The following is a 71,213-nucleotide window of genomic DNA, read 5'->3' on the forward strand; positions in this document are numbered from 1 at the left end:
CTAGGGTTGAAGTTTGCTGGAGCAGATAAATCCAAGAGACTCTAATTAACCAGCAGAATGCCAAGTGGAGTTTTGGTTCAAATGGTAGAACAACAGCCTTCGCCAAAAAAAAGCACAAGTCAGAGCACAAACCTGAGTTCATGCCCCAGTGCCACTAGCACAAAAGAAAAAAAGGTTGTCAAGTAAAGTACTGTCAAGTGTTCCTAGCTTTGAGGAAATACATGTTAATTTTGAGTTAACTGTGGTTAGGTATGGTTTATAGTACTGATTGTTGACCTTGAGCTCAATGTTAAAGTAACAATATCTAAGAAAAAAATTAAACCAAAACACTAAAACACAATTATGTATTGATTGGTTGATTAAAAACTCAGAGGAGTGGTTGTATGCTAGCCTTGAGCTAGAGTTCAGGGACAACGCCCAGGCCCAGAGTTCAAGTCCCAATGATCGACAAAAAAACAAACAACTCAAAGGAAGCCAGACGCTGGTGGCTCACGCCTGTTCCTAACTACTCAGGAGGCTGAGATCTGAGGATCACAGTTCAAAGCCAGCCCAGACACAAAAGTCCATGAGAGTCTTATCTCCAATTAACCACTAGAAGACTGGGAGTGGCTCTGTGGCTCAAGGAATAGAGCATTAGCCTCGAGCCAAAGAGCTCAGGGACAGTGCCCAGGCCCAGAGTTCAAGCCCCAGGACCAACAGCACACACAACTCAGAGGAACCTAGCCTTATGCTTCCCTCTAGGAAACAGCATTAATAGAACCCAAATACTGCAAACAAGGAAAATCAACTATGCATGGGAGGGAGAGTATTTTCCAGCATTAGAACAGGAAAAAAGTCTCAGGAAACCACTACCTGAGCTACCAAAGAACCCATGAAAGCAACTGTCCAGTTTTCTAGTACCTTTGCCCATCTTCTCTCTCCATTTTATTGTTTTTCTTTTTCTTTTTTTTTTTTGGTCTTTATTTATTTATTTATCTTGCCAGTGGGGGGCTTGAACTCAGGGTCTGGGCACAGTCCCTAGACACTTCTTGCCCAAGGCGAGCAAGCTGCCACTTGAGCCACAGCGCTTTTCCTGTGTAGGTGGTTCCGGGGCATTGACGCCAGGGCTTTGCGCAGGCTAGGCCAGCACTCTACCACTAGGCCAAACTCACAGGCGTGAGCCACGCGCCCTGCTCCTTTCTCGGCTTCTTTAAGACAGATCGCGGGGAACTTTGCCCTATGCCAAAATGGCTACTCCTGCGTCACACACTCTGCGCATGCCCCTTCAACGCGATTCTCGGCTGAAGAATTCAGGGAATCTCACTGGCAGGATGGAGACTTGGCGGGCGGGACTACATCTCCCAGAATGCGTTGCAGTCCAGCTTGGCTTGATGGAGACCCGGTGATGCCGGAGGTGTTGTAGAGGCCGAGGTGGATCGCGGGGCCTGGAAAACGCGCGGCGGTGGAAGATGGAAGCGTGGCGTTACATGAGGAGAGGCTACGGCCGCTGTGTAGTGGGGAGAGGCCGGTCAGTAACGCAGGGGCCCAGAGGGAGGAGGAAGGGGCGGGCGGCCCGGGTTCACCCGGGGCGGGGCGGGCCGGGAGGAGGAAGGCGGAGGCGGAGGGTCGGGCGGCGGTGGTGTCGGGAAGCGCCTGGGACCACCCGGGGGATAGGTAAACCCGGGCCGCGGCCGGCGGGACGCTGAGGAGGCCCGGCTCGAGCGCGGCGCCGGCCTTCTGGGGAACTCGAGCCTCGACTGGCGGACCTAGAGTCCCGGAGCCCCGGCCCGCCGGCGTTCCGCCGGAGGAGCGGCCGGCCGGCCCTGGAGGGAGGCGCGGGCTGTGGATGGCTACGGTGACGGTGGTGTCTTCTCAACTTGGGCTCCTTGTAGGCCAACTTGTATGGTTTTCTTCCAAGTTCCTGTTTTGTCCGTGTTGTTTACCGGGTGTCTTTTTTCTTTCCATTGACCGACTTTGTATACATCTATTTTTTTATTTGAAAGCACTGCGAGGGGTGCTGGTTACTTTCAGCGTCGCCCTTGGAGGGCACCCGCGCAATCTTGTGTATGTTTCCCTTATAAACCTTGAAGACACGGACCTGCCTATTACCGATGAAAAGGTTGAATCGGGAAACCACGCCGTTCTGTTACATAAGTCGTGTGGATCTTGATGGCAGTTCAGTCCTGAGTACCATCTGTGAGCCGAGTATGTTAGTGCACTGAGTTAGGCACTTGTGAAGAGACCGGAATTAAAATGAGTAACAATGTCTAGGGCAGAGTGGCTAAGGTGTACCAGCTGCATCTGTCCTAAATTCAAGCCCCAGTAGTAGTAGTAGTAGCAGCAGCAGCAGCAGCGGCAGCAGTGACAGCAGTGGTAGCAGCAGCATGTTGAACTCCTGGGTTCCATCTGGTACTAAAAATTAATTCGATTATAACCTGAGCCAGCCCGGTTACAACAACAACAATAAAAGCATCTAGTTAAATAACTGCAAATGCAGAAAATAAGTATTGTAGTCCAAGTTTTATATGTCAATAACATAATCTGTGATAAAAAATCGCTTTGCAGTTGCCATAGAATAAGGTAGAGTTCCCATATCATCCCATTAAAAATTTACAATTAAATTTATAGAACGGAATGAGACTTAATAAACTGCATGTATGCAATCAAAATGCTTTTAAAGTGAAGAGTTTTGGTGTCCTAGTAAATAATTGCTACTCTCTTTGATTTTCTTCAAGAAGAATGCCCAAAAATTAAGTAAATAAATAATGGACAAATAAAATGTGCACTCATTGATTAGCAAGAGAAACTATTCAGATATGTTTTTCTCCAAATCAAGTTGGAATACAGTTTCACTTTAAGTGTAGTCTAAAATGTGTTTATATATTATACTTGCTGTGGATTTTGTTTTTCCATTGCATTTTGTGGTGCTAGAAAACTACTCTGAATACAAGCTTGATAGGTGGTTAAGCTCTCAGTTGGAGTGTGGACTTTTTGAGGGGTCTCAGGTTTGGAGAACCAAAGTGACATTCTCTTGGCTGTTTAAGTGGGAAAATATTGAAGTACTGGTACTACTTGTTACTTTTCCTTTCACCTTTCAGATTTAGAAGTCAGATTTTAAATATTAGATGCTCTCTTGCTTGAGGAAACATTAAAGTTTTGTGTACTATAGCTGAACAAAAAGCAGTGCCTTAAAATGTATATTTATTTCTTTTAGATACCCCATGTTTCCCCATCACCCGAAGACTCTGGGCAGAGACTGGACCACACCATGGGAGAATCTGCAAAAATGTTGCTGGAACCGACATTTTTCTAGTTGTATGAGGTGGCCTGGACATTATTCTCGTGTTCCATACCCATACTTGAGTAGTAGGCATTTTTCACTAAAATGGAGACCACCTTGTTTGTTTGAGTCTAGGACTCAGTATCAGTATAATTGGAGACCTGACCAGCTGACCCAGACATCCTGGATTCATCTCTCTAGTTCCATCATGAACTCTGAGGGAGATGAGCCCTCATCCAAACGAAGAAGACTCCAAGGTAAAGGTATAAATCTTGTGTTGGTGAGGAAATAGACATGAATGAGAAATTAAGCTTTCATAGCTAATCCTTAAAATCATTAGAGGTCTTAATTTTCTTTTAGGAAAAAAATGAATCTTTTTTTTTTAATGAAGTCTTTTTATTTTGTACTGCATTTCTGACCGTAAAAGTAAAAGTGATTATAGACAAAATAAGGTTGAAAAAGAATGGCGAAATAGATGAAAATATTGAGTTTTAGAACGACTTTCACATCCATTATTTTTGAAATGAAACAAAAGTCCTTTGATGATTTTGAAACTGATAGATGTATTCTTGTAAGTCAGAGAGCTACAAAAATGTGATTTTGTGCTTTTATCTGTAATTGTAACTTTTTGTATAAGATAAAAAAATTCAGTAGAAATAATTATAAATGAACAAATTTTCTTCAAAAATAAGATTTTCATTTCTTACATCTATATTTGTCAAGTTGGGCACTATAGATAAAATATTGAGTCTGTCAAAATGTTGTCTTTTAGAAAGGATATTTAATGTTAAGAATGTTTTTTAAATTGATATCTATTTTTTTTCATATTCTTTTATTCTGAACAAATCATGAGGCTTTCTCTATGCTGCCACCTCCCATATCCCCAGCTAACTCCAACCCCAAAAATTATGTCTTGTATTTGGAAGTTTTCAGTGAAAATAATTTCTTTGAAGATGTTTGAAGTGTTAATATATAGAGAATTGTCATGTAAATTTGTTAAAGGAAGATACTAAGAGTCAATGTCCCAAAAGTCAGAGCTACAAGACTGAGTTAGTGTACCCTTTGGTTCCTTCTGCTTTTGTTGCCAGAAAGTAGTCCACAGGCGTCAAATGGGTTCCAAGTAGAGTTTTTAAACTAATTTTCAAGCAAATGAATAATTTGTTGCTACATAGGTACAAAGAACCTAGTTAGAATAGACAAACATAGCACCCACTACCTGACGAATGTAACCATAACCCCTCTATATATTACCCTGACAATAAAAAAAAGAATAAACATATAAAACAACATTCAAAACACTCAAAATTTAAAATGTGCTGGGCCCCAGAGCCTCACGCCTATAATCTTAGCTACTGAGAAGAGGAGGATGCTGCTTGAGACCAGCCTGGGCAGAAAAGTTCACAAGACCCCATCTCAACCTGTAGCTGGAGGCTGGCTTCCTACTCTGTGTAGGTGGCCGAAATTGATAGGATCATGGTTCCAGGTCAGCCCAGTCAGAAAAGTCTATGAAACTCTACTCGCTGGAGGAAAACTGGATGTGGTGGTACATACTTGTCATCCTACCAATGACGGATGCCTGAAGAGCATGCATCACTGTTTAGGCACCTGCCCACAAGGAAGTCAGACTGTGTGTAAAATAACCAGAACAGAAAAGGGCTGGACATATGGTTCAGCTGAAGAGCTAAGTAGTTTTAAAATCATCGTACCATTTTCTCCTTATCCCTAAAAGTAAATGTGTAATTTAACTCCAACATTTGGAGATAAACAAGTGTTTATTAGAATGAATAAAAGATATATTTAAAGGCATTAAAATTAAAGCCTAAGAGTAATTATCTGCTATATGTAAGTCCTGGTCTATATGATATGCTCACATTCCTTTGTATTTCTACAAAGGTTCTGATATGTGCATCAGATCTGATATGCTCTTCCTTTGTCCTCTTACAAGTGTGTTTTGTTCTCAGATGGAGCTATAATAATGACATAAACGTGGACTTAAGAAATACCCTCTGTCTACATTTATACTCTACCATTGGTTGTGTGAATTGGAGGGAGGGGCTAATTAACCTCTTTTTCTCTTTGGTTTCCTATATTGTAAAAGAACACCCACTTTGAAAGTCTATTGAGGGTAAAATGATGTATGTCAAAGTATTTAATATGAAACTATCATAGTAGGTACGCAGAAAATTGTGATGATGTTTTCCCTTTCATGGATTGGGTTAACATTGACATACTAATAATCATTTATTGAAACCTGACTCTTTATATATCCATTCTTCCTAGGTATTGTGAATAAGGAAAAGCTCTTCGTTAAGCCATATTTGTGACTTCTGATATTTCACTAATACTTTCCAATCAAGAAAACTACATTCTAACTTGCCTATCACTTTAAAGTGGTATTTGAAGGATTTGTGTGACACAATTGTGACTTTTTAATTAGGCAGCCCAAAAAAACTGATCAGGCCTATTGCTTACTTTCTTTGATTCATCTATCTTCTCTGCTGTGATCACCTTGTTCCTCCTGACATGGAAGGTATATAAGTTTTTGCAGTGTGAATTTATGTTGTGAAGTATATGAAGGCCAAAGACTATTCACTGTCAGTTTTGAAATTGTCTTCCAAGGAACCCTACCACTGAACACATTATGCAAATGCAGTCAGGATAAAATGTTTATTTACCCCTTTATCCTAGTCATAGCCCTGACATGCTAGAAATGGGCAGTAAGCCTTAACATCAAAAGCAATAATGTCGGGCCGGGAGTTTGGTCTAGTGGTTAAAGTGCATGCCTAGCATGCACAAAGACTTGGGTTCGATTCCTTGGTACCACATACATACAAAAAAGCCAGAAGTGGTGCTGAGGCTCAAGTGGTAGAGCTCTAGCCTTGAGAAAGTCCAAGGACAGTGCTCAGGCCCTGAGCTCAAGCCCAGGACTGCCAAAAAAAAAAAAAAAAGCTATAATGTCAAAGAATTCTGTAAGCTATAGGAGTTTGAAAGTCACTGTATTTACTAGATAATCCTGATCCTGGTTATTTAAAAAGTGGAATGCCAAAAGCAATTCATTTCTACACTCATTTGTAGGACCATAAAAATCTTAATATATTTATATGCTGCTGTATGTGCATGTTATATAAGGAACAATAAGCACTTTTTTAGACTTTCATCTCATATTTTAATATGGCAGTCATAATAGGATAGTGCTTTTACTTATGATGGTAGCTTACTTGATGGAGACTTTTATGTTATGTAGGTTAAAGATTGATTTACGAGCCAGGCACTGGTAGCACTTAGCTATTCGGGAGGCTGAGATCTTGAGGGTCCCAGTTCAAAGCCAGCTGGGCAGAAAAGTCCATGAGACTCTTATGTACAATTAACCACCAGAAAACTGAAAGTGATGCTATGGCTTAAGTAATAAAAAAGTACCCTTGAGCAAAAAGCACTCAGGGAGAGCATCCAGGCCCTGAGTTCAAGCCCCTCAACCAAAAATAAAAAGGATTGAATTGTGGCTAATATAACATAAATAATCTTCAATTTGGTAATCTTTAGTGGTTTTCCACAAATCTTAAAGTAGGTCTGTGAAGTCTTAGTGCTGAGCTTTTGTTCTTCATGTTAAGTACAGGGAACTGTGATACTTTCTTACCTGGGCAGACAGGGACTAAGCAAAATTCTGTAACAGTTGAACACTTTTATTTGGTTTTGTTTCCCTCCACCTTTTTTCCTTACCCTTCTCGCAGTACTTTCATAGCGTCATCAGTCTTCTCCCTTATTCCATTCAGATGTCAGTAGTTATACAGTTATCTTCTATCATCTGGTCAAAATTTCTTTTCCTTTAGTGAAAAAGTTATCAGTTAAATAATGAGGAAAGCAAAATTATTTGTTATAGGATGTCTTAAATGTATTACTTAGTGGCAGTTGTATATAGCTTATTTATATATTGATTATAAACACAGTATCATTGTATATTTGGAAAAGTCTTCCACAATCTTGTGACTCGGATAACTTTTTAAAAAATCATATATTTTCTTTTCATTTTTTTTTTACCCCATCACAATTTAACCTTAATTTTTTAGTGATAAGATTTTAGAGCTGGGCACAGTGGCTCACGCCTGTAATCCTAGCTACTCAGGAGGCTGAAATCTGAAGACAGAGGTTCAGAGCCAGCCTGGGCACTAAAGTCTATGAGACACTTATCTCCAATTAATCACCAGAAAAACAGAAGTGGTGCTATGGCTCAAGGGTAGGGCATTAGCCTTGAGCTGAAGAGCTCAGGGACAGCACACAGGCCCAGAGTTCAAGTCCCACGACTGACAAAAAAAAATGTAATCCTAAAGAAATGAAAATCTTTTTATAGGTCAAGGAAGACATATAGAGCTGAAAATTTTCATATAATGCATTCATGCTTGGCTTTTCGTGTCTAAATCTATTTTCCTCTCATTAGTATTATATTTTCTCCTCTTGAGCTCATAGGTTCGCAAATAAACATCGTGTTTTTCTTCACACTTCCATGGCAGTAACATCCTTTTAATGGTGGGGTATGGGATACATCAAAGGTGCATGTGTGTATATAAACACACACACACACACACACACACACACACACACACACACACGGTAGTCATTTCAAAGACTACCTATATAGTCGTTCATGCTTTTCTATCCTCATTTCATCATTTTTTAAGAGTGTGTGATGCCTTTGCAGAATATAAACAGTGAGAAATTCCTGCTTGTTGTATGCTGATTCATCATTCATTATCATTCACTAGCATTCTGTAACAGTTGTATATAACATATAGTTTGGCTTACATTACAAGAATTTTTTAAAGATTCAGGTAGCATTTATTACACAAGATCAAGTTCACTTTACAAGTAATTTACATATTGTAACTGTGCCAGTGATTTATAATTTTTAAAATATTATCTTTAGGTAGATGTACAAAAGGGTTGCTATTCAAGTTTATAAGTATAATACATCTTGAACAATATCATACTTTTCAACATCCTCACTCTAAAAGGATTTCTTTATTTTGAGTTGTTCCACTTTGATGTTTTAAACATTAAATACTGTTTTTATATATTGCCATTCTACAACCTTCATTTGTATGTAAATCAGAATTCTGAGCTTAGCAGTCTTTCTAAAAGTTGAGATCATGTGATGATCTTATCTTCCTAGTAGAAAATAAAATGTAATGTTAAATCATTCCATTGAAAAGCTAGCTTTGACATGGCTACATTATGGTGGTTATTAAGCCACTAAATATGTCTATGATAGAGTACCTTCTTAACCACAGAGAAATGAAAAACCATACCCCTTTGTGGCACATACTCAGATCTCCAGGATGATTTACTTGATCCCTTTAAAACTGCATAATCCTTGGTGAGGCTGTCATTTTACTGACAACCTTGTAGTGTTACCACTTCTTTGGCAAAAATATTTTACTGATAGACTAGCAATTGTTTAAAATAAAAGCAAGAACTAACATATATACAGGGAACTATATAGTCTCTTTATTAAGTCTTCATATTTTGTCCAATATATTTTAACAGGTAGAATAAAAAGGAATTGGGAATATATTTGTAACCATCATAAAGAAAAATCGAGCATCTTGGGAGATAAAAATGGTGACCCCAAATTTGAAGACAGCGAGAACAAGTTTGACTTTTCGGTGATGTCCTATAATATACTTTCACAAGATTTACTCGAAGATAATTCTCACCTTTACAGACACTGTCGACGACCAGTATTACATTGGAGTTTTAGGTTTCCCAATATTCTGAAAGAAATTAAACACTTGGATGCAGATGTAAGTACAACATAATCATCAAAATTTTTTCCTTCACATAAAAGTTGGTAAATATTTTATTTGTACATTTGTGGAATAAGAAGGAAGATGTTAAAGAACAAAGGGGGAACAGTATTTCATAACATTCATGATTTCTGTGCTTTTGGTATGGATAAAAACTGTCATCTGATTTTTCACTGAAAAGAATCTGAAGGATTTCAATTATTTTGAGGTTGGGATTGTTTCAGTAATGCAAAGCTCTTGTCTAAATGATAATATTCAGATAAATCTCTAATTCTTTTTATTAGCATAAATTATGCAAAGTGAAGAATTTCCTTATGATTTTTCCATAAAGTATAATTTACTTTGGTTATATTCACTTCTCTGCTATTCTTACAGTCTCATAATACTCAAAAGATTAGTACTAATGTCCATGTAAATTCTGGATAGATAACCTTATAAGTTAAAAATATTTCTTTGGAGAACTGGAAGAATGGCTCAAGTGACAGTGCCAGGTATGAGCACAAAAGGCAAGTAAGAGCACAAGGCACTGAGTTCAAGCCCCAGCACTAGTAAAAGAAAAATTGGGGGGAAGATATTTAAGATACAAAAAGAGTGCCATGTGACTAAACGTCAGAAATTGTAAGATTGGTCATATTTGAAACCATTAACGAGATCCATGTATAGTTTTTTTTAAAAAAACATATTGTTTTATTTGAACTGTCCTTTGTTTTGGAATTTTGGAATCCTGTTTTTTAAAGATGAAAGAAAGCACAAAAAATTCTATTTGTGCCTATATGTTTTAATTTGAGCCATTTTTTTTTTAATCTCTCAAGGTTCTTTGTTTGCAAGAAGTTCAAGAAGACCATTATGGAACAGAAATCAGGCCAAGTTTGGAGTCACTGGGTACAATATAACCTGTTTTAGCCAAATTCACTTTTTAAAAAAATTAGTATGTACTAGTTGCAGAGGCTATATGACATTTTTATGCATGTTTACAGTGTTTTTCACTTAATCTCCCCTCTGTCACTCCCCCTAGCTAAATTTATGTGCTCCTACATAGCTTGCTAAAGAAAATGGGTGACATAAGTGACCTAAAAATCTTAATTTTGAAACTGATACTTCTTTTTTAAAGGTCAAAACAAGAATGAGGTATTTCAGTTGGAAAATTTCTGTGGGTACATAATTTTAATTCAAAATCCTCTTTGTTTGTGTGTGTGTGGGGGGGGGGTTGTTGTTGGTCATGGGGCTTGAACTCAGCCTGGGTGCTGTCCCTGAGCTCTTCAGCTCAAGGCTACTGTCCCACCCCTAGGCCTAGACCTGGACATTGTCAGTGAGCTCTTCACCTCAAGGCTGTTGCCCTAACCTTGAGCCAAGCCCCACTTCCCATTTTCTAGAGAGTAATTGGAAATAGAGTTTAGGTCCTTTTGTGCCTGGGCTGGCCTTGAACCTTGATCCTTAGATCTCAGCCTCCCAAGTAGCTAGGATTAAAGGCGTGAACCACCGCGTCTTCAAAATCCTTTTTTTTAATAGTTTCCTTTCTCACAATTGCTAAGTGGTTCTGCCCACCACTAGACCTCTAAGATGCTCTATGAGATCAAGATCCATTTGCTTACCTTGTCATAACAGCAGAGTCAACCAGTACCTTATGGATAAAAACTACAGACATACGTGAAGAAACTCTTTTAGAGATAAGTCTTCTGTGGTCACACAGATTTGAGAAATCTGCATTCATTCAGCAAGTATTCTTTGAATCCCTACCACTGACTATGCATTGTGTGAGGCAGTGAATTCGAGCAGTTAGCCAAACAGGTAAAGAGGTCATCTGCCTTGTGGAATGTACATGCTAGTGGAGAAAAGCTGACAATAAAACAAGTAAGTGAATAATATAATAAGTAATGATCCTTTTCTGGAAAAGAATCAGGAAAGTATTTTAAACAGAATAATTAGACAAAGTGATATTTCAGCAAAGACTTGGAGAAGTGAAGGAAGAGGTGTACCTAGAGCATTCCAGATGCAGAGAAAACATGACTCTGATATTAAAATGTGGTAAAAGGCCAGAGTGAAGCCAAGTTTGAAATGGAGTGAGGAGGAAAAGTTATAAGATCTTACAGTCATTGTCACACTGAGTTTTTCTATGTTGGAACTGAAAGAGTCATAATACTCATCCATTTTAAGGACTTAAGTCGGCCATTAAAAAGACCTGTTAGATTCATGTGTATGCATTTTGCTTTGTTTCTGAGGTGGTTTTGCCATATGACCTACACTATTATTAGATTTGATCTTCCTGTCTCCATTTCCTGAGTATTGGGATGACAGATATGCACCATCACAAAAAATTTTGCCTAGCTCAAAAATGGGAATTGACGGGGCCGGGAGTTTGGCCTAGTGGTTAAAGTGCTTGCCTAGCATGCATGAAGACCCGGGTTCGATTCCTCGGCACCACATGCATAGAAAAAAGCCAGAAATGGTGCTGAGGCTCAAGTGGTAGAGCTCTAGCCTTGAGAAAGTCCAAGGACAGTGCTCAGGCCCTGAGCTCAAGCCCAGGACTGGAAAAAAAAAAAAAAAAATGGGAATTGAGCCTAGCGGAAGAGTGCTTGCCTCATATGCACCAAGACTAGTTTTGATTCCTCAGTTACCACATGCATAGAAAAAGCCAGAAGTGGTGCTGTGGCTCAAGTGGTAGAGGTCTAGCCTTGAGAAAGCCCAAGGACAGTGCTCAGTTCCTGAGTTCAAGCCCCAGGACTGGGGGGAAAAATGGATAATCCAGTGGTAGATCAGGAGTTTGAGGCCAGCTTAGACTGCATAGGAAGACTGCTTCTAAAAACACAGAAGAGAGAGAAGCAAAAGCACAGAGAGAAAGTAGGATATTTTCCATTTTCTTTCCTGTCCTTTTTTCTTCCTCTAGTGGTAGGGATCAAGCCCAGAAGCTTACTCATACTAAGCAAATGTTCTAGACCACTGAACTACTTCCCTAGCTCCAGTCGTAGGCCTAGTCTTTTGGTTTGTATTTATTCCAGGACTTAATACATCCTGTTGCATTGTGCAAAGTACACTTCATTAAACATTGTCCAAAAATATTATCAGAGCTGTAGTTTGACAAATGTGTGTTATAAACAGTACATTCTTTGAAATCCATTTCTCTTTTATAGGTTATCATTGTGAATATAAGATGCGGACAGGAAGGAAACCTGATGGCTGTGCCATTTGTTTCAAGCACTCCAAATTTTCACTTTTATCAGTGAATCCAGTGGAATTCTACCGTCCTGATATTCCTCTATTGGACAGAGATAATATAGGATTAGTTTTACTCCTACAGCCTAAAATTCCACGTGCTGCTACTTCTTCCATCTGTGTAGCTAATACACATCTATTGTATAATCCAAGGCGAGGCGATATTAAACTTACCCAGTTGGCAATGCTGTTGGCAGAAATTTCCAGTGTTGCCCATCAAAAAGATGGCAGCTTCTGTCCTGTTGTTATGTGTGGTGACTTTAATTCTGTTCCTGGTTCTCCACTCTATAGTTTCATAAAAGAAGGGAAATTGAACTATGAAGGACTTGCCATAGGAAAGGTAAGTGCTTACTTCATCATTCTTAGGTGGTTGCTCTGTTCATCAAACTGTGAGGCTAGTCATTATGTGGTGTTCAAAAACCTTAACAACCCACTACTTTATCTTACCTGTACCTCATCATAAGTAACTTATACATTTGGCTTTGTTTCATCTTTTTTCATCTGCTTAGTATTAGCAGTCAGCAAAAATAAATAAATACAAATTTTTAAAAATGGAAAAAGAAAAGCACTGACAGACATGGATAGCTTAGTGTTTACAAGGTAGCAGGGTAGAATTTTAAATGCTGGATGTGGGCAATATGGTTAGCAAAATAGTAATATAAATTTTCCTTTACACAATAATAGCTGTTCTAGTTCTTTAGCATAATTCACCCACATTATTGTCATTATGTTTTCCTCTGCCTAATTTAGATGATTTAATCTTTATTGGAAGCCAAAATTTCCTTGGATGATAGTTTTAAATTTTACAAGATTTTTTTTACACATTTACTATTTAATATAAGAACTATATACCTGCTAGCAAAAGGGAAAGGCAATATTAGTTCAAATTAAGAAAAGTATACATCAGAACACTATCATTTTCATGAAAATGATAAGCACTTTCTGAACTATATTTGAACATGATAAGCACAGTCTTATAGTGAATGAAAGGTAATTTTAATTACCTTTAAGACATTAATTTTTTAATACATAAATAAAAGTCTGTTCACTTAAGATACCTGTTGAAATTTTGTTTAGGTATCTGGCCAGGAACAATCTTCACGGGGACAAAGAATTTTATCTATGCCCATTTGGCCCCCAAACCTAGGTATCTCACAGAGCTGTGTGTATGAGGTACAGCAGGTACCAAAAGTAGAAAAGACAGGTAAGTGTTTGCAGTACATTTTGTCAGTCGGCTGGGTAATAATGCTCCCTTTGAAGACAAAACTAAATTTCAAAGGGATAGTATCTCAGATGTGAATATTCATATCTATGTGTAGCTATGAACTTCCATAATTGCCTATGCATGACCTACTTGCATGTTGCCTTAGAATTGTTTTTATTTTTCCCAGTCTAGACTGGAGGATAAAATATTTAATTCAGCATCTGTCTAAACTAGATACATCTTCAGCGTCATTTCTAGTCCGCTAAACCAAGGCTAAACCAAGTCAAAGTAGAAGTGAACTTTATGCCAGTAGAATCAACACATTTCTCTCTTTTCTTTCAGATGGTGAGATGACACAAGCACAGCTGAGGGAAACTGACGTCCTGGTAACAGAAAAGTGAGTTCTGGAGAGCAGCAATACTTTCCCTGACTGTGTGGAGTAGAAAATTATTTCTCAAATATTTGGATCAAAATGAAGATGATAATAGGGAGTACTGGACCTTAAGTCATGACAAAAATTCCTGTCCTGACTGTGCTGTTTTTGAGATGTTTGTTTTTGCATAAGAAATTCAGTATTTCCTGTGTTCAGTTCCTCAAAAATCTAAGTTTAAGCCCCAGTACCACACACAAACACACAACGCGCGCGCACGCATAGTGTATTTATATGTATAGCTGTTGTCTATAAACAAAATTTTTCAAGCTAGTGCAGTTGCTCACACCTGTAATCCTAGCTACCCAGGAGGCTGAGATCTGAGGATCCTGGTACAAAGCCCGTCCTAGCACTAAAGTCCATGTGAGACTCTTATCTCCAATTAACCACTAGAAAATGAGAAGTGGCACTGAACTGCTCAGGGACAACACCCAGGCCCAGAGGTAGGGTGGTAGCTTTGAGCTGAAGAGCTCAGGGACAGCGCCCAGGCCCAGAGTTCAAGCCCCATGACCGACCAAAACCAGAAAAAAAAGAAAAAAAAGTCACAGTAATACAGCAATTTGAAAGATATCTATTTTACTTTTTTATATGTTTATAGTAAGACAGTCTCACAATATAGCTCAGGCTGGAGTCAAACTGACAAGATCCTCCTGGCTCAGCTTCACAAGCTCTTAGATTATGGACATGTACCACTTCACCTGGCCTTAGTTGAAATTTCTGTGTGTATATCAGTCTGTGCTGGGGCTTAGACTCAGGAGGTAGACACTGTTCTTGAGCTTCTTTTGCTTAAGGATAGGACTGTTATCACTTGAACAACAACTCCACTTCTAGCTTTTTGGTGGTTCATTGGAGGTAGGAGTCTCATGGTCTTTCCTGCCTATCTGGCTTTGAACTATGATCCTCAGATTTCAGCAACCAGATTTATTTACATTTAATAATACTATAAGTAAAGGAAAGTCATCTGATATCAAAAGTTGCTAAGTCCTGGAATATGGCTCAAGTAGTTGCAGACCTGCCTAGCAAACTCAAAGCTTTTAGTTCAAATCTCAGTATCAACAAAATAAAGAAAAAACAAAACTATAAGTTGGAAGTTAAGAGATAATAAACATGACTTTATTAAAGCAATGGCCAGAGATTTTTTAGTATTTCCTCAGCACCTAAAAGGATGCCTAGAACTTAGTAGATGCTTGGTTATCATTTGGTGAATTTTTTAAATGGTCAAAATTTGTATGGCATAAGTGATGCTTAAAATTATGTTAACAGACATGATTTTTAAGCCCTCTACCCATTCATAATGTCACCTATATTTGTTGCAAAAATAAAATATAAGCTTCTGTAAGAAGCTATCTTAAGATATAGTACAAGTAGAGTGTGTCATAATCTAGAAATTGAAGGACAGTTACTTTAAATAGAACAAATGTATGGAAGTCATGAAAAACCTGATGGATACTAATTACTTTTTCTTCTTGATTTAGAGTATCTTCACATTTACAGCACCATTTCAGCTTGTCTTCTGTTTATTCACATTACTTTCCTGACACTGGAATTCCAGAAGTGACCACCTGCCATTCTCGAAGTGCCATAACTGTAGATTACATTTTTTACTCTGCAAAAAAGGAAGTCACTGCTGGGCAGCCAGGTAAATAAAAACTATATAATCTTAGTTATGCTGGAGAGCACAGTGGCCAGAACCAAGGCTGCAGTTGAGTAAATTAGCTAACATCTAGAAGTAGTTCTGGATTTAAAAATTGGAGCCAGAAATTAGATATCACAGCTATGATCCTAGCTACTCAGGAGACCGAGATCTGAGGCTCAAGGTTCAAGGCCAGCCTGAATAGGAAAGTTGGTCAGACTTATCTCCAATTACGACCAGAAAATCAGAAGTGATGCTGTGGCTGAAAGTGAAAAAGCTCAGGGACAGTGCCTAGGCCCCAAGTTCAAGCCCATGATCAACAAAAAGGAGGAAAAACAAAAGGAAATTAGAGATGTTGTAAGTAGACAAATGGGCAGTATATATTAATGGGTCAGATAACTGCCTGCATATATCAGAGAGAGGTAGTAAAGCAAATTATTGCCTATTATATCCTTGGTTCTACCATCCAGTTCCAGTCAGTTCCTGAGTTATCTTTTGTACTTCTTTTATAAAATTTTATTACAAATGTGATGTACAGAGGGATTGTAGTTACATAAGTCAAGTCATAAGTACATTTCTTCTTCCTGTTCCCTCCCTCATTCTCTCCCACGTTTTCCCCTTCTGGATTCCCTCCCCATTAAGTAGTATAGTTCATTTCCTACATAGTGTCTAGTAAGTAGCACTACTGAATTGCTTCACCTTTTGTCCTGTGCTTCCCCTTCCCCTCCCCAAATCAGATAAACTCATATACCAGACAAAAGGTACAAAAATCAAAAGCAGCAACAAAATGGAATAAACCAAAGAAAAAGAAGAAGGAAACAAGCAAACAAAAAGCCTCATTTCTATTTCTTGGAGTTCATATCAATAAGCATGATCACATGCACACAGCTGTTCATTTTTATTTGCTATAACCTTAGATTTTTTTTTTTGCGATAAAAACACATTAAGAGTGGTCATACAGTTTTGTGGTGAAGTTTTACTAAGGCATGCTGCCTTCATTGTAGAACAGGCTATGTTAACACTGGAATATTGGAACTTTCTGAGGAAGAAAAGTTTGTAATATGACTATGACTTTTTCTTTGTATGACTCAAATAAGGTCAGTTGTACACACTAACCAGAATGATTTTAAATGGAGAAGAAAATGATCTAAAAATAATCCAAAATATCTTTTAAAAGCCCAAAATAATAATCCAGAATAATCCAAAAATCTTTTGCAGAAATTTGGAATCTTACCTATGGGCAGCCCTTTTTCTCTGATTTTCCCTTTCTGTCTATATGTGCTACCTCGTCTTCCCCTATTTCCTTTTGGGGATTACGTTATTAGTATTGCCTTCTAGAGATAAGACTCCTTCCCCTAACCCAGGCTTTATAAAATATACTGTAGAGGGCCAGGAGTTTGGCTTAGTGGTAGAGTGCTTGCCTAGCATGCACAAAGACCTGGATTCAATTCCTCAGTACCACATACTTAGAAAAAGCTGGAAGTGGTGCTGTAGCTCTAGTCTTGAGAAAGCCTAAGGACAGTGCTCAGGCCCTGAGTTCAAGTCCCAGGACTGACCAAAAAAAAAAATTACATTGCACAGAAGTTACTGAAGTTGTTATGCCTATGACAGTGCACTAGGTGGCAGGAGAATGTTATGGATCAGCATTTCAGATGCCTGAGAGAATACTTCTGTTCCCTTTAGAAGGAACTGGAACTGAATTATATTATTCTCCAATCACCTCATGAACTTCCCAGTGACTATGGTTGAATCTGTTTAGTTTTACAAAATTAACCATAGACAAATATTTAGGGAGTCTCAAATTAATCTTAACATGTTTGTATATTCCAATATTTTTCCCAAATATTTTGCAGAAATGGAAATAAAAAACATACCTGACATAGAAATAACATCATAAACTGTTGGAAATTATAATTAGTCTATGATTCAAAACCTTAACCATGTTTTTAAAACATGCAAATTACGTGTTCTAAAGAAGTATAAAGTTAGCTGGGCACGGTGCTCACACCTATAATCCTAGCTACTCACGAGGCTGAGATCTAAGGACCTAGGTTCAAAGCCAGCCTGGGCACAAAAGAACCTGAGACTCTTATCTCCAGTTAGCCTCTAGAAAATGTAAGTGGGGCTTGGCTCAAGGATAGGGTGGTAGCCTTGAGCTGAAAAGCTCAGGGACCGTGCCCAGGCTAAGTTCAAGCCTCATGACCTACCAAAAAAAAAAAAGTATGAAGTTCTATTTCCTCACTTTGAAGACAGGATTTATATGATTAGTTTACCATGACCTGGGGACAGTTTCACCAAGTGTGTGTTTCTTTAATGTAGGAGCAGAAACTGCTTTGGTTGGTGGCTTGAAACTTCTAGGTAGATTATCACTTCTCACAGAACAAGACTTATGGACTGTAAATGGACTTCCCAATGAAAACAACTCCTCAGATCATCTGCCTTTATTGGCTAAGTTCAGACTTGAGCTTTGATTCTTCTTTATCATTTTCTTTTAAATTTATATTTTCAAAGAATGTAGTAAAGTTCTTAAAGGTTTGCATGTTTATTTTTATGCTGTGGGTTTTCTGAAATTGTGTTAAATGCTTGGAACATATCAGAAGAAACAAGTTTACAATATTTTTTCAATAGTGAAAATATTTTTACTGATAGTTGAGATCTAAATACTCTTTATTATCAAAGAGATTAAATATTTTTTATTCTGAATCCTAGTAACATTAACAATGGTGTTTCAGTGTAATGAATCTTCTTTAGTCTTCTGGGTAAAGAAGTTTACTTCATGGTTTTGAGAAGCTTTATAAAGGATCCAAAGTTTCTGAGTTTTGCGAGCCACAGTATTTTCCTTTTCAGAAGGCCTGATTTCAATGGGAGAACATGACGTTTATAAAGTCCTCATTCGTTCATCTCAGAAATCATTAGGTCTTTAATAGATGTCCATCTTTTTTAATGTTTGAAGGGTTTGATAATGCTTTTAAGAAAAAAATGCTTTATCCATCTTTATACTGCCCTGAGCAATGTTTTGTGCCTGTATTTTGTTGGTAGGAAAACAAGATTCTTCATGTAAGCCCATTCTTGCTAGCTGTAGCAGACAGCAGTGGCCCAAGAAAGTCAGAGACTTGGGTTGTGCCTTGCTCTGGCAGGCTTTTCTTTTTTTCTGTTTAGTTCCAAAAAAAGATCCCTGGGTTGGGGAATACTTTTATTTTTACTGAAACATTTCAGCAGAAATTTATTCGGAAAATTGTCTTTAGAACACAGTGGCAGCTCTGAGATTACTTTTGTTATTCCCAGAAGTTTGACAAAGTAGTAAAACTACTGGGAGATACCAGCATGAAGTCTTAAAGCTCTTTTGTTGTTTTCACTGTTGCTTTAAATGATTCATTTCTCAAATGTTTTTTAGTGATACACTCACATGAGATGGTACTTAACAGTTTTTATGAAGTGTTAGAAGCAGAACTCATAAATCTGGTAGTTGGCTGTTGACAAGTATTTGTAAAAAATAAAAAATCGGGGCCTGGAGTTTGGCCTAGTGGTAGAGTGCTTGCCTAGCATGCAAAGACCCAGGTTCAATTCCTCAGTACCACAGGTATTGAAAAAGCTGGAAATTGTGCTGTGATTCAAGTGGTAGAGCTCTAGCCTTGAGAAAGACCAAGGACAGTGCTCAGGCCCCAAGTTCAAGGCCCAGGACTGGCACATAAATAAATAAATCAGAGTATAAAATGTGGAAGTTTCCTCTGTTCTTTAGATAGTAGGATCAGGAATTACATTTTTTCTAAGTAGTCATTTTGCACCAAATTATAAATAAAGTTTTCACAGTGGCTTTTATTAATAGAATGTTTTATCTTAGAAAACAGCAGTAATATTCAACTTTATAAAGTTTTATACTAAGGTTTGGAGTTGTGATTGAGGAGATAGAGTGCCAGCTAAAGAGCACAAGTGTCAGATAATGAATTCAAGTCCTAGTCTCAGAAAAATAAAACTTTTGTACTAAATCACTTACTATAATTATTTTTAAATAAAAGAAGCAAAAGCCTCAGAAGAGGCAATGGTTTATGAAGCTATCTAAAAAATAGTTCTGGGTGAATAGTTAAATATTTCTCCACTTTTTAAAATTTTTGTTTACAATATTAACTAGTTCCAAGATTGTCCACATTTTTTCAGAAGTAGTTTGTGGACTATTATATATCTTTGAGTCGTAGCTCTAGTCATCATCAAATTACAATGATAGTCCAATTGCCCCTTTATAGTAGTAGGGAAAGAAAAATGATTTGTTGATTAATAACCATTCTGTATTGAATGAATTTATTAGCAAATGGTTTTATTATAAAGAGATCATTCTTGAAAACCTGTATAAATTTAATTTTTTATATTCTGATTAATGTATTATAAATTTAGACTTGTTTCATGTGCTTTACTTTGATATAGTTGATCTGTAAATTGCTTTCTATGTTAGCTTATCAGATGAAGGATTATTTAATGGACCAGAAGACAGTGGATAAAAATAACTTTTAAGTTAAATAAATACATACTTCTGTTTTCAATTTCTATTGTCAGTTACTGGAGACTTGACAAAAAAATCTGGTTAACACAGAAAATAAATCTTAAATGTTACACTATCCAAGCTTTAAACACAGAATTGTGACATAATAAACCTCTGGCCTCATTATACTTTTTCTTCTGAATATAATATGCAAATTTGAAATTTGTCCTTTTTTGGAAGTCAACAACCTCTTTAATCTGTTGTGGATGGAAGTGAGGAGGAAGGGAGGGAGACAAGGAAAAGAAAAGAATGTAAGTGGTTAAGGAAACAGGCATCAGATCATTTGTACTTTGTACCTGTAAATTTTGTAATAAACTGTTAAGACCTGTAAATTTTGTAATAAACTGTTATACATCTGTGTGTGAAGGTTTGTGGTAAATGTTTAAAGTGTATAAGCTGACCTGTTTCCTGGTCTTAAACAATTTCATTTCATCGGGGAGAAGGATGTGTTTTTTTGTTGTTTTGTTAGTGATGGAGCTTGAACTCTGGGCGTAGGCACTGTCCCTGAGCCTTTCAGCTCAAGGCTAGCACTCTACCATTTGAAGGCTAGCACTCTACCATTTGAGCCACAGTGCTACTTCCTTCATTTCATTTTATAGCCTTTATTATTTAGGGAAAACTAAAACACAATTGAACTGAGATATGCTGAAATGAAGTACTATTTATATAGTCTAAAAATTACAAAAGAGGAAAGGTAAGAGAATGATAAATTTGTTCACTTAGGTCAAGTATGTAGTAAGAAGACAACAAAAACAAATTTTTAAACCTGACCACTTTTGGATTTTAGAAGAAACACAACTCTTTAAGTTTCCAGAATGATTTTTATTAAAGTCCATGCGGTATATAAACATACAAGTGATGAGAAAACCGTAACTTGAAACATGCATTTATCTGGCATTCTCTAAAATACCATTGTACAAGTTTTCATTGACTTAGAAAAATACCCACTAAAACAATCACAATTATTCTCAAAGATTTAAAAAAAAATGTATTGGCCAGAACAAATTTCAAGAGAATAAACAAGATTCTGAATTGTATGTCAAAAAAACTGTACAAGATTGTACATAAAACTATAGTTTACAAAAGCCTTGGGTATAGTAAGAATACTGAATTAAGATTTCCAAAGTTCTGTTATCAATATCTATTAATAAAATCCTTATGAAATAATTGACTTAGAAAAAGTGAGATGTTCATGATTTCTGTGAGTATAGAAAATAGTAAGTATCACTAAATACCACTTTCTAAAATAAAGTATACTCAAAACAGCACAATGTATATTCTCAAATCAAATTTTCTGTCATTCATTTAAACTTTGCTTTTATTGCCATGGGAATCCTACACATAAACTTTCTCTTGCAATTTTTTAAAAATTAGATTCTAAATTATTTCATAATTTTACTAGAATTTGAGTTCTTAAATTCAGTTGTAAATGGTAAAATGTGAGTTTTATTTTTTCCATGTTAAATGGGGGTTTTTTTTGTTTTTTTTTTTTTTTGCCAGTCCTGGGCTTGAGCTCAGGGCCTGAGCACTGTCCTTGGGTTTTTTCTCAAGGCTAGAGCTCTACCACTTGAGCCTCAGCACCACTTCCGGCTTTTTTCTATGTATGTGGTACTGAGGAATCGAACCTGGGTCTTCATGCATGCTAGGCAAGCACTTTAACCACTAGGCCAAACTCCCGCCCCCCATGTTAAATGTTTTAATTACTGCATTAGAATTTAGAAGCTTATTGATTTTCCTATGTCTTCTGGAAAGTAGCATATCAACAACAAAATACAGTGTCAACCGCACTTTTTAAAGTGTTTTGGTGACTTAATCATTGCTTTGGAAGCTGAATTTAAACACCTCAAAGTAAGTGTGGAAGAAATTAAGTTGCTAATTAAGCCAGTTGGCAGATTTAAAATTATACATTAGACTACTAGGAACAATTTTATATTCCTTTTCCCTTTTGTGTTAGAAATAAGAGGCAATGCAGTCATCTGACATTCTGTGTTTTAGATGCAGTCATCACTCCTCAGTTGATACTTGGCAAGTGCTCTCATGGTCATAGGTTGGGGCATTTTATTTATTGTACTTAATGGATATTGTTAAATTTCAGATGAATAAGCAAGACAAATGGCCAAGTGGGTATTGTTTCAGAATAAGGATGAAAATATTCACTAGCTACTCTGAACGCTTAAATGCATGTGGCCAGGAGGCTGAGAGGTGTTTACCGTGCAAGATGTACAAAGATAACGTTTTTTTAGGAATGATGGAATACTGAACAGCAAACTCAGGACCTTGAACATGCTATGCATGCACTCTACCATGAGCTATGCCCCACTTCCTGATAAACCCATTTTAAACTATAATACTTCAAAAGGAAGTGACTTAACTTCAGAATTTTAAATCTAAGTTGCATTTTCATTTAAGTGACTAGGACTCTAACGGCCCTGTTCACTAAAGGAAATAGTATTTCCTTTAAGAAAATGTTGTATTCACTAATACAACTGATTTTTAGGTTAGAATGAACTCTGGTGCACCCAGCTAACGGATAATAAGTCCTTTTGCTTTCCTTGTCACCCCCAAAGTTTTCTTTTTTAACCACCTTCCTGTAACTATTCCAGCGGCCAAACAATTTTGTGAAATAGCAGATTTAACTTAAATATGTCCTTTGGTCCTGTGAGTTGGCATGTTTGCAGAGATAAAGCAAATGAAACAGAAGAACTAGAAGCTCTCTTCTTGATACTTATATGCCTTTAGTTACCCTGTGTGGTCTGCACCCAGGAGTTAGTGTAACTTCATAGATCACACCATAAGGTATAACACTGTACTGGAAGATTTTTCCATTGAGAAAAAGGGTCCACTTTTTATAATTCATTTTATTTTCCAATATTTCTTAAATTTCATGAAGTGGTACCTAAAAGCAAGGTACTGGAGAATCATCATATCCTACATCCTATCACTTTTGGCCTTAATATAAGACATCAGAACACATCTTTATCTGTGAGTCCTTCAGAATCAAAGCTTGATCTGTACAAACAGTTGAAATGTGAACAGAAAAATTGTCTTCTTCTTAGAACTTGCTGCCTTGGTCTTAGTATCTGCCTCTCTGACTGTCAGATAACATCCTGCTAACTTTTGGCTAGCTATGACTCCACAAAGTTTAAACATAATGACAGAATGTAGACTAGCTTCTGAAGTGCTTAGTTTTGAAAGAACAAAAAGATCGCTGTCATTGAATACTTTTAAAAAGATTAAGTAACTATAAGATCCTAAAAATGGGTCCCGTATTGCCAGAAGAATTTCAGTGCTCTTTAGTAAAACATTTGCATATAATACTTTAAATCTTATCATGTGCACCAGAAAAAAAAAAAAACTATGAAGATTCCCCATGGGAAATACTGGGGAAACAATACAAATAGAATATTAAAAATCGAAATGTCATTAAATTTTCATATCTGATGTAAAAATGCTGAGGTAATATTAACTGCTTAAAAAAAAAACCTATCTTTACTTTCATTATTGCTGAAAAAGAAGGTAATACTGACTGAGTTACCTTACTATACCAAAAAAAAGGGAGAGAACTTTATGAACATTGACTACTGATGAAGCACAATATCCAAAGCAAATAAAAGTAGGCAAATGGGAAAAAAAAAAAAAAGGAAATTAAAGTCAATGCTTGTTACCCTTGAGATCTGGAGTGAAGGAAACAGTGCAAACCCCGTGGGCTGATGTCTTTAGCCTTGTGGTCACCTCTTTAGGAGTTTCTTGTTGTTGTTTTTGTTTTTGTTTTGTTTTTTGAAGCTAATTGTGTTCCCATTCACTCAGATTCTACTTTCAGATGAATCCTTAAAAATAAAAGTCTCAAGCTCTTAATAAATAGTTCCAATTCCTCCTGAAGATGTTGGGTAAAGTGCAGAAAGAAGCACCACAGAAACCCTCTCGTCGGCCAGTGTGGCTTGGCTACTAGATTCGGATTTGATAGCCCACTTCGTTCAGAGGACTGAGGTCAGCCATTTTCTTTTCAGGTAGAGCAGGCCTAAGGATAAAAGACAGTTATGGAGAGAGGAATGGGGCAAAAAGGTAATGCATTAGCCTTTTTAAAGAAAACAAAAAACCTAGGGAATTCTACTCAGTTGTTAACCTGTCTCGTTCCCTATGCTCACACATACACAATACCACCACCCCCACCACCAGACTTGCCTAAGCCAACTCTACTTGTTCTCAAGTCTGTATTGAGAAGTTTTCAGGGACACACTAATAGATTTAAATATTTTCACTGTTCAGCGTTAAGCCTAAACTAGGTGGCACGAAAACATTTTGAAATCCAGTATCTGTATACCTTGCAAGAGTCTAATATACTCCACAATGCAGCCAAAATTCCCCCTGCAACACTACCTTCCTGGAGAAGCCCAGAACTTACAAGGGGACTGAGGTAACAGTTTCTGGGAGAAACCTCTTAGTAGAGGTAGAATACGACTGGAAAAGCATGTCACTTTTCAATAGAAAAGACATCCAGTGGCAAAGCACCTCTCAAATATTTTCTAAAATACCAATAGAAAACTACTAAGCATTTATGTAGAAGTAATGTAGGAAGTACTTAGAAAATACTTTAAGCCAGCCACCAGTGACTCAGGACAGTAATCCTAGCTGCTCAAGAGGCTGAGAAGGGAGGATCATGATTTGAAACCAGCTCAGACAGGAAAGTCCATAAGACTCATCTCCAATTAACCACCCAAAAAAAAAAAATTCAGGAGTACTTTTAAAGTATTATAAAGATTTCTTAGTAATACATCATCAGTTTTCATTAAAGACATTTCCTAAATTAGTTTACAACATAGCCCTGTGCCTATGGATTTTTACAGTTTAACTTATTTTCCATTTTCTATTGAGCCTCTTACCAGTTTGAATAAAAGATAACCAATAATACTACACGAAATTTAGGATATTCGGTTTATGTAGTAAGCTCTAATCTAGAATTTTCAGATCTAGACACTGTTACATGAAAATAATGGCATGTTTTTAAATTATTTGTGATTCTTCTTACATGCTTAAAAATGAAAATATAAGGAGTTTTTTGTTTTTGTGGGGGAGGTAGTAGGTAGGACTGGGGTTTGAGCTCAGACCTTGTGATTGCTAGGCAGGCATTCTGCTGATCCATGCCTCCAGCTCCTTTTTTGTACTGCTGATTTTTCAAAGAAGATCTCACTTCGTGCCCAAGCACAGACTTGGATTATGATTTGCTTATTTTTGGCTTCCTACCATAGCTAGGAAGATAAGACTGCATCCCTTCCATTGAGATATAGTCTCACCAAATTTTCTATCTAGGCTGGTCTTGACTTACAATTCTGGTGTCTCAGCCATTCAAGTGGCTGGTATTACAGAGGCATGAGCCACCAGCACCCAGTGGTAAGCTGCTTCGTTTATATCTCTGAAAGAATATCTAACTACAAATGCTTTCCCTTTGACCTGAAAGGAGTCCATTTCACTCAGAAATGAACAGTTAACTTCTATCAGTTCAGCTCAGCTCAGCTCAGCTCAGCTCAGTAAATGGCAGGTCCCAAGCAACAGATTCTAGTTCTCTGTCACTCTTGCTCTCAGATGGAATACTGATCATCCAGTCCATGTTCATTCTCTCTGAAGAGGTCAAGGATGACTCCCCAATGTACTACTAAGCCCTACTAAAACAGCTAGTCATATTCAGTGGCATTGTATTCCCTGGGGTTTATGAACCTGATCATATGACTCATTTCTACAGGATTTTTTTCTCATGATTCCTGGGACACACCCGTAATATTGAAAGTATAGCTATTTGCTGGTAGACATCCCACATGTGTAAAACTTCCCACCTTAGCCAGGTGCAGTGGCTCATCCCTGTAATCCCAGCTACTCAGGAAGCTGAGATCTGAGGATCTCAGTTCAAAGCCAACCTGGGCACTGAAGACCATGAGACTCTTATCTACAATTAACCACTAGAAAACTGGAAGTGGTGCTGTGACTCCAGGGATAGGCCTTGAGCTAAAGAGCTCAGGGACAGCGCCCAGGCCCAGAGTTCAACCCCCATAACCAACAAAAAGAAGAAAAACTTCCAACCTTGAGGTCCAGTCATTCCTAGGAGATTCCCCACTCCCTTTTGGGGCCACTGCTGACAAGCCTGGAAGAATGGACTCACAGGGGAATGGGAGACCCCCTTCCCCCCTTAAGTTAACAGCTAAAGGGAACACAGTGTTCCTGTAAGAGTCAGACTTTTGTTTCTGTCCCAGTCATCAGCACACTCCTAGGGAGAGAACCACAAGCCAGTCATAAAGGGTCTTTATGTGTCTTATTTGGCCAAAAGCCCCAAATGAAATCTCTGTTTTATCTCCCTGCTTAATGGTGTCATCTTTCAGCTAATTACTTTCTTCCTGCGAGCACACTGCCCATACATTAGCAACAGCACAAGGCTGCTAAAAAGGTATGTCAACTTCTCACCTCCCTGGTGGGCTCTACTTCTAGAAAATTCAACGATAAAAAGCTCATCTGAAAAAAAGATATGCCTGAAGCACTTCTATATACTCCTTGCTTTAGAAATAGGATTAAACACAGGTCATTTCCTAAAGCAGTTATGACGTCTGCACTGCCTTTTTGGTATGGTTACTTTGGAAGTACAGATTTCTTATTCAAGTTAGCTGGTGCTAACTTGAATGATCTATGGTTGACAGAGTCCGTTGTCCCTCAATATCCATTCTCATATTCTTTATTGACCCTACCCCTGATCTTTAGCTGAATATATGGTGCTTAGACTATAAACTGCATTTCCCAGCTTGCCTGCAGCCAAGCCGGGCCCATTAACTTGTAGCAAATTAGATTATGGAAGTAGGGAGTGACATTCAGAATACTGCTTCAAAAGACTCCATTCAGCTCTTCCTTTCCTCTTTGTTTTTCCTTGTCCTTGTGCATTCCTCCTGAAGGGAATGTGGAAGTGAGGGTGCGGGGGAGGCGCTCTGACCTCCAGGGAGTCACTAAAGACAGCACAGGAAGAAGCAGCCCTAGAATTACTGGCCAGCACCACAGTACCAGCTAGGAGTCACACCAAGTAGTCAGTTTTCTTCCTTATAACCCTGCAATCTATGTAGGACATAGTAAATCTCATACTCTTCCCTGAAAATTAAATCATTCTTGTGCTTATCAAGAGACTTCTTTGTTCCATAATTCTTGTAGCACCTACCAACTGATTCACCCTAGAATGTGAAACATGTGTATGCCTACACATGTATGCATAGTATATGCTAGGGATTGAACCTAAGGCCTTAAACATACTTTGCACCACTGAGCTACAGCTCTAGCCCCAGAACCTTTTCGTTTCTTTTATTCCCCGCCCCCTCAGTATAGGGACTTAAACTCTGAAGCTAGCACTGTTAATCAAACAGTACTCTACCACATGAACCACATTTCTACTTCTCACTGGTTAATTGGAAATAATAATTCCTTGGATTTGACTGCTCAGATCCCAGCCTCCTGAATAGCTAGAATCATAGGTATGACCACTGGTGCCTGACTTCAGCTTTTCTTTTTTCCTGGGTCTGGCAGCTTCCTCAACATCAAATCACACCCCTATGAAAAATACTGCCAATGAGACACTAGCTTAGTATTTTTCTTGAGGTGTTGGAGTCTATCTGACCTGGCCTATGTTCTCTGTCAGCCCTGTGCCTAGCAATACCTTCTGAGAAGTCTGTGCAGTTCAGGATCAAGGTAGGTCAAGAAGAGGACAAAGCTTGCCCACTGGTCACTTCAGTGTGGCCTCACTGGGATCACTGTAACTGACTGGGCACAGGCTACTTGGAGAAGCCATTTTGGGGGCCACTCGCCTGTTTTTTCTCATAGGAAAAATTTTCTGTTTCTCAGGGCTAACGACCCTCCTACCTGAGAAACAGAATCTTCACTGTACTCCATAATTCTTTGTGTTCCTTAGACTTCACCCTTTTATCTGTGTTCTGCTATTGACACATCTGAAAATAGAGAAGGTCTAATTTGGGAGTCTTTGGCCTCCTTTTTCTAGGCCTTTGCTTAACATTCACACCCATTCCCCTCGTGATTCTTGGGTAGCCAGAAATTGCCACTATAAATAGTTTTTATTATTAGGTGCTTACCTTGTGCCACATTGTACTAAATAAAAGGTTTACATTGACATGCCCCCCCCTCCACTTTTTTTTGTCCAGTCCTAGGCTTGAGCTCAGGGCCTGAGCACTGTCCTTAGATTTTCTCGAGGCCAGAGCTCTACCACTTGAACCTAAGCACCACTTCCAGCTTTTTTCTATGTATATATGTGGTACCAAGGAATTGAACCCGGATCTTCATGCATGCTAGGCAGGCATTCTACCACTAGGCCAAACTCCCGGCCCAACATGTGTCTCTTTTGTAAAAGAGCCACTGAGGTTAGGGGATTTGCTCAAAGCAAAGTTGCACGGTTAGCAAGAACTGAACCTCAGAATCTAGAGCCCAAGGCTCACACCTGTAATCCTAGCTATTCAAGAGGCTGAGATCTAAAGATCAAGATTGTAAACCATCCAGGGCAGGAAAAGTCCATGAGTTAACCACGAAATGCCAGATGTGGAGCTGTGGCTCACAAGGTAGAAGAGTATTAGTGTGAGCACAAGAGTTCAGGTATAGCACCCAGGCCCCAAGTAAAAGCACCAGTACCTGCACACACACACACACACACACACACACACACACACACACACACACACACACACACACACACACACACAGGGCCCATGCCTTAACCACAGGGCAGAGTGCATCCATCCCCTTCCACCAAATTAAGGTGAGCTCTCACCAATCTTTAGAACACCATGGCCTCTCCTGCCTCCACACCCTGCTCACACTGCCTATGCATTGAAAAGTCTTTCCCTATGTCTTGTCATCCTTTAAGTCCAGCCTATGGTACCAAGTACCATGCAGCATTTTCCAATTTCTGACACTCAAAATCCAGTACTTCCTAAGTACTGTTTCCTATGTACACCTGTTAAGGTATCCTACCAATCACCACCCATGGGTCTGTCTTGGAAACTGAATAATTTAAGAGCAGGGCCCACTACTGAATACCTATTCAATAAACCTTAGTTGAGTTCTCTTTGATATGTAAATGGAAGATTGGGCTTCATATGCTCCTGTGATCATGCAATATTTTAACTAAGTGCTAAGCTAGGAGTTCATGTTACTTTGCTAAATTTAAGAGCTAACAGGAAGAGGGCTTTTGGGGTTTTTTTACATACAAGTTTTAGCCTTGAAACCTGTATAGGAACTGCCTACACTAAGCTGAAAGTGATTCTATAACAAACAGCTTGTACACTCACAAAGCAAAGAGACTAGGTTTCCTTCTTCCTTGGTGTTCCCACACCGACCTCCTCCTCCTTAGGTACCCAGGGGAAGAAAAAGGCTAATTCTGGCAGTAAGCGAACAAAGCCCAAAAGATGAAACCCCTTTCACAGCAACGATGGCTGTCGTTTTCTGGCATGGCAAAGGGCAGCAGTGGGTGATCTCAGTATACCACCTGCCCCAGAGCCCAGCTAGGAAGTGTGCTCAGCAGCCAGCGCATCTCAGGGCCAGGGCTGGCTGAGCTACTGGGCATGCAGAGACCTCTTCCCAGTGCTCCTTATTTTATAATTAGAACCTTGTCAGAGGTTATTTTTAAGGAACACAAGAACCAAGATGATGATTCAACCAGGTCTGTGCTTGCCCAGATCCTCTCATCAAATCCTGGCCTATTATTTTACACTGAACAGTGCATTTCTCCAAGCCCTTCCCCAGCCCAAACAAGGGCAAAGAAATCAAAGGATTTTTCTCTCCTGGGCTCTTGAACCACAGTCTGTTTGGGGAAAGATTTCCTTTGAGTCACTTTGTAGGAGGAATGAGACCTATCTCAGCACACAAGGGTGACGCCAGATGTGTCTACTGTCATGGTAATGCAGCCAGAGTGAGCTAAAGTGAACTGCTCCAGGGCTCCTTATCCAGTCTCTCCCAACCCTTAATCCTAATTTCAGTTCCATACCCCAGGAGCCAACTGGACAGCAGCTATAAGGGGGAGGGTGGCTGTGGAGGACAGCATCATGGGTACAGTCCGTAGAAAGTACCCCTTTCATAAGTGGCACATCAGGTGCTTCATGCACAGAAGCAACCTCTGTGCTCAATGCGGCCAGTAGCCAATGAAGCCACAAGAAACCTTGGAACCAGAAAAGAATGGCAACATGTTGAAGACTTTATACAACACTGCATCCTGGGGCTGAAACACAAGTTGGTGTGCATCTGTGTGAGTAAGGGTTTAAACTACTGTAATCCCAGGGACTTGGGAGGTGGAGAACAGGAGGAATATAGTTCAAGGCTAACCCAAGCAAAAAGTTTGAGAGCCCCCCACCTTCATCTCAACCAATAGCTGGGTATGGTCATTCGAGCCATACAGGAAGCTATATAGGGTATAGTGATCCAGGTCTGCCGGGGGAAGGGTGGACAAGACCATATCAAAAAATAGAAAGGAAAGGGGGTAGAGGCATGAGTTAAGTGGCAGAATGCCTGCCTAGCAAGTGCTGCTAAGCCCTGATCAAATACCCAGTACTGCCAAAGGAAAACAAAATTAAGAGGAAAAACAGCTTCTAAGGCCCTCCAGTGCCCTCAGCTTCTCCTCTGCTCGGTTGGCAATGTACACACACACCCTCACCCTCACACACCAGGACCAGCAAGCTGCCAATTGCTGATGGCTCAGTACTCACAGGTAAAAGAGACAGGCCTTTCCTCTCTTGTCAACTCTGAGGGGGGTGGAGGGGCTGCTTGGGAGGGAGAAGGGAATTGGGGCACGGTAAGCAGGTCCCAATTTGCCATTTTGGCCCATAGGAAGGCCACTGAGGCAAAGTAGGAGAAGCAGTTGGATAGAGAAGGGGGTTCATTCACACCTGTCACCCTCATTCAAGGCATGTCTCCCTCCTCCCTTACATTCTTTGCCTCTCAGGATGGCAGCACAGCTGACAGGATGCACAGATGACAGTTGCTATGTAAACAGAGAGGCTTTGCCAAGACAGATTCAGCTCTAAAGAGATTCTCCTGCCCTGGGTCCTTCCATTTCTCAAGCCCTCTCTAGGCAGAAGGCTCTGGCCAACGTCCAAGAGCCACAGGCCTCGATTTAAGATTCCAGGGTACCACTTGAAGGCTCTGTGATGTCACCTTTCTTTCCATGAGTCAGAACCCCTCAGCTCTACAAACGCTGACCTTGTCTGATCTGCAGGGCTGAGAGCAGCTCTTGGCTCCCTCAGCCCTACACCATCTTTCCTGACAAGGCCCACCATTCCACCTTGGTTTCTTCAGGCACCCCAGGGGATTCTGAGTAACAGGTAGTTAATGAGAAAAGCCAGGACAACAGAACAGCTCATGCACATCAGTTGAGTGGTCTGTTTTTCCTTCCTACTTTTCTTTCTCTTTCCTACATTCCCCTCTACCTTTTTTACACCAAGGAGTTGTTCTGAGGAGTTGTTCTTGCTTAGGATTCCAGGGATAATGACTTCTTTGGCCCATTCATTATATCTTTGATACAACAAATGGGATCAGATTCTCCATATGACTTCATTGAACAGCCTCTACTCACTCATCCAGATGCCTGGGCATGCATACCCTCCCTGACTGAAAGGAGCAGGAATTTGTCCAGCTTGTAGCCCTATAGGGAAGGGAAATTTTATCTTGCAGTGGGATTTATTAACTCTGGAACTCTGAAGGGCTCCATCACAATGAGCAGAGCCCACCAGAACCATAAGCTACCATGAAGATAATGGAGGCAAGAAGCAAAACAGAAAGATAAACCACAAAAGCCGTGTGCTGATGAATTATGCCTAAATGAACCTCAGACCACAAGTGTGCTTCTCAGTGGTCATTCCTTCCTTCCTCCCTTCCTTCCTTCCTGTTATGGGGTTTGAACTCAGAGGCTGGCACTTGCTCAACTGGTACTCTACCACTCAAACCATACCTCCAGCCCTGGTTTGTGTTGATCATTTTGGAGAGGGAGTTTCAAGGACTTTTTTCTGCCTGGACCAACTTTTTACTTCTGGGTCTTGATCTCCCAAGTAGCCAGGTGTGAACCATCAGCATCCATCTCTTTTTCGCTCTGACACAGATTCTCTGTGTTGCCCAGGCTGGTCTCTAACTCACTAGCTCAGCAGTCCTCCCGCCCTGGCCTCCTGAGCAGCACCGCACCACCACATGGTATGGGAGCAAGGCTCCTAGATGCCTAGCTTGCTCTTCCACAGCAGCCCTCACTTGGGAGCCACTGGAAATGCCCGCAGTGAAGATCTACTGGGAATGGAGGCCAGAGTTAGGAAGGAGTTGGTCTGAATTCGCAGGAACGAGAGATGATAACTCAGTATTCATCTGCTTTCTCTTTAAGAGCCACAGTGGGAGGCAGGCTCCTGTAGCTCATGTCTATAATCCTAGCCATTCAGGAGGCTGAAATCTGAGGTTCACTGTTCGAAGCCACCATAGGCAGGGAAGTCTGTGAATCCTATAATCTTAGATTAATCACAAACAGCAACAACAACCAGAAGTGGAGCTGTGGCTCAAGTGGTAAAGCACTAGCCTTAAGCAAGAAATAAACTCAGGGACAGTCCCCAGGCCCTGAGTTCAAGCCCCAACACCAGCACAAGAGAGAAGGAAGGAAGGAAGGAAGGAAGGAAGGAAGGAAGGAAGGAAGGAAGGAAGGAAGGAAGGAAGGAAGGAAGGAAGGAAGGAAGGGAGGGCAAAGAAAGAAAGAGGGAGGGAAGGGTTAAGGGAAGGGAAGGGAAGCAGAGAGGAAGGAAGGAGCAAGCAAAGAATTACAGGAGGAAACTTGACTACTCTGTGGGAAAAGCCCTTTAAAAACTCCTTAAAAACACAGAGGAGGAGAAGGGATAGGGTGGAGGCATGGGAGAGCCCCATCTCGCTCTGGAAACTTGATCCTAATTGATTCTGGTGAAGTCATAGTTCTTGCCTCCCACTCAGCTGACTCTTGTGTCAACCCAGTGACACGGATCCTCCTCTCTGAAGGGATTATTCAGACAAGTGCAAAAGTGGAACGGAATTCAAGGCTGGGTGTAGCTCCAGCTGTAGGGGGGAGGAGAAGGAGGGACAGAAAGCCACTAAAAGCATCCATACAGTCAGGGACTGGGCCTCACGGGATGATGGGCCTTTGGCCTATTCCAAGATTCATAGCTGAAGCTTCATGGCTCCTTGCATTGGAGAAGAGGAAAAATAGGACTCACGACTTATCTCGTCTGCCAAGCCTTCTTGAGGGGCTTGCTTGTCTCCTTCGAGGGGACAGGGATTTTCCCCGGCTTCTCACTTGGGTCGGTGAGTGGGCACTTGCAGGTTTCAAGATCTAAAGAAGACATAACGAGTTATTCACAGAGTTCCTTCCATTTTCCTACCACCCAGCCTCCTAGCTCTCAGTCCAGCCACAATCTTGTGATTTAGAAAGCACTGAGCAGGGGCTGGGGACATGGCTCAAGTAGTAGAATACCTGTCTAGAACCAACCTCCTCTCACCTCTCTTCCAAAAATAAAAATAAAAATAAAAGACAGCACTGAGCAGGAACAATTCTGCACCGGAAGAAGCAAGGATACCGCTTTCTGGAGGATGACTGTCACACTGGGTCTTTTTTCCACAGCAGAGATGGGAGATGAGCCCAGAGCTTCCGCTTCCTAGGACCATGTTTGGTTGCTTAGAAGTCTCTCTCCTCATTAGGGCAAAGTCTCATCTATACAGCCTCCTGAACTAGCCTACTATGACTCCCATCTCACACCATGGCAGTGTGGCCTCAATTTATCAAAACCTCCACACCAGGTCCCACAGAATGAAGACAAGTTCCCAGGTGCTAATCATAACCAAGAACCCTACCCCCTGGGTCTGCAGTGTACACCAGCTTTCTCTTAGCCATTTGGCAAGTCATGGAAGTCATAAGAACAAGCCAGTATTGTGATACTGTGGCAGTGAAAAGCACTTGAGCAGGAGTTGGGCCAGGTTAGTGAATGTTCTCATCTGCAATTGTGACTCCAGGTTTGAATTTTAAGTCAAGGGCTTTGTATGTTAGAATACAGAACGGTAATATAATGAGACTCTGAAACAGAATCCTAAAGCAGAGGAAACCACTCATCCTGGTTTTCTGGGGCCTTTTCTGCTTTTAGTACAGCTCATGTTCTGGAAAGCCCCTCACATCCAGGCACTCTGGAATGATTGGTCATTCCACTGTAAAGATAAAACAAAACTAGATGCCCAGTTCAAAAGAACTACCATTTAGATCTGACTTTAAAGAAGGAATTGAGGATCAAGATATTGTTTTAATTATAATGTCGAAGATTGTGTTAGCTGTTGGATTTGAAGTTCAGTTGTCTCTCAGGATCTTTACAGGGGATTAGTTCTAGAAATCCCTCATGGATACCCAACTCCAAGGATACTCAAGTCTCATAAAAAATGGTACAGTCTTTGCCTATTATCTATGTCCTCCTATATTCTTTAAATCCTCTCTAGACCACCACAAGACCTAACACCAAGTAAATTCCACCTAAGTCACTGCCATTCTGTACTATTTAGGGAACAAGGGCAAGAAAAACAGCCTCATGTTCAATCCAAAGTAGGCTGAAATTGTGGAGATCAAAAGGGAAAATTGTTATAGGGGAGAAAAAAGATTTAAGAAAAAATGGCTTAGGTTGGTGCTGGTGGCTCATGTGTGAGACTCTTTTTTTTTTTTTTTTTTGCCAGTCTTGGGCTTAAGCTCAGGGCCTGAGCACTGTCCTTGGACTTTCTCAAGGCTAGAGCTCTACCACTAGAACCTCAGCACCACTTCCGGCTTTTTCCAAGTATGTGGTACCAAGGAATTGAACCCGGGTCTTCATGCATGCTAGGCAAGCACTCTACCACTAGGCCAAACTCCTGGCCCTCATGTGTGAGACTCTTATCTCCATTTAATCACCAGAAATCCATAAGGGCAGCCTGGGCTCAAAGTGGTAGAGCTATATCCTTGAGCAAAAAAGCTCAGGCACAGCCCCCAGGCCCTGAATTCAAGCCCAACTACCAACAAAATGATGATGATGATGATGATGATGATGATGATGATGATGATGATGATGATGATATTGACAACGATGACGACAATAAATGTCTTGGGATATGGGGGAATGGAAAAGAGAAATAAGTTCTGTTGGGTAGTGTATTAGTGGGACAGGATGGGCTAACAAGGAGGATGAATATGGCCAAAACAGATGTTTTGCAACCCTGAAAATAGAACATTGAAAATGTTTTGGGAAAGTGGGGGGAAAGGGACAAGATAGAATCACAGAGGGAGTGAAACTGATTGGAATATATTGTAAATGTGTGGAAATGTAACAATGAAATTCTCTCTGCATAGATAATTTAAGCTCATTAAAATAATAAAAAATGTGGGATATTTTTTACTTTTGCTGGGTGACCACTAAACAAGATGAGTCAGAGGAATGTAGGACCTGGAAAACGAAGGGGAGGGAGGAAGAGAAATGGAAAGAGCTCTCACATATCACTTTTTTGTGATTCCAGTACTTACCTTCATTCTCATATCCCTGGCATATTTCTCCAACTCCTTCTTGATGTCAGCCCTCAACATCTTTGAGACATTGAGGACTAGCTGCTTCCACTCAATAGGCTGGAAGCTATGAGGCTCGTGGGGGACATAAAGCCCAATCTTGACCTTCTTCACTGTGTGAAGGTATTTCTTGTAGGAGTCTTCAAAATCAAAGACAAGGTCACTCAGAGTCCGAAAGGTCAATGGCTTGTCCATCAGCTCAGCCCTTCGGCTCATGCCCAGTGAGCCATAGTGGCCATTACAATAAATTCCCAGCACAACATGGTGAAAGTAGTTTCCTGAGAAGTAGGTTTTAAAGCTGATGGGGAATCGCTCGATGGAAGGCTGTCCATTGGTTAAGTATCTCAAATAGTCTGAGTCAAGGAAAACACAAAAGGCCTTGAAAAGAGTGTGGGCTGCCAAAAGGGACAGAATCTCCCAGGGATGCCTTGAGAAGGCTCATATCTCACCTTTCCAGATGAATCCTTTTCTAGGAGATTCATTTGAGGTCTTCTCAGTGTTCCCCGCCTAATGCACATCGAAACCAAATTAACAAGGACAAAGGGAAAACACGCAATCTTCTTTAGTTATTAAATGCAAAATAAAAAAGCCACAAGTCACTTTTTCCTTATTTATCTACAAGTCATTGGGAGCCACGTAAGACTTTTGTTGTTGAATCTTTTTCTTCCCTTTTGAGTTAGGGCCTCACTATATAGCTCAGGCTGGTCAAACTCACAATTCTCCTTCCTAAACCTCCTGAGTTCTAGAATTACAAGCACATGCTACCACACTTAGATTATTCAGGCTTTGGGTTGAACTGCAGTTTGAGCCCAGAGTATCACAATTGCCTGGCAAGCATTTTATCACTTGGCCTGTACCTCCGGCCCTACTGCTTTTTAGATTGGTTTTGGAGATAAGGTCTTGTTGTTTTGCCTGAGCCACATAGCACAATCCCAGCCTTCCAACTTTACTTCTTTGTTTCTTTCTTTTCTCTTTCTCCCTCTCTTCCCCTCCCTCTCTCCTTCCTTCCTTCCTTTTTTTCGTGCATTCAAAATTATGTGCTCATACTTCTATGTGTGGAAATGCCAGGAAGGCCTATGAGATGACCCAGTTGAGAAATGAAACCCATAATCAAGGCAATAGAGATGTGATGCATGTGCTGACTAGTGGTCAAGAGAGGAGGCAGGGAGTCGTGTGTGTGCCTTATCAGCTGCTCACGTGACCCTGCCACACCAGTGCAGGAGCCTGGGTTAGCACAGAAGACAGCCTCCACACCTAAACCCAAGGCTACTCTATCCCAGCCCACGTCACCTGACTTTCTTCCCCTTGCACCAGCACAATTGTATTTGGTAGCAGCCTCTTGACAATCATCTTGGCTTTGACTCAGCACACAGCATTATAAATGTTAATATCACTGAACTGCAAGGGTACAGTTGATGCCATGTTTACTACAATAAAATAATAAAAACATAGGCTGTGAGAGAGGCAAACCCAGCATTCTCTAGCAGGGATGAAAGAACATCTGGGCTGTGGGCCATAAAAGGTCATGAAACTATTCAACCTATGATGGATCAGATATGTACACCTCTCCTTGACTATATGCCTATATTAAAGAATTTTGCATGGCTTGCGATACATATAGAAATGGCTTCCTTTGGCAGGGAAAGTTTCCTCACCCCTACAAGGAGGACAGACTGCAATATGGGAATCTGTCTTAAGGGACAGTACAGTTAACAAGATACTGATATACAGGATTTATACTCTCATCACAGCAATCAGTAAAGCCTTGAGGCCCAGGAAGGAAGAGTGAGGAAGGACAAGGTTAGAAAGCAGCCTGAGGTTTTCTTAGGGAAAGAGAGCAACAGCATCCAAAGCCCATGGAAAATGAGCCAGCACCCAGATTTCTGCCTCTCATGATGTAGCTGTTGTTTTAATAAAACAGGCTACTTTAGTGATGAGCAAGGCTCACCATGGTCAGCAAATTGTCGAGAAAATAATTTGAAGACCCAAATCTATGTATCGTATGTAAACGTATGCATGAAAGGGGCTCATCACAGACAAATCCCAAACTCTGGGCTGAAGTCAAAGGAGCAAACCAGGAAGGAGGCAAATGGATGTAGCTTCCACACAGGCAGACTGAGCAGATTCAAGGTACTGCCAAGTTCCTAGGACCCATGACAGGTTCTGCAAACAATTCAAAGGATGTCTCAATTCATCTTTCACTTTCCCTGAAGGGACACAAGGATGCTGACACAGAGCAAAGAGAGGACAAAGGTGTTGTGACTTTTTAAATTTAGGTCTGTGTTCAAGACTCAGGTTTCCCTGAGTTCAGCAGTGTGCACTGCATCTCTCCTACTCTCCCTGGCCTTTTCTGAAAAGTCACATGGGTAAGAACAAAGGAAAACCAAGAGCACAGACCCAGAGGCAGGATCATGATCTATTCTCCACAATCCCCAAAGGTCACAGCTAAAACTAGTGACATGATGCTTAGATGTACAGAACTGTGCAGAACAAGATGACCTATATATGTCTATGTACATTCAGATGTCCAGCAACAAAGCGACTGAGGTTAGTTCATCTACCCAGCAAAGGGCTTGGCCTGGGCTCTTTGATTTCTACTAGCGGATCCCTGGGCTGTTCACACCATTAAACTTACAAGAGACTCTGCTAAACAGCTGTGGCTGATTCCTGCCACTCAAGACTTAGGGCTGGGGCCGGGAGCTTGGCCTAGTGGTTAAAGTGCTTGCCTAGCATGCGCAAAGACCCAGGTTTGATTCCTTGGTACCACATACATACAAAAAAGCCAGAAGTGGTGCTGAGGCTCAAGTGGTAGAGCTCTAGCCTTGAGAAAGTCCAAGGACAGTGCTCACGCCCTGAGCTCAAGCCCAGGACTGGCAAAAAAAAAAAAAAGACTTAGGGCCCTGAGCCATTTGTTGCCAGACCCCAGCCAGCACTGGCCTCCTGCTAAGCTCCCCAAGCACATGCTTCTTTTCCTTTGTGGGAAGCAGAGAAGAGACATACAGGACAGATAGAGAGGGGCTTCAGTGAGTTTTAAGTTTCCACTTTGCAAGCACCTATAAACAGTCTTATCTACACCAGGCCTTTGAGTGCTCTGCAGAAGGCAGAAAAGAAACAGAAACTCCCTGTCCCATGGAAATGTCCAGCAGTTGTATGAGAGACCCTGGGCACCATTCTTAGAAAACACACACACACACACACACACACACACACACACACACACACACACACACACACACACACACGGGCATACACAAAGGCCCAATGAAGCATGAAGCTTTGGGACCTGAAGTCTAGCTCAGGGTTAGAATGCTTGCATAGCATGCTCAAGACTCTTGGTTCAATCCCCAGCAACTCAAACAACAACAACAAAAACTGCCCGGGAGATAAAGAAAAAAGACCAGTCAGCTCTATTTGTTCCTAGTCTAACTCTCAATAATCTATCCTTCCTTTGTCTCCTTGTCTTCCTTCTACCTCTTTGAATTTCCTTCCTCAGTTGTTTTCATGGACTCTTTATATCTAACTAGAATTACTCAGATTTCATCTTTGATCAGTTTCAACTCTTCTTGAACATAAAGCACAACCTCTCCCCCATTCGCACAACCTTCCCCAACCACTCACAATTTTGCATTTCCTATATAGATTTACGTGTGCTCCACACTGCAAAGATTCCATCCTGATATTCCAAATTCAATAAATGCTCAAATTCATTATAACCCAAATCTGAATTCATATCCCCATAAATTTGATCCTCCCCTTCAAGTCCTTCTCTTGGACTGTGACACTATTATACGAGCTAGGAGTGGAAGGCCACCGCTTTCCCCTTTAACTCTTCAAAGCTCATCAGTCCACAGTGGCACTGATAGGCCTCCATCCCTTCCCTCCACCTTTATTACTACTGTCATAATTCAAGTCTCCAATGAAGTATCTGTCACCTCTCTGCCACCTTCATTTCTCAGACCCATCTTCCACAGACTATGGCCAAGTCAGGAAATCTGCATTTGTTAAGGTATCAACTTCAGCAGCTAGCTGGTCTCTAAGTCCTATACATTCCATCTTCTCCTCGACAGGTTGAAAACATTCTCTCAAATCCATACCCATGGCCAGGGTCTCGGTTCAAGCATCACCACCCTTTCCTCTAACAGCGCCGGGTGAGCTTTGCAGAGTCAGTTCCAGCTTTCTCCAATCAGTCTTTTATTTTTGGTGTGTCTTTCAGAAAGCTACTCTCTAGAGACTATATCTGACCCCACTCTTCTGCTTCCATTGAAAGTCTCTTCTCAACACAGTGCTCACATATCCAACTTGCTCCACCTGGGACTATCTCCAGAGCTCAGGTCTTACTGTTTTACCTTGGCCACTCTCCCTTCTAGGAGACTTGTAGTTTCTCTGCTCTTCTAGCCAATCATGTTTAACTGTCATCACCATCAATAAGTGACTCCGTTGTTCTTGGCAATAGTCCTCTCAGGCCAAAAAGCCAGAAAATGGAACAGAAAGTAGGGTTGATCAACCCGTGTGTCAGCTCTGTCCCATTGAGCTAAGACCCACTTCCAATGTTCAGTCTCTTCCACCATCTGTTCTTCCCTGTCTCCTGAAGATGGATTTGGTTGCTAGCCCTTTTGCTTTCCCTCTTCCCCTGGAATACCTACCGTTCCTGGGGCAATGTCAGATTAATTAAGGCTTACATCCAGGCTCTAAATTAGAATTCTCCATGTGACTAAAGGAATCTGTGTAGTTACTGGCTGATGGCTGCTCCCGACAGATGCTACAACTAAGAAAGTGGAGTAACCACTTGACTTAACCAAATAGGAATGCTAGCAGAGTTTGACACGTCCCTCCAAGGAGATAATAAGCATCATTTCTGTGGATATAAGACATGAGACACACTGGTACCCATAGTACGGTCACCATCTATACAGAAAACTTGAACACACATAACTCAAAGGATACATGCCCAGGATGACAGCCTCAAGGCATTTGATAGGCAATGATTCACGGGTCATTTCTTTCGCTGTTTCCATTAACCTGTAGGAGAGAACACAACAGAGAACCTCAGGCCTTGTTTACCTATTCAATTAGCCCATCTATCTGTCCGTCAGCGTGCTTGTCTCCACATTTGGCATCATGCAGGAATATAAAGGGAGAAGGGAGACCCTGCTTCATAGGAACACATAAAAAGCATATCTGCGCCTAGCTAAACTAAAATCTTCAATCCTCCACTCTACTCTCCAAGATACACATCCTAGAGAGAGCGCCAGTGTTCCAAAGCATCCTTCCATTGCCTCTGGAACAGGGGGGCACACAATGGGACCAGTAAAGGAGATCTCATAGAGCAAAAGACTTAGTCTTCTGCTCAGTCAAAAGGGCCCAATCCTCAGCCCCACCTCCAACCCAGTCCTGGGCATGCTCCTTCCTCTCTGCCCTCAATGAACCAGATCTTTGAGCACTGGGACATAAGGTTAAAGGTTGGAAGAAGGAGTCAGCAGCTTTCAGGTAGGAGAGAGGTCATCGGGTCCACAGGTCATGCACCACTTACCCACTCAGCGGTCTCATTTTCCTAATTTCAAAGAACTGGGTTCCTGTATGATTGTATCTGTGTGAGGTATGTAAAGGGAAAGTGACAGAAAATTCCAAGTCCCGTTCATCTAGCAAAGGAAAATATTCACCACCATGTCTCAAGGAGGGTAAGGAACTGGGTGTTCGCAACAAGGTGTTGCAAAAGTGGCCGGGAGCCAGAAGGTGGCTCTTCCTCTAAGTCCTCACCGTCTGGTTTCTACTTGAGGCCCCCAAAGTACCTTGAAACTTTATAACAGCATTTGTCAATCTATTCTGTATTGTGCTTAGCTGAATGCATATATTAATTCACCTATACATTATGAGCTCTTTGAGAGTTGGGACCATCCTTTCATTATCTTTAGATTGCCTAGAAAGCCTGGAAGAAGCCACAGTTGGCATCTTTTATTAATAGATGAGAAATAGGTGAGTAAACTGATGGATGGAAAGAGTAATAAATGAGTAAAAAGATGGACAGAGAGGCCGGGAGTTTGGCCTAGTGGTTGAGTGCTTGCCTATCATGCACAAAGACCTGGGTTCGATTCCTCAGTTACCACATACATAGAAAAGCCAGAAGGGGTGCTGTGGCTCAAGTGGTAGAGCTCTAGCCTTGAGAAAACCCAAGGACAGTGTTCAGGCCCAGAGTTCAAGCCAGGACTGGCAAAAACAAAGAAAAGAAAAAGATGGACAGAAAGGTGGAAAGGGGTGGATAGATGGATGGATGGGATGAATAGAAAGATGAACAACAGTAAGGATTTTCAACAGCAGATTCCACAGAAGAATTTACTGTGGCAACATCACTTCATGTCTAGACTGACACTTGACTAATCTGAAAAGACAGCACCATTAACCACATCCTGGATTTGAATTGATTGCCCAGTTCTCTGGTACTTAAAGCCTGCACCAGGTCATTCTGAAAATTCCCTGATGCCTTGTTTTCTGACATGGGATCTTGATTTTTCTGCCCTTTTTGTGTTTTGTGCTTTTGCCTCAAACAAAATCCTATAGAAAAATATGCATGTAGAGACTGGGGATGAAGCATAGTAGTGTTTGTCTAGTATGTGTAAGGCTCTGCAATGGATCCCAAATATACAAGAAAACCAAAACAAAAGCAACAACAACAAAGCAAGTGTTGGAAGGGTGCTAATGAGGCATGAGCTTGGATAGCCAGAGCTGCTGCAGCCCAGGGCCGGGTACAAGAGATTCGCTGTGTCCCTCATCAGTTGAGGTTGCTACAGGACTCCCTAATCTCCAGGACAGACAAAGTTGGCTTCTCAAATATGGGCATAGGTAATTGTCATCTCCAGAGCTCAAAAGTAATTTCTAGGCACACCTTGGAGACTGTGAATTCAGAAAATAATTCTTAAACCTGGATGCTATTCAGAGTCCTCCATCTCTGATTACCAAATTGGAGGCTCCATGGTAAGAGGCAGGGCAGGATAATAATAGTAAGACTATTAACAATACAGCTGTGACCCAGGTACCAGTGGCTCATGTCTGTCATACCTAGCTACTCAAGAGGCTGAGAGCTGAGGATCAATGTTCAAAGCCAGCCTGGAAAGTCCGTGAGACGCATCTCCAATTAGCCACCAAAAAGCCAGATGTAGAGGTGTATCTCAAGTGACAGAGTGCCACCCTTGAGCAAAAAAGCTAAGAGACAAAAGCTCTGGCCTGAGTTCATGCCCCAGTACCAACACACGTGCATGCGTGCACACACATGCACACACACACACACACACACACACACACACACACAATGAACTCCACGAATAGCTGAGTATCATGTCTATTATCAGTTCTGGCCCCAGGAAGCCTCTGGACCCTGACACCCATGTCCAGGCCAAGGTAGTAGAGAGTCATAAAGCAATGAAATATATCAGATCAAAAAGCAAAGAGCCTGTCCTCTGCCTCCCTAAGTGATGGCTCCAAAGGCCCGATAACTGATAGCAGCCAGGCACCCACAGTTTCCTGGGCTTGCCCAGTGATCTAAGCCAATAATGGGTCAGAAGAAAGGAAGAGTTAAAACCAGATTCTTTCAAAAACTGAAAACTTGGCTAAGTAAAGGTTGCAGAATTAAGGCAGGGTGAGGAAATGATACGTAAAATATATGCAAATTTGCTCGCAGGGAGACTCATTCTCTTAAATCTCTTTCAAGGTGACCCTTGGGAAGATCAAGTCCTAGAAAGAAGTGAGAGCCATTCTAACTTGTATCACAAGTCACATCAGAAAAAGACAGCCCTTGGAGCCCAGATCTATTCTGGCTTAAGTTTATGCCTCTGGACCAGGTAGAGTCTCACCTCCGATAACTAGAGCCTCACTCTGAAGTTTCTCACTGCCCTCTCCTCATATTGCCTTATATTTCTCATATGCAGCACACCCAGATGCTGTCCTGCAGGGCAAGTGACAATTCCCTTCATCTCACTACCTGAATGAACACAAATTGGTGTCATTCCTATCTGGTAGTAGTTACCTTGATGAAGAGGAGGTGTAATACTCGGTCCTTTCAGAGGATACCCCCAGGAAAGATTCATTGTTGCCTATAGCATGGAGAGGAAGGGGCTCTTTCAGGGTAGATAGTACATGCTCAGTGAAATCCTTCTGTTGTTCAAGGCTGGACAGAAATGGACTAATAGAAGCCAATATGCCTGAGTCTTGTAGGTCGTTTTATGTCTTTATGGAGGAAGGGGAGTCAACAGAATACTGACTTCTTGGACAATGTTCTTGGTCTATTCCCTATCTGACTCCTATCCCTGATAAAATACCACAAGAAGAGAGTGGATCATCACTTCTTCCCATGTTCCTACTATATTTAGTCTGTGTGAGCTCTAGAACTGATCTAACCTTAACCATAAGCAGCCTGAGGACCCTGGAGAAGAAAGGGAAGAAGCTAGCTAGTCTCAGCTCAGCCTGGGCCCACAGTTCCTCGGCAAAGTCATCAGTCTGGGTTTCTGGGAGAGCCAAAGGCAGTATACCAGGTAGGTATCTTAAGATCCAAAGTCCAACAAGTGAGAAGGAAGTAGAAGAACAGTATAGACCAATAGAAAGAAAAGATATTCAGCAGAGAAGAAGAGTTAGGGAATAAGGACGGTCAAGAGGAAGGAAGTGGAAGAGAAAACCAGACAAAGAGGACACTTCAGGGAGAATACAGGACAGGTCAGAGGCAGGGATGGAAAAAGAGAAGCCAGAGGGGCAAAAGGCAGACTACCTGCCTCACTTCTTCCTTGCTGCCCTCATTTTCACTCTGCTAGAAGGGAGAAAGGCCTAGTAAATGCAATTACATCCTTCCAGGCTCTGACCCAAGAGTGTTCCTCCATGCCTGGCCTCCCCAACCTTCGAGAGTTTTGGCTGCTTGGCTGGGGACAGACATGCCATCAGGCTTGCAATCACCATGCCTACCCCTGCCCAGGTCTGCTCAGATCCCGGCTGGAAGGATACTGTAGTGTCTTCATGTAAGTCTGGATCGCCTGGAGCCAATCTGGCATGGTCATTGATAGCCTGTAGTTTGGAACCTGGGGTATTGAAGGCTGTGAAGAAATAAAGAAAGAGATGTTTTTGTTCCTTTCTTTTCTTTTTTCTTTTATCAAGGAGGTACTCTCAGGATATCTGAACCCCCACTATACATGCAATAGTTTGGGTAGAGGTATCTTATAGTTCTTTTAGTAACACAGCTTGCCTCCCTCATGGGAGCTGAAGTGATTCTTTAAGTCCTAGGACCAAAACCTATGGTGTGTCCCCATGGATCCTGGCCTAGAACAGACATAGAGGTACTTCTTGAGTTCTCCTGTTTTTATTGTGTGACACATTTTGGTGCATGGTTAACAATGCCCCACCCCTCATTTTCTGTGCTCAACTCTAGGGCATCATTTGCATAGAGTACAAGGCCAGTGATGCCCTAAACATTTGCTCTCAGGCACCATTCTTCATGCAGTGCCCATTGGGCTTCTTCCCTAAGTGGATTAGGAACGATTCCTCTTCTTTCCTTGACTTTCTGTAGTACTTCAGACTCATGAGGACTCTTACTCTTTTAACCTCAGTGCAACCACGTCAACTTTAATAACCCCTCTGCCTCTTGGTCAACACACAGTCAAACCACTCCTAGGAAGAGAGGGAACCCAGACAAGCATGATTTCATTTCACTCTGTTGTATGTACATTTGGGCTTTTCTGTCTGCTTTTGTTTATTCCTCCCGTATGTGTCTCAGTCTCCTGACCTCTGTCTGTGAGATGAGTCACTGGTGACAGGGCAGCTTAGTCGTGGTGTAGCTAGAAGGGAGAGAGGCTCCTCCAAGCATTATTAGCATCTTAGGGAGCAGCAGAAAGGGCTCAAAGGAAGATTAGTCCTTTCCTTGGGGAAAACAGGGCCAGTGAGGCCTCTGGGATTAGTCCCTAGCAAATAGGAAGGGAAGCAGCTAAGGCTGGGTACAGCCCTGCACAGCTTGATGGTCAGCAAAATCAGATGCTGCCTAAGTATGTTTCTGGCTCTCTCAGTAGCTCTCCAGGCATAAGCTCTGTGAGTAAGCTGAGAGCACACTGCCCTTAAGCATGAAAAGAAGACTTTTCATACTTGTACCCCTTACGCCATTCTTTGACCTGCATTTCCTCTCATTGTTTCTAGACCAGCATAGCTTCGAGCTCTCCATTCACAGCAGCTACCGCTTCCCTTCAGTGGAAAGGAAACTAGTTACATTTTCTATATCAACGCATGGTGGGGGGGTGACACACAGACACAACTGTTCTGCATGCCACACTTTCTTTATAACACCTCAACACAAATAAGTCACATTTCTGGCTGGGAGAGTCATGGGAGCAAATGTTCACACAGAAACATTCTGCTCTCCCAAATGACTCTATACACACACACACACACTGACTCACTCACAATGTGTCTTTGTACTTCTGCCCCCAAAATGTAGTAATTATCAAGCTTATCTTAATGTTGCCACAACATCCATAGATGGGGCTACCTATATCTGGAATTCTGTGTAAGAATGTGCCAGAAAGTTCACAGACAGAAGAAAGGTCAGATGGGAACAAATACCTTACCAAAATCCCTCTACAGGGAGGGAGAATCAGGAAGACAGAATCAGGAAGTACAGAAGGAAGAGAGGAAAAAATGACAGCTTATTAAGCTATGCATGGGGCTACACAGAAAAGCCTTAGTGTGGGGAAATCTGAAGGGTGCAGAGCCTACCCTGCCTAGCCAATAACTATGATCAGAGCCTGCCGAGGGCCTAACCGCCACATTCTTTCAACTCCCCTCAAGGTCATAAGGTCATGGGGTCTACAGAACACATAGTGGTGCGGGGAGGGGGGGTAGTGGTTGCAGGCAGCTGCTGATCTGAGAATAGCATCCTAACGGCGCCCAAGGGCTTTATAAAACAGCTGCACGGTTACCTTAGCTTGGCTGTGAATGGAGCAATGGAGATATGGCCACATTTGCTCCCAGCTAGGAGGACAAATGTATACATTCCCCATTCAAGGCCTCAGTAGGGAGACGAGCAGACTGCAGAGGGGTTGATGTCATCGGCTACCACGCACCCTAACATCTAAGCTGGCTGGGGTTCTCACAGGGAAGCATTTGACCAGAGTCCTGGGCTGCCAGTGTTTCTACTGGTGGGCTTCTTGGAGTATTACGATGAGGTACACAGGGCTAAGTTCTAATCCCTGCTCTGTCTTCTACAAGCTGTATACCTCAGTTAAGCTCCATAACCCTTCTAGGCCTCTACTTTCTTCTCAGTAAAATAAGAATACTATCACCTACCTCAGGCCCCTCAGCTGTGAGAAATGTGAGGCGCTCTATTAAAGCCGGCAGTGTGGAGCCTGGCCACAGGAGATCAGTGGGGGGAAGCTGTGTTGTTATTCCTCGCTCACTGTCTCAGCGGTCTAAGATCAGGAATGTTTCCATTCCCCTTTCAAAAACTGGAAAACAACCTGAACAGGGGCCCCGAGTTCCTGAACACTTAGCTCGAGAGCTTCATACATGAAGGTGCTTGCTCATGCTAATGGAAATAGGAATTTCAGCTTCCCGCTAGGGACATGTGGTGACAATGGATTAATATTCTTAATTTCTGAAGAATTCCCACAAAGTCTTGATGCCTCAATGTTTCTCTAAAGGTAGAAACAACCCAAGTTATTTCATCTATGGAGAGATAAAATACATAAACAAAATGTGATATACATACATCATGGAATATTAGCCTTCAAAAGGAAAAACATTTGGGGACACACTAACATGTGGATGCACCATAACCATATTTTACTAAGTGAAATGCACCATCATAAGAGAGCACATATTGTATAATTCCTGTTAAATGAGATTCCTAGAATTGTCAGATTTAAAGAGACAGAAAGTCTCTTTAAGCATAGTTGTAAGGGGACCAGGCAGGAAGCAGCTTATGAAGTTAGTGCTTAATTTGAACTAATGTCAGGTGATGAAAAATCCTAGAAAAGGGTGATGGTAAAACAAGCACAGTAATGTGAATGTCCTCAGGATGTAGAATTGTTGCATTAGCAAACTCTCAATCACAGTGACAAAATACCAATAGCTACTTCAAGGACACACTCCAATGACCTACCATCTTTTCTTGAGCTCCATCTCTGAAAACTTCCACCACCACCCCATAGGCTGGGGCAGAGTCTTCCACACATGGGCCTCTCTGGGGATCAATGAAGAACTGCAGTAGATCAACTATACAACTTCAAATGGTTCAAACACTAAGTTTAGTGTTACATGAATTTCACAACAAGGGAAAAGGCCACAAAACCATGATTCATGACAGAATACAGTGACTACATGCTTGAAAAAAATGTTCAAAGTAATAATTTAATACAAATGAAAGCTACTGTAAACTATCATTTCCCACCTTTTCTGTTGGTAAGGGCATCCTGAAATGCAGATACCCAGTGCTGGCACGATGCTTTCCTGCAGTACTGAATTCAGTAATGTACATAAATTGGTTTGGCCTTTCTAGGAAAAACTTAAAGCATACTCTTTGTCTTTTCCCCTATTGAATATCTCTCCCTAGGCTATTTCCCTGTTGCATTGTACCAGTTACTACCTGAAACTCAACTTTGATTTTCTATGATTCCTCCTCTCAAGGCCATCACCTCCTGCCTTGTAAATAGTCTAGCTCACTGAGGTAGAATCCAGAGGGAAAAGATGATGAACCTCCACACAGATACTATGCCTGTGACCTGAGGGAGGGACCCAGAGAGACTTACTGGGGAGGAAAGAAGAGGGAGGGGAGTGGGCAAAAGATGATAATTCAAGAGGAACAAGAATAACACAAGGTTAGAGGTATGGCTCAAGTAGTGGTAGAATACTTGCCCTACAGAGCATAAGACCTTTGGTTCAACCCCCAGAGCTACTTAAAATATAAGGGGGAAAAAATGACAGTGGCATCAGTGGCTCAAGCCTGCAGTCCTAGCTATTCAGGAGGCTAAAATCTGAGGATGAATGTTCAACACCAGTCTAAGCAGGAAAAGTCTGTGGGATTCTTATCTCCAACTAACCGCCAGAAACTGGAAATAGCGCTGTGGCTCACCGTTGCAGAGCACTAGCCTTGAGCAAAAAAGCTCAGGGGCAATGCCCAGGGCTTAAGTTCAAGCCCCATGGCTGACAGAAAAAAGAAAAAAGAAATCAAACTAAATAAAAGAAAAATCCCAGGGGAGACTGTTGAGGCCCATCTCTCTTCCACTCTGTTCTTGCCAACTCTGAATGAGCTGTCAGAAGAAAACAAAAAGAAGGGATATGAGGAAGCACGGGCATGTAGCTGGTATTGCCATGTGGGAAAGAGAAGGATAGGCAAGGAGCTGGGAGGCAGCAAGAGGCCCAGAAACTATCAGTCTGAGAAAAAGCAGAGTGTTTTGTTACTTCTGCTCTGAAAAAATATACAGCATAGGATCCAGGCTCTAAGCACCCGAATCGTGTGTGGTAGAGAGATCCTCTTATAAGCTCAGGCTGGGCAGTATAGACAAGATCATTCCAGGCCTGGACAAGGGGAGAGAGGGAGAGAGCTGTAGGAGTGAAAGTGCAGAGGGCAGGCTCAGGCTGCGTTCCTGCCTTCAGCAAAGTCTCCAGTGGCCAGAGCTCACACGTTTGCACCCGGGTACAGCTAAGATCATTACGTGTGAAATATTTCCTAATTTAGAAGAAATGTGAGAATGAGACACAAACACATGAACCACAAAACCAACACACACACACACACACACACACACACACACACACACACACACACAAGAAACCATGGATATTTCTTCAGGAACTCATCCTAGTTCCTCCTCAACTGAGTAGTTTTTGGCTCTGGCCAGCCACAATGCCCAGCACCTTTTCCTGGGTCTCCCTCTAGCCTCCTCTCACTTTTTACCTTTCCTCTCTTCTCCTCTCTGTCTCTGTCTCATTCCCTCTCTCTCTTTCTCTCCCCCCTTCTCTCTTTCTCCCCCCTCCCCGTCTCTCTCTCTCTCCTTTCCTCCCTGCATCTTTTTTCCATGGTAATTTGATCCTGTTGCCTTTTAGACTTCTAGTTGGCATATAGCAAGAATATGTGCTGGGGTAAGGCGGTACCCTTAAGCAGAAGAGCTCAGGGACAACGCCCGGGCCCAGAGTTCAAGTCCCACGACCAACCATTAAAAAAAAAAAAAAAAGAGTATGGGCGACACAAGGCCTCATGGTAGACACTCACCTCTTGGTGAATGGATGTGTCCCCAATACTTCAGAGAGGGACACATCCTGATAACACAACACCTCTGAAAGGTTCTACCGTCTCTCAAGAAAGCTGGGGATGGAGTCTTCAACATATGGGCCTTTGGGGGACATTCAAGATCTTAACTAGAACAACTATACAACTCCAACTCATTCAAACAGTAAATTCAGTGTTACATCTGCTTTACCACAGCAAAGGAAAAGGCCACAAAAGGATGATTCACAACAGAATGGGAAGAGTGAATAAATATTTGAAATAATATTCAAAGTAATAATGCAAATGAAAGCTACTATAAAATATTATTTCCCACCTTTCTGGCTAGCAAGGACATTCTGAGATGCAGAGAGCAATGCTGGCAAAAAAAAAAAACCCATAAATTGGTTATGGCTTATCTTCTGTACAAATTCCTCAGAAAAAGCTGATTTGTGAAGAAGGTGAAGAAGACTTGGCCACTGAGGAAAGTCTACCAAGTTGAATCTAGGACCAGCCCTGTGTCAGAGATGAAGCCTCTGGACACAGGAGCTTTGGGAACCATTTCCATGTCTGGACCTGGTTTGGAGCCAACATTTGGGGAAAGTGGAGGCCAAGGAAATGCCATGATGGTGTTGGAGGTAGAAAGCCAATTACTAAGTTGCAATCTAAGAGAACAAAATATTTATGTTTGTATGTAGATTCAAAAGTCCAACTGCCAACCTTTGGGCAGGAGAATATCTGGCTGAGTAGCAGTTGTCATGTGACTTCGGGGCTACTGTGAAAGTACAGTATGATGTGATACTGTATTAGACAGAGGACATTATATTTGATTTTGAGGAAGAGTCTTATATCCCAAGCTTCACTTGAACTCATGGCTCTCCTGTTTCTACCTCTCAAGCTACCGGGATTATAGGCAGTAGCCACTATACTTGGCTAGGAACATCCTTGTTTAAGAACACAGCATTCAGGTATAATACTGAACATATCAGGTACAGGTTTCAGAAGCAGAAGTTCTATGTTCTAAACTACTCAGGCAACTTTGAGAATATTGTGTTACCTATGTGTTTGTTTTAGGGAATTGATGATAGACTAACAATAATCCTCGGACATGGCGAAGAGAAGACAGTCTGTTGGTCTAGGAACTGTGACACAGGAAAGGGTGAAAGGTGCTACCTGTGGACAAAGAAGACTAAAGTAAGATGCAGAATGACAGAAATGACACAATTTTGAGGGCTCATAATTTAGCAGACTGCTAGACAGTTCAGCATTAGAGATCCAGAGAGTTGCAGATCTACTGTTATAGCATGTTAGAAAGAACATTGGAGAAAATCTGGTCTACTCTCATTTCACAGATAAGAAAAGCAAACCCTGTGATCTTAAATGAATGACCTGGCTGCAAAACCAGATGTAGCACAGCCAGGACTAGAATTTACTCCCTTGACTTTTACTCTGAATTCCTTCTATCAGAAGAACAATTATCTCGTAGTGGTCAGTATCAGTTTGAGCAGCAAAGAAAGCTGATATGCTGTGTCCTGATTCAAAGAGCAACACCAGGATTAATGGTGAAATGTATGAATGTAAGTGTGTGGTAGGTGTCTAGTCTAAGAAAAAGGCTTCTAAATGCAGAGCTGTGACTCCTGTGGTAGAACACCAGCCTTGAGCAAAAGACCTAAGCATGAGGCTCTGAGTTCAAATTCCATTAACCTCATACATACACATGCAAAGAAAAAATTTCCTCCACATTCAAATCTGGCAAGGCCATCTGGGATGGCCTAACAGTCTCCAAGAAAAGAGAATTAATGCTGTGATTTCATGGTTCCCACATGGATAAGGGCTTCCACATACAAGACAGAATGGAAGCAGGAAGAATCCACAATGAAAGGCAGGAATGGAGCTGAGGACATAAGTCAGAGAGTCAATAATGACCCCTGTTCCCAGAGGCCACCTCTTCCAAATTTAAGGGCTGGGGCTGCTTATGCAAAAGTAAAGAAAAATTCTGAAATCAGAACTGCAAACCAGAAACTGAGCTGCTGGTGTTGAAGGAGAGCTGAGCAAGGATAATCACACTGGGCGTTCAAGCAGACAAGCTTCTAGTTGGGAATAATGAAGACTTCTTTGACCAGCAGAGTAAGAAAACACTGACTGATACAGCAGAAAGTTGCGACTCTGTCACATCCCAAGGGCACATGCATCCTTTTGGCTGTCAGGGTCAGAGGCTCAGCTGTCATCAGGCGCAGGACTATACCAGATGGCCTTCGAGGACACAGGTTGGGTATTTCTAGAATTTCAGCCATACCGGTGTCCCCTGGTGTTCAAGGGAAACCATTCACTATGCTTGGGCACCCAGGCTCCCCCAGCATCTCTCCCCAGTGTATATTTTGAAATTTCTAGAAGGCAGCTATTCCCTTCCTTTCATAATGACATTCTAGATTCCGAGCCCAATAGCCTAGCTGGCTTCTCTCCAAGGTAAAGAAAGGAAAGAAAGAAAGAAAGAAAGAAAGAAAGAAAGAAAGAAAGAAAGAAAGAAAGAAGCAAGCATCATTCCTGAAGTCTCTCTTCTTTTATCCAGAAAAACTAATTCATTATGTGCATTGGAAAGTCCCTTTCAAGCCACAGCCAAAACTCTTCCTTTTTTTTTCTTTCTTTCTTGGATCCCAGGATAAGCTAAGAAGAGACAGTTCTCTGTTTTTGCAAGTTTCAGAGGTGAAAGTCACTGTCATGAAAGAAAAAAAAAAAACACTGGCAGAAAGTCTAGAAATGATTCACAGTGACTGGCTGACTGCAAATTCATTCACAACTTAATAAATCATTTGCTACGGGGTGGAGGGGGGGAGAGACGCTTCAAAGCAGAGTAGGTCCTTGGGGATCCGTGCGTTCTCGGTAGGTGGTTTCGCAGGGCAGACTCGGCCTTCAGGAAATCAGTGAGTTTGGTTAGTGAAGACACCTCGGCCCAACCCAACCTCTCAGTTCCAGGGCTGCAATTTCCAAAGCTGTCCCGACAAACGTTGACCAGGAAGCCTAGCGCGGGCGGGAGGAGCTGGAGTGGCCAGCGGGACCCGCGCCCCAGAGACGCCTTACCAGGCGCTCGGTACACCGCCCCTCCCGCCCTCGCCAGCGGGAGCCACTGACCTTTGCCAAGAAGGCGGCGTTCCGGATGGCGCCCACCATCTCGCCCCCCTTGGGATGCACCTTGGCCACGTGCATCCACATGCGCTCCCAGGTGTGGCTGTCGATGGGGAAGCCGCTCTTGTTAACGTGAAACAGCACCCCACCGTCTTTGTCCTCCTCCTCCGAGCCCCCGCTGGTGGTGAGGCTCACGGGCCGCGCGTGGCTGCTCCGAGATCGGGTGCCCTTGGCGTTTTTGGGGTGGGGGCAGCGGCGAGTGTCGGCCGCGGAGCCGGTCATGGCGCGTTGGAGAGCGAGCAGGGCGGCGGGGGCGCGCGGCGGCAGCGGCGGCAGCGGGGGGCGTGTGCGCGCGGGCGCGGCGGGGGGATCAGCGCCCCGCGAGGGCGGCCTTCTCCATGCCTCTCGCGGCGGCGGCAGGACGCGCGGAGGGGAAGCGACGCGGGGGCTCGGCGAGGGTGGCCGGGCGGCTTCCCGCTTACCAGCGGTGCCTGAAATCAGCGGGGACAGCAGACACCGGGGCTAAGTGGCCGTGGGGAGGGATGGAGCGCGGGGAGGGAGGGTGGGCCTGTGGAAGCTGGGGAGGGGGGGATCTCCGCATCACCCCCTTGGTTTCCCCTCGCACGCCTCCAGACCCCTTCCATCCCCACCCCGCACACCACCACCGCCGCCACCAACCACCGAGGAACTGAACCGGAGCTTCCAGCCTGGCGATTACCTAGAAAGGTGGCTGGGAATTTGCCACAACCTTTCACATACATCTAAAAGCCGAGGGGTGAGGAGGAATGCAAAGGATGGCAGGGGGAGATGAGGGAGCGCAGGGCATGGGGGGGGGCGGGGACGAGGTGAGCAGAAGAAAGACAAACTCGGGGAGCGTGGAGAAACCCGGAGGGCCCCGCTACGCCCCGCACAGTCCTCGATCCCCAGAGGAGGCAGAGCGGGGAGCCGAACCAAAAAATAAATAAATAAATAAAATAAAATAAAATAAAACGTGCAGACACGTGAGCGCCCGGCGCCGCAGCAGCCCCGGCTTGCAAAGGCGGCCCCCGGCTTGGCCCGGGAAGCCTCCCCCACCCCCTTTCCCAGGACCCCCGCCCGCGAACGGGGCGGTTCCAGCCCGGGATTCCAGGGGAACGCGTTCCATCCGCCCCCCCTTCCGCCGAGTTCCAGCGCCGGGCAGGCGTGGAAGAGTGGGGGGTGGGAGGGGAACCGGCTGCCCGCAGGGCGCGGGAAGGCGACGCGCGGCGCTCGCCGGGGGTGGACCCACCTCGGGACGGGCGGCTTCATTACCGCAGAGCGTCTCGGGGCGGGCGGGGACGGCGGCTGCGGTCGGGGTTGCAGGGACTGCCGCGGTCGTCGCCTCATTCCATGTCCCATTCTCGAATGTTATTCTGTGACATATAACCAAGTCACCCGGGCAGCCGCCGATGTTCCGAATGCGTCCATTGGCCACCGCAACAAAGAGGGGCGGGTCCTGGGCTCGAGATTCTACAACCTCGAGCTCCCCGGACGCTCTGATTGGTTCTGAGGGTTCCCGGGTGGGCGGGGACTGGAGTAGAGGAAGCCGGGCGGCCACGAGAAACCAGAGAGCTGCTGGGTCCTGGGAGCTCCCTGGAGTTTGTAGTTTCCCCACGGGTCGTGACACGGTGAGGGGTTGCAAGTGTGGGCAACAAAGGACCAGGAGAGCCACCCCCCCCCCCAGTCAGGGACCCTGAGTTTAGGGAAGGCTTGGCGCCGGAGCAGCATTCCCTGCAGAGGACCGGGCAGTCCCCTGCTCCTACCTGGAATGCACCCAGGTGCTTTGGTGAGGGGCGGTTTCTCTGTGCGCACAAAATTAAGTGTTTGGGTTTTTTTTTTCCTTTTAAATGCTGCACGTTCCTCTCGAATTCTCCGTTCTTAGTTATGGTTAATAGTAAAGGGTCTCTAACATCCTGACATTTGACAATTAGCCCAGGTGTCCAGCCAGGCCCCCACAGTTATTTGGTTGGAGAAGAAGCTGCAAGCATGCTTCAAAACCATGACACAGAGATGGATGGCCTTTCCACACTCACCAACGAAACATCTTTTTAAAGGCAGTGCTTTAAAAGAAAATTATGGTATTACAGAGCAAAACGAGGTGGGGAAAGCACCAGATTACTGACCTTTAGCTCAGTACGTCTAAGTATGTGGCTTGTTGAGCTGTGTGACCATGAGCAAATCCATTGTCTACTCTTCCTGGGGGAAAAAAACATAGAGTAGAACCCTCACTCTCCCAGTGTTCTCCTAGTTCTAGGCTGTGTGGTTGCCCAACTTGCTCTCTTGTGGACACATAGAAACCTGGCCATAATAGACTTTTTTTCTCTTTGAACTCCAGGCCAGCTGTCCAGCTTTGAGAAGTTGAAGCTGCTATGACCACACTGTGAACCTTCAGTTAAGAATATCTTGGTAGCTGGATGTGGTGATATATACCTATCATCCCAGAACTATGGAGGATAAAGCAAGAGGATCACAGAGTGAGACCTATCCCACAAAAGCAAAAACAAAAGCAAGCAAAAAGTACTCCGCGGTGCACAGGCACAGGTAGGGAAACCTGACTCTTGCAGGCTGTTCTACCTTGGCTGGCTTTGAACCTCAGTCCTCAGATCTCAGTCTCTTTGAGCAGCTAAGATCAGAGCAGGTAGTTCATACCTAACTATCTGCACCCAACAGTTTTCATATCTGGATTAACAGAAGTCATATCTTGGAGAGTAATCTATCTTTTTCCTCTTGACTATTCTTCATTTTGCATTTATCCTCAAATAGATCCCTCTCTCCTTATTCCCTTTTCTGTCCAGGGCTCTAGAGTTTCAGAATGAGATTTTATACACAAAGGACAAGAACACAACCTGACATACCTCAGGAGGAAACAGCTCTCACCATGCTCACCAGCCAGTGAACATCAAAGAGTATCAATGGTCACCTTTTTCAGAAATACTTCCTGCTGCCCCATGCAAGCCAAGTTTAAAGATCTGTAGTCACCTTGTTAAATCAAGGTCTGGTTCTAGTTTACCTGGATAAAAATTCTAAGTACAGGATGGAGCTATTATTTTATCTTCTTGCATCTGAGAACTCCCTGACAGCTGATGGGGTGGAAGAGCTTTTGTTGTTTCTCTCCAATGTTCCAATTGCCTGCTTTCCTCTTTTGCAGGGATTGGGATAGGTGGAAAAACCACATGACATTATCCTATGAAGACAGAGCCAAGATCTGGCTTCTTTTCCAGTAAGGCAATGGGGAGGCTTCTGGAAGGAAATGTGCTGACTCTGTCAGTCACAAGGATTCTTGTTCAAAATTCCTATGCAGGGTTGGAAGGGTGGCTTAGTGGTAGAATAATTGCCTAGTATGCACAAAGCCCTGGCTTCAATTCCTCGGTACCACATACACAGAAAAAGCTGGAAGTGGTAGAGTGCTGGCCTTGAGAAAGACCCAACAACAGTGCCCAGGTCCTGAGTTCAAGCCCCGGGACTGGTAAATAAAGAAAAGAATTCTTATGCATTTGACAGCTGGGTTGGGCTGTACCATTAGCCAATTTTGTTCTTCATTCCCTTACTTCTTTGTGTGTGTGACACTCTGAGGGGGACCTAAATCCTATGGATTAGAGGCTTGAACATTCCATTCATAAAGTGATAGCTATACATACATGTGATGGGACAAGGTCAATTTGTGATTTGAACAAGGACATGTGATAACTGAATGCTCAATATCAGAAGTCATGGTCACTTCCATTCATAGGGGAAAAATAACTAGTTCAGAAGAGCAGTGTAGTAGGAAGTCCTGGAATGAGAACAGAGTTCAAATGGTACTTCATTATTCAAGTTGTCAGAATCACAAAGATAAGTGGGAACACAAAATACTACTAAGATGGACCATATTTTTAGCTCAATCACTTGCAGATGCTACAATTTGGGATAAAGTACCATCTCTGAGTCTTAATTATCGTGAAAAGTAGGTACAATACAAGCATGTTTTATTCATCAATGAGATGAAGTATTTTGTCTTTGTTAGCTTGTATAAGGAGGAAAGATTGATTTGGCTCGTGGTTTCAGAGTTCAGTCCTGATTGCTTGGTCCTATTTAGGACCAATAACAACATGGGAGGCAGAACATAGTGGTAGGAAGCAAATGTTGGAATAAGGCTGCTCACCATATGGCCTCCAGGAGAGAGAGCGACAGAGACAGAGAGGGGATACTAGTATCCCAACACTCCCTTCAAAGACATGACCCTAGTGATAACATTCTTTCTACCAGATCCAACTCCCCAAAACACCACCATCTGGCAATCAAGATTTTAGCACATTAGATTTTAGAGGGAGTATTTCAGACCCAAACCATAACATGAGGTCTGTATAAACGCTTAAGTACCTAGTACATAGAATTGGACCTTACTCTGTATCTGAGGCCATTACACAAACAGAATTTGAAACAGTTCCTAGCACATCTGGGAACATTATTCCATTATCTGCAAGATAATGTTCCCAATTTCCCAGGGAAAGGGACAAACCTTTAAAACAAGCCATGGGTGTATGGAAGGGAACAGGAAAACTGGGGATGGAGCAATTGACACAGCACACACAGGAATTGGCAGAGTTTCCTTCTGCCTCCATTGATAGCACAGAGGAAAACCCACCCAATTATGGGTGGAATTTTACCCCCTCCCCCAACTCCTGACATATGAATATATATGTTGAAGTTCTAACCACTAGTAATGAAGAATGTGACAATATTTGGAAATACTGTCATTGCAGATGTAATTAGTTATGATGAGATCATACAAAAGAGGCTGAGCTCCAAATACAATATGATAGATGTGTTCATAAAAAGGGAAATTTTGGATGCAGAGCCAAAGGAGCACAGAACACCATGGGAAGATTGGAACCCTACTGCTACAGCCAAGGAACTCCTAGAAGCTAGGAAAAATACCTGAAACAGATCTTGCCCTAGTGCTTTCAGAGTGTTTTCAGATCTGCCAATGCCTTGATCCTACACTTTTAGTTTCCAGAAATGTGTGATGATGAACATCTGTTTATACCACAGTTGTGGTTGAAATATGAAAAGTCTCTTCACGGCCTCATGAATTGAATGACTAATTCTAGTTAGTGTCACTATTTTGGGAAATGCTGGAAACATAGGAAATGGTGTGTAGTTGAAGGAAATCCCAAGAGGCATGCCTTTGAAGGTTATACCTGGTCTCCAGCTCTGTCCTCAGCTTCCTATCCACCTTGAGGTAAAGATATCCACACAGTGTTTTGCCTAAGCACATACGGCCAGCAACCATTGACTGAAACCCTTGAAATTGGGAGCTAAAATGGTGTTCCCTTAAGTTGTTTGGTCAGGCATTTTGTCACAGTGAGTACCTAACGCAATTGCTCAGTTATACATAGCCTAGGTGTTCAGGGACTGGCCTGATGAGGGAAGTAAGTACACACTGTGCTGGTTCAAACTCCACAACTAACAAAAATAAATAAATAAATAAATAACCCCTAAATGTTTGCTAGACTCTGGTGACTCACACCTGTAATCCTAACTATTCAGGAGGGTGAAATCTGAGGATGACAGTTCCAAGCCAGCTTTGGCAGAAAAGTCCATGAGTCTCTTATCTCCAATGAACTAAACAGAAAAAGCTGGAAGTGGCACTGTGGCTCAAATGTCAGAGTGCTATCCTTGAGCAAAAAGAAGCTAAGGGATAGTGCCCAGGTACTGAGTTCAACCCCCAGGACTGGCAGAAAAAAATAATAAAAAAACACTGTGTTCCTGTGCTGAAATGACATTTTTAGGGCCAGGAGTATGGCCTAGTGGTAAGAGTGCTTGCTTAGCATGCATGAAGCCCTGGGTTCAATTTCTCGGTACCACATACAGAGAAAAAAGCTGGAAGTGGTGCTGAGGCTCAAGTGGTAGAGTGCTAGCCTTGAAAAAGCCCAAGGACAGCATTCAGGCCCTGAGTTCAAGCCCCAGGACTGGCAAAAACAGTGAACAGGAAAAACATTGATGAATTAGACTTGGGAAAAAACCAACTAGAACAAAATATGATCGATAGAGGTACTCATCTGTAATACCAGCTACTCTGGAGGCAAAGACAGACAAACGAATAGCATTTTGAGGTCAACTCGGGGAAAAGTTAATGAGGTAATCTCTCAAAAACAAGCCAGAAGCCAAGAACAGTGGTTCATGCTGTAACCCAGCCACTTAGGAGACAAGAGATCTAGAGGATCATAGTTAAAAGCCAACCACTGCTGGATTCAGATGAAATGTCACACTACAGGCTATGGGCTCTGGCTTCTGAGCAGCCTTCAAAGGGGCTGGGTGAAGTAATGGAGGGAATTCTCTCCATATGGAAAGCATTTTGACCAGGGAGAAGCAAGAGTTGGGAGGAAGCCTGACTGGAGAAATGCTTTCTTTCTTTCTTCTGATGGGCTGTTCTGAGATGCTTTTTCAGTATAGCCTGCCCAGAGATATACTGCATGGCTAACGCAGACATACTAAGTAACCCACCGTGGCCCTTATAGCTGGTCAGGAAGCAGTTAACTGCTTGAGGCACACACTTTGCATTGCCTGTCATTCCAGCCAACCTCCTTTCCCTTTCATTTACTCTTGCTGTCTTCCCAGTCTGCATTTAATCTCTACTTTGGGTCCTGATGCTTACAGAAACAAGAGCGAAAACAACTGCTTTCACAAGGATAACTCTAGAACACAAATCCTCAAAATGGATTTGGGGATTGTATTGTTCATCCCTCAGAGATCAATAGAGATTACTAATATTAAAAGGGATGATAATGACCCTGATATGTGATAGCCCACAGCATTCCATAAGGGTTTAGAGACAGTGTTTGGTGACTATAAGATACAAGAGAGCCTTTCCACCAACATGGCACTCAAAGAACATGCTCTAGTCCTTCCCGAAGGTGAAGCCAAAACAAAAGCCTGAAGGTCAAGAAGTTCAGGCTAAAGGGATCTAAAGACAAGCACAAAGAGATGTCCTGTGGGTCACCTTCTAGTGACCCAAGACACTGGGGCTCGATATAGCTCAAAGCTCCTCAGAAGAGCACCTGTAGGAGAAAGCATTTTGACCACTGTGCAGTCATCCAGGTCCCCCCACAGCAAAGGGCTCTGTGCAGAAGGCAGAAGATGACACACTGAATGTGCCCATGTTCACTGTGGCAGTCAAGGTCAACTAGCAGATAATTATCAACTCCTGAAATGCTTTGAAAGATAGAGAGCCTCTCGGGAAACTTTAAGAAAGAGTTTTATGTCCTCCAGTCATTGGATAAACTCTAAATATGAACCCCAATCTGGTCACAGTATAGGAGATTAGCAAAGGAGATTAAATGCATAGCCCTGACAAGCTGTCATGGTAGGAAAAAGCACAGGGACCTTGAATAGCAACACATGGATCGTGCATATGCTTCTTGAACCTTCAGGCCCCCTAAACTCTTCCACTTAGGGAAGAACCCTTTCTTGTGGTTTGTTTTCCACTTATGATCTCCGATAATACCAGAGTTGGGTTGTAACACAACTTATACTATAAAGAAAAGACTATAGTCCAACAAAAAAGGAGACTACACCTACCAATGATACTTCACAACTTAAGGTGTGGGAAATGTGTGGGAGTGGACACTGTGAACATTGTGCTGAGTGTGGCAGGGCAGGGAGGCAGCAAGTTAAGTCGGGAGGATTCATTAGTTGTGGATTGTCATGCAGAATTGGGGATTTGGGTTGAGTGATAAAACACCCAAAGGCATGGAGGTTAACCTCCTGTGGAATAGCCAATAGTAAACAGGATATGAGAAGTTTATAGGGATAAATTTCTGTACTGGCCTCCATTGTCAGATTTCTCTGGGGCACAGTTCCTCCATACAATTGTCCAAAGACTTACCACATGACAAGTGCGCATGTCTGCCAGGCCACCTGCAGTGAGTGTCCCCTGACACTCGTTAGAATGCAGAAGCCAAACCAGAAATTCATTACCTTGTGTTTCTATCCAGCTGGCCTTTCCCTTCTCTTTTTCTTGCTTTTGCTATTTTGAGTTAACATCCCCCAAGTAGAGCATCAGCACTTAATCCTTGCTTCAGGCTGCAGTTTTAGGGGTTTTAGCACAGTTGTCCTCAACTCTTACTTACCTAAGGCCTCATTAAAATGCAGATTGTGATTCAACAGGTCTGGAGAGAAGCCTGAGCTTGTATATTTCTCTTCAGCAACCCCCTTACCCTCACTGGGACCGAGGACCACACTTTGAGAAGAACATTCTAGAATTCTTATCTTAAGACATAGCCTTGGGTGCAGGGGGAAAGGAACAGGTTGACATAACTTCAAGAAAGTTAATTATCTAAATGAGAACAATGAAAGTAAAAATTTTAGAGGAATATCTATATTTATATATATTTCTATATAGCAATACACACACACACACAAATAGCAAATATAGTAAAATGACCCAGGATAGGGAAAGTTTATGAAACCAAATTCTACATAATAAAACTGATGTACTGGGAGTGAAGTGGTACAGTGACTTAAGTGGTAGAGTGCTAACCTTTGGAAAGCCCAAGGACAGTGCTCAGGCCCTGAGTTCAAGTTCCAGGACTGGCTAAAAAATACAAATAAAACTGATATGTGGGCCGGGAGTTTGGCCTAGTGGTTAAAGTGCTTGCCTAGCATGCACGAAGACCTGGGTTCGATTCCTCGGTACCACATACATAGAAAAAGCCGGAAGTGGTGCTGAGGCTCAAGTGGTAGAGCTCTAGCCTTGAGAAAGTCCAAGGACAGTGCTCAGGCCCTGAGCTCAAGCCCAGGACTGGAAAAAAAAAACAAAAAACAAAAAACTGATGTGTGTGTGTGTGGGGGGAAGTACTTATAAAAGCATAGTGAGTAACTTCCAGAACTATGAGAAGACTGCATAGCTGAGCTTGAGGCTAAGGTCACTATCAAGATCATTATCTAAAACTGTGTGCAAAAGTGGACTCAGAAGGAATGCCTGCTGCTGCCTTGAATGTGAGATCGTACAACTTGTATTGCCTCCAGCTTGACTGGGCTTGTGGCTCTTAACACCACCTCCAATACCATTTCTGTGCGAAGCAAAGCCCAACACCCTCAATAAAATCCAGACGATTCAGCCACCAGAAAAATAGATGCTTAGTTAGTACAGAATTGATTTCTTCCTACTATTTCACTCTGAATCAATGTTTCATGTGGGTGGATGAGGCTGGTGGAAATCAGGTGACTGGCTTGTGCGCTACTTAGAAGATGGAGGGAAATTTCTAGATCTTGTCTTTTAGATATCTGATAGCATACAGCAAATGAGTACACGTATGGCATTGTGGGGACAGTGTTCAGTGTTCTTATCATAGAAGAAGGGACGCACACATAGGAAAGAAAGGAGCAAAAAAAAAAACCCTGTAGTTTGAGGTTTGTAGGCATTGATGTGATTTAATCACGTTAAAGCATGGGTATATACCTGTGTATATATGCACACATAAATATGTGCATATGAATGTATATGTATATTTATTTATTTATTTTTTGGCCAGTCCTGGGCTTGAGCTCAGGGCCTGAGCACTGTCCTTGGACTTTCTCAAGGCTAGAGCTCTACCACTTGAGCCTCAGCACCATTTCTAGCTTTTGTCTGTGTATGTGGTACCGAGGAACCGAACCTGGGTTTTCATGCATGCTCGGCAAGCACTCTACCACTAGGCCAAACTCCCCACCCCATGTATGTATATTTATATATATATATATATCTATATATATGATATATATATAAATATACATATATATATAGAGAGAGAGAGAGAGAGACAGAGACAGAGACAGAGAGACAGACAGAGAGAGGCTATGAAAGCACGTTTATTATAGATTTGGTTCACATGGTTATGAGGGCCAAGAAGTCCCATGTTCTGTCATTTCTAGATGAAGCCTAGAGAATGAGTAAAGCTGGTTGCATAACTTACTGTGAGTGCAAAGGCCTGAGAATTGGGACAGAGGCAATGATGCAGTTTCTACCTGAGTCTAAAACGCCCAAGAAGCAGTAGCATTGACATCTAAGTACAGAAGACAGCGGATATGATCTGGTCATACCTTACCCTAAGCAAATGGGTACATAAAACTAACTATCCTAATCTTATTATGTCAGAAAGTGGCTGCTTCAAATTGCTGAGGGCATCTCCTAAAGACAAAATGACAGCAGGTAGCTTAAAGGGCTTCCAGTGATCAAATCTAGGACAATTTCAGTACAAAGTAAATTACCTTTGTAATGAATTACAAACCATTGGTAAAATAAAAATCCAGGTGCCTGCACTGATTCTAAGTGAATAAACAAATGGGAAAGAAGGAAAGACTCTTGCACGCAATACAGCACAATGCAGAGACTAGAAAGTCACTTGACAACCATTATTATAAAGATTAGTTCCAACAAGAATTACAGAAGGACCCCAAATCTAGAGGGAATTTTTGACGTAGGGTAGGGTATGTATAATTCTCTTCGGTGGTGATGTTACAACACAGTGTCCAGGTGATCAAAAATGACACCCTCAATGACGGTGCTGGGAAGCCGGACAGCATGCCTTCATCACTTCCTACAGACACAGCATCCCTCCCGTAAAATCCTGACTGAATCCATCACAGGAATCAAACTGTCTGGCCAATCCAAAATAAGAACGCAAAACTGTTGGGCCGGGAGTAAAGCCCTTGGCATGTATGAAGCCCTGGGTTCTATTCCTTGGTACCACATCCTCATGGCTCAAGTGGCAGAGTGCTAGCCTTGAGCAAAAAGTGTCCAAGGACAGTGCCCAGGCTCTGAGTTCAAGCCCCAGTATTGGCATCCATCCATCCATACATCCATCCATCCATCCATCCATACATACATACATACATACATACACATACATATAGTCTACCTTTTAAACTGTGAACAAAATGGAAGGCAAAAGCTATAGAAATGTTCTGGATTATAGAAGTCTAAAGAGGCAAGGCAAGAATGTGGCAAATGATCACAGATCAGATCTTGACCTGTGGGGATGAAAAATATAATGTGATATTATTGGACCAACTGGGGAAACTGGAGAATAGGGGTTGGATTCGATGGGAGTATTGTATCTAGGCTAATGGTACTGAAGATATGGACTGTACTAAGGCAGTGTCAGGGAATAACTTTAGTTTTAGGGAACATGTGGTATTCAGAGGAAGAGAGTAGGGATATGCAACTGTGTGTGTGTGTGTGTGTGTGTGTGTGTGTGTGTGTGTGTGTGTGTGTGTGGTGGTTGATCTATTCTTTCCCTTGCCACTTTCTTGTAAATTTGGTATTGAATATTTCCAATGGGAAGGAATGAATAACCAGAGGGCACAACAAATGTCCGTAGTAATAATTCTGTGAGGTACATTTGAGCATTTTACAAAGGAAGAAACATATTCTAAAAGTAACTTTTTTGAAAGTGAAGTTTTGAAGGTGACTTGTATAAGATGATACAGGTAGGTGCCATAACTGCCCTGTTACTTCCAACCTTTGCCTCTCAGAGAAATGCCTGGGAATTCAGATGCTTTCATTCTCACCTGGACTGAGGAGGTGGCTTCACAACACAGCATTGTTCAGCATGCACGAGGCTCTGGATTCAATCCCCAGCACCACAAGACAAAACACTACCAAACAAAATGACCCTTTATTTCTCTACATGTCCTCTGTACAGGAGAGTGTGGAGGGGAATCACAAAGAACAAAAGTAAGTTTCCAACAACCAATGGCAGCACCTGAGCCCCTTTCCTGAAGGTCCAGCGTTTAAGGTGCTTTGGGGACAGCTGGCTAGAGGGAGCAGAAATTCAAAACTTTCTTGGATGACAGTTTCCTTTTGCCTGGAGAAGAGGATCCCCGGCTATAAAATGACTCCCCTGTCTACAGTTGCAGTTTTTGAGAGGCCTGTTATCTATCTCTGCCCTTTGTTCTCATCTTCCTTGGAAAGTGGCCATCTTGAAATCATAAACGCTTCTCACTTTAGGATGGGGATCTGCTCCAAGCATCTCACCATGAAGGGAAAGTACCTTGAACTCATAAATTGATAGGTTGAACTGAAATTCCTTCGTATGGTTAAAGATAATGAGTATATATGCATACATATGTATGAATGAATATATATACATACGTATGTATATATATGTATGTATGTGTGTATATATACAATCATGAGGCTTGAACCGGGCCTCGGCTTTATCCCTGAGCTTTTCCAATCAAGGCTAGTGCTCTGCCGCTTTGAGCCACAGTACCACTTCTGGTTTGGGTGATGGGCCCACTGGTATTGCCCAGTAGTAGTACTGTGAGAGTACTGCAGCACACATCCCTAGCCTAGGAGAAAGAATGACATTCACAACTTCCAGGTTTGGTTTCTGTCTTTTTTCTTTCTAGCTTTTGTACTCATTTAAAATTGAAAAACTTTCCATTGAACCATCTAAGTTGGAGATTGTTTATTTGAGTTCTGCCTCAGCTAGGCTTTTCTGACTTGATTCACATATAAAGGCCTGCCTGGAGATGGCCTGGGATGTACGGGAAAGCTTCTCAAATGAAATGAGTTTAACAAGATGGCGCTGACAGGACCAACCAATCAGAGAGAGGAACCTACAGTAGATACTGTGGAGACTGTGGGTGGAGATCTTGGAAGCTTCACTGGGGGAGTTTTCCAAGGTCCATACCCAGTTGATAGGAAAGGAACAACACCTTCAAGTCTCAGCGCTACCTGGACCATCCCACGAGAGGAAGATTCCAGTCTTTACGTATTTAGAGAATGCCAGGGCCTCTGGCCTATGAAAATTCATGGACTAGAGCTGAGTACTCTTCCCTGAGCAAGACAGGTGCCTGCTCCATTACATCCAACCACTGAGCAGAGCTCTCCCTCCAGCATCATTCAGAACACTCAGGTCCTTCCTCATCAGTCAGGGGCTGAGCAGGTGGAACTCTCAAAAAGGTTTAGTGAAGGGAAGTGTTCAAAATACTATCGACAGAAGGACCATCAAGGCTAGTAAAGACTCAGGAGTTGTCACCATCCAGGGGCCTAAAGGAGCACAGCAAGGACAAGAAAAGCCCAAGTTCCCAAGAATCTGGGCCCAGATGAGAAGCATAGACTGCCTTGTGCATTCTCAGGGCCCTGGCACAATGCTGCCTTCTGGGGGGATTTTATGCATGGAGAAGTAAAGGAAAAGTAGAAAAAAGCTACCCCACTTCTCCTAGTGACAGTGGGATTTGAACCCAAGGCCTCATGCTTGATGTAGGAATGTGCTCCACCCGTTGAGCCAAGTGCTGCTGTTTGCTACGTTATTTTGTGTGTTCGTGAGGAACTGACTCTAACTCAGCTTTTCTTCCCCAGCTTGTCTCAAAGCTTGATCCTGTAATGCTTATACATCCAAGTAAGTAAAGATATAGGCACCAGCCACTCATGCCCAGCTTCTTCAAGAGAATTGCCAACCGTGGCATCAGTTGTCAGGATTCTTCTATCCCATAGTGTTCTTTGGGTCTTGGTATAAGTGTCTGGTCTGCCTTTGGATTTAGGATTTTTCGGTCATCTTCTCTTCCTGCCCAGGCTGGGCCACCCTTGTCTCAAATCATCACTTTGGATAACATTCTTTATTTTTTTTTTGTCGGCTTGAACTTTTTATTACCACTCTATCCCTAGAGCCACAATGCCATTTGCAGTTTTCCAGTGGTTAACTGGAGATATGAGTCTCACAGAGTTTGGTGCCCAGGCTGGATTTGAACTGCGATCTTCAGATCTTAGCCTCCTGAGTAGCTAGGATTACAGGCGTGAGCCACCACACCTGGCTTGGACAACCTTCTTATGTGAAGATTTTATACCTCTCCCTTCATAAAAATAAATATCTTGGCCATCTAGAATTGGTGTAAAGACAATCAGAGTGAAGAGAAGACTTGGACCACCTAGTAACTTTTAAGTCTACTTCTTTTGAAAATTGGTCTAAAAACTCCCACCTCATCCTAGTTCCTTAACAATTAAATAAGACGGTACACAGCCTAATTGGTAGAGGACTCACCTAGCAAGCACTAGGCTCTGAGTTTAAAATCTCAGTATTAAAAAAAAAAGATGGTACATAAGGAAATAACTGGTAAATAATAAATTCACTTTGTACCCAGCTCTTGCATACACATACACAACACACAGAGGCTGTGTTCATCCTTGCTACACAAGGTTAAGCGTCTTCATGTGAAATGTCTGAACTCTTCCTGTGGACCCGAGTGAAGCTTTGCTTGCTGTCTTCCACTCAATAGAGCCCAGGGCCGTGGCCGGAGGGTGGAGTAATAATCAGGACTGATTGGGAGGAGCAGTGATTTCAAGCATAGAAAATAGGAACAGAACAGCCTCCTGGCCTCCCATGGGGGTGGCAGCGTTTGTAATGATGCCCTGGATGTTTCCCTTTTTGTTTAACAGCTGCATGCAAAAATTCCAGTGGTCTGTGTTTAGCTGGGGCTACTGAGTGTTAGAACTCTCCAGATGGCCCCAAATACCCCCAAACACCTTCAACAAAGCTCCTTTTACTTTTTCTTTACTGTTCTGCTAGCATAGGGACAGTTTATCTACGCTGGATCATCTTTCTCCAGAGCCCTTATCAGTGTGGTATGTTTTGGCTGTGGGTGGTTTCTTAAATAAATAAAAGCAGATTATGTGTGTTCCAAGGCCATGATTCAAGTACGCTATTTGCCAGCTGTGGAGGAGGACAGTGGGGATCTTTAGGGTCCCCCTCCCTCTGCCGAGCTGGTGAGGAGTCACTGGTGAGAAGGGAAGAAAAAGAGGCTCTCTGATGTCCAAGTCATACTGGGAGCAGCAGATGGGGCAGGGGTGACCTGTAGAGGGCGTTAGCCAGGGAAAGAAAGAGTGGGTGGAAGGTCAAGTAAAAGAAGGAAGGCCAGAAACAAACCTGTGAGGGACAGAGAGGGACATGGAGGTAGGACAGGAGAGGGGGGAGGTCAAGGAAGAGGCCTTGGGATCTCTTCCAAGACACTGAGTAAATGAAGACAACATAGAGCAGGCAGGAGCCAGCCCCAGCTGAGGTGGTATTCTCAAGTAGACTAGAAGGAAGGAGAGTCAGGCACTGGTGGCTCATGCCTGTACATCCTAACTAGCCAGAAGGCTGAGATCTGATGAGAGCGAGGCTCCAAGCCAGCTGGGGAAGACAACCTGAGCGAATCTTAACTCCATCTACCCAGCCCAAATCTAGAAATGGAAGAGTGGCTTAAGTGGCAGAGTGCCAGCCTTGAGTGAAAAAGTCAAGCAAGAGGAAAAAGCCCTGAGTTCAAGCCCCAGAATCAGCATTACAAAAATACAAATAAAAATGAACTCACTCCGGGGTGGGGGGTTTGGCCTAGTGGTAAAGTGTTTGCTTAGCATGCACAAAGACCGGGGTTCAATTCCTTGGTACCATATACATAGAAAAAACCTGGAAGTGGGGCTGTGGCTCAAATGGTACAGCAGCACTAGCCTTGAGAAAGCCCAAGGACAGTGCTCAGGCCCTGAGTCCAAGCCTCAGACTGGCAAAAAAAAAAAAAATGAACTCACTCAGGCCAGGAGTTTGGCCTAGTGGTAGAGTGCTTGCCTAATATGCACAAATACCCAGGTTCGATTCCTTGGTACCACATACATAGAAAAAGCTGGAAGTTAGCCAGGCGCTGTGGCTCACATCTATAATCCTAGCTACTAGGAGGTTGAGATCTGAGGATCGCTGTTCAAAGCCAACCCTGTGAAACTCTTATCTCCAATTAATGACTAGAAAATGGGAAGTGTGGCTGTGGCTCCAGGAGTAGGGTGGTAGCCTTGAGCTGAAGAGCTTAGGGACAACACCCAAGCCCAGAGTTCAAGCCCCATGACACACAAAGACAAAAAAAAAAAAAGGTTGTAAGTTGCACTGTGGCTCAAGTGGTAGAGCTCTAACCTTGAAAAAGTCCAAGGACACTGTTCAAGCCTTGAGTTCAAGCCCCAGGACTGGGGAAAACAATAAAATGAATCTTTGGAAGAACTTGTTAAAAAATGTCAGGTGTCTCTCAACTGCAATTTTAACAGATGATAAAGTGGAGAAGGCTCACTGATTGGAATTTAGCCCTGCCACTCACCTGCTACACATGCTCCTCCCCTCGCTAAGGTTCCAGTTATGAAATGATGAGTGGACCAGATCTGCAGTTCTAAAATTCTGTTGTATATTAAAAGCACCAGAAGAGACACTAAAAATTCCAGAGCTCAGAATACAACCCATACTAATTAAACTAGAATCTTCAGGAGTGGGAGCCACACTAGAATATTATATAGTCAAGTTTGAGACTTACAAGGCGAGATGGTCTCTAACAGTTTCAGCCAGCTTTCTCCTTCATTAAGTCTGAAGCAAAGGAGAGGGGATGGCTGGGAGGCAGAACTCAGGAGAAGCAAGACAGGAACCAGAAGCCTCCGGAGAGTTCCAGTGACTGTAAAATTCAGTGACTCGAGAAGGCAAGGAGACAAGCTATTGTTGCCAAGTTCCACCAGCAGCTTCTTCCTGTTAATTCATTACAGATATTTATTGAGCTCCCACCACAGGCCTGGCTCTACTCTAGGAGCGGAGGGCCCAACAGATCCCCTCCCCACCTCTGGGATAGAACAGAAACACAAGGCTAAAGAAAGCAAAGCCAAGCTTTTGTGGCTCATACCTGAAACCATACCTACTCAGGAAGCTAAAATCTGAGGATCACAGTTTAAAGTCAGCTTGGGAAGGAAAGTCGGTGAGACTCTTATCCCTAATTAACCACCAGAAAACCAGAAGTGGTGCTGTGGCTCAAAGTGGTATTGTACTAGCCTGGAGCATAAAAGCTCAGGGACAGCACCCGGCCCTATGTTCAAGCCCCACAACCCAGCAAAATAATAATAATAACTCAACAATAATAATAGTAGGAGGAGGAGGAAGAGGAGAAGGAAGACAGTGCAGGCAGTAGAAAGAAGAAATGATTGGGAAGCGTCTGGATTCATGCAGACTTCCCCAAACTCACACAACTAGATTTGGCACACCAGGCTGTCTTATTTCAGACAATCTGCATTCCCAATGGCCGTGTGGTTATCTTGTCTGGGATGGTATTGGGACTCCTTCCTTCTGCTTTCTTCCTTTCTGACCTTCTCCTGTTACTTTTCTCCTCTTCCTGTTCTGTTTCCAGGATGCCTGCTGCTATTGAGCTCCTGTTGTTGGAGAAAGACTGATTGTTTGGCCATTGAGGCCTTTGGTAGGCATGGACTCCAGGGATTCAGTGACAAAGGATGTTGGGGAAATACATTCCTCCTAGAGGAGCCTTCCAGACAGGGTTGTGTTACCTCTCTATGTGAGGCTAGGCAAGCACAATCTGTGGGCTGCCAGGAGTCTAAAGGTGTTTCAAGCTCCTGACACTACCCCACTCCCTAACCTCCCAACCACCGTCAGCCACATTACCTACAACTTCTCAGGAAGGTAAACTTCAGCCTTTGTCCAGACAAGCTGAATCAGAAACTCAGCTCCTCAAGGAGGTTGCCCAAAGCCACACAGATAACAAGATGCAGCAAAGTGTTCAGTGCACAGAATCTGAACATCCTTGCATAGGAAAGGAGAGCCCCAGGACCCCGGCTGTAAGAAAGTGTTTCTCACTGCCACCCAGTGGCCACAGGGTGAACCACATTCCAGCTTCTAGATTTGGAGGGAGGTGGAAGGACTGGGGGAGTGGGGATATGGGGTAGGGAGGGTGGCGGTGGTAAGGAATAGGGACTGAAGAGGCAGCAGGTACCCAACAGACTAGGGAGTAATTTCTGGTAGTCACTAGAAAATCTACAAGGCCTAGCATAGGACCCAATGGGTCTACCCAGAAAGTGGTTTCCAGTACTTAAAAGATACTTGAATACATGTTATGGAGACTGGGCATAGCTGGAGGAAGGAGCCTCCAGGATGGAACTAATGAAGGGTAGTGATAGAGATGGGTAATGGTGTCAGGCTCCATGATATATCAGGAGAGCACAAAACTTCAATGAGTCCCTACTGACCAAGGGGCCCTGGAGGTTCCCAGGTTCACTTGAAGCTTCCGGGGAGCCTGGGAAAGGGAACAGGGTAGGGGAGAAGAGAAAAATGCACTCATTCTTTAGGATTCAGCCTCATCAGGCTCCACACAAACGGAGGGGGATGCCTGGGTGCAAGTAAGAGAGTGTCCAGGGACAAAGGCCACTTGCCTTATACTAGGCCATC

At 42.6% G+C, this 71,213-nt stretch overlaps 2 protein-coding genes and 1 long non-coding RNA gene across 11 annotated transcripts; 2 read left to right on the forward strand and 1 right to left on the reverse strand.

Moving 5' to 3' along the window:
• The first annotated feature begins 1,336 nt into the window (after positions 1–1,336).
• LOC150058407 (RNA 2',3'-cyclic phosphatase ANGEL2) lies at positions 1,337–19,602 on the forward strand. 5 transcript variants are annotated; one of them, XM_090341209.1, is made up of 9 exons: positions 1,337–1,507; positions 3,194–3,516; positions 8,798–9,054; positions 9,870–9,939; positions 12,186–12,607; positions 13,345–13,471; positions 13,814–13,868; positions 15,377–15,540; positions 17,854–19,602. In XM_090341209.1, exons 1-9 carry the CDS (start codon positions 1,449–1,451, stop codon positions 18,003–18,005), a joined length of 1,629 nt encoding a protein of 542 aa, XP_090197335.1. In that variant the 5' UTR covers positions 1,337–1,448; the 3' UTR covers positions 18,006–19,602. The 5 variants fall into 5 exon arrangements, with proteins under 5 accessions (XP_090197335.1, XP_090197339.1, XP_090197336.1 ...); XM_090341213.1 differs by lacking the exon at positions 17,854–19,602 and adding an exon at positions 16,272–16,403; XM_090341210.1 differs by lacking the exon at positions 1,337–1,507 and adding an exon at positions 1,603–1,653.
• Positions 12,448–54,332, reverse strand: LOC150058408 (tubulinyl-Tyr carboxypeptidase 2). Of its 5 annotated transcripts, XR_016536882.1 has the most exons (8): positions 53,008–53,283; positions 44,637–44,725; positions 41,185–41,241; positions 40,599–40,673; positions 35,616–35,997; positions 33,304–33,419; positions 23,734–24,086; positions 12,464–12,552 (listed from the first exon to the last, which is right to left on the reverse strand). XR_016536882.1 is itself a non-coding variant. In XM_090341217.1 (7 exons), the coding sequence occupies exons 1-7, from the start codon at positions 53,281–53,283 to the stop codon at positions 12,528–12,530; spliced, it is 1,020 nt and encodes a 339-aa protein (XP_090197343.1). In that variant the 3' UTR covers positions 12,448–12,527. The 5 variants fall into 5 exon arrangements, 4 of the variants coding, with proteins under 4 accessions (XP_090197343.1, XP_090197344.1, XP_090197341.1 ...); XM_090341217.1 differs by lacking the exon at positions 23,734–24,086 and having other exon boundaries at positions 12,448–12,552; XM_090341218.1 differs by lacking the exons at positions 12,464–12,552; positions 53,008–53,283 and adding an exon at positions 54,269–54,332 and having other exon boundaries at positions 23,557–24,086.
• Positions 54,333–54,556: 224 nt separating this feature from the next.
• LOC150058409 (uncharacterized) lies at positions 54,557–56,029 on the forward strand. Its single transcript, XR_016536805.1, has 3 exons — positions 54,557–54,647; positions 55,355–55,560; positions 55,815–56,029. It is a non-coding gene; the product is annotated as an uncharacterized LOC150058409 (long non-coding RNA).
• The last annotated feature ends 15,184 nt before the right edge of the window (positions 56,030–71,213 follow it).

The sequence above is a fragment of the Megascapheus bottae genome, chromosome 10, assembly GCF_031878675.1.
Source record: "Megascapheus bottae isolate mThoBot1 chromosome 10, mThoBot2.hap1, whole genome shotgun sequence".
Lineage (NCBI taxonomy): Eukaryota > Metazoa > Chordata > Mammalia > Rodentia > Geomyidae > Megascapheus > Megascapheus bottae.

Bases quoted from the DNA above. Each gene is read 5' to 3' on its own strand.
- LOC150058407 (XM_090341209.1), top strand. From the start codon at position 1,449: ATGGAAGCGTGGCGTTACATGAGGAGAGGCTACGGCCGCTGTGTAGTG. The intron at 12,608-13,344 runs GTAAGTGCTTAC...AATTTTGTTTAG, and splicing joins AAGGACTTGCCATAGGAAAG to GTATCTGGCCAGGAACAATC. The intron at 13,869-15,376 runs GTGAGTTCTGGA...TTCTTGATTTAG, and splicing joins GACGTCCTGGTAACAGAAAA to AGTATCTTCACATTTACAGC.
- LOC150058408 (XM_090341215.1), bottom strand. From the start codon at position 53,283: ATGACCGGCTCCGCGGCCGACACTCGCCGCTGCCCCCACCCCAAAAAC. The intron at 41,242-44,636 runs GTATCCTTCCAG...TACCTCACACAG, and splicing joins ACTTACATGAAGACACTACA to ATACAATCATACAGGAACCC. The intron at 24,087-33,303 runs GTGAGTCCTATT...TTTTATCCTTAG, and splicing joins CTTGGCAGACGAGATAAGTC to GCCTGCTCTACCTGAAAAGA.